The sequence below is a fragment of the Mus caroli genome, unplaced genomic scaffold (assembly GCF_978045245.1).
Source record: "Mus caroli unplaced genomic scaffold, Mus_caroli_1 scaffold_5, whole genome shotgun sequence".
Taxonomy (NCBI): domain Eukaryota; kingdom Metazoa; phylum Chordata; class Mammalia; order Rodentia; family Muridae; genus Mus; species Mus caroli.
Window position 1 is genome coordinate 78404599 of NW_028227260.1, and position 72089 is coordinate 78476687.

General features: G+C 36.2%; 1 pseudogene; it reads left to right on the forward strand.

Moving 5' to 3' along the window:
- The first annotated feature begins 32381 nt into the window (after positions 1-32381).
- On the forward strand, positions 32382-42476 carry LOC110286278 (protein PPP4R3C1-like; annotated as a pseudogene).
- The last annotated feature ends 29613 nt before the right edge of the window (positions 42477-72089 follow it).

Sequence of the window (72089 nt, forward strand, 5' to 3'; positions counted from 1 at the left end):
ACTCATGATTGTTATTACACTAAGAATAAACAGAAAGGCAGCAAATGACTTCCTTATGTTCACATTAATGATATATTTCAGTATAATATTTCTGACATCTTATCCACTGCAAATGTCACATCATTTAAAGTTGTTGACAGACATATATCTTTCAGTGTGCAACTGAAAAAAAAAAAACAGGAAAATCACTTATAGTAACTCTATATAACAAGGCAAATGTCCACCATAATAATATGAAATGATTTAAAATTTTTGCAATAGATTTTTTAAAAATTACTATCTCACTGAACCATATATTATTCTGAAAATATTTTTTTTCTGTTACAGATTTCAAATAGCATATCAAGTCTTTGGGGGGGGGGGCAAATGTATGTGGCATACTGAAATTGTTTCTGTCATTTTATTTTATTCATTCTTCCATTTATCTCTTCGAAATATTAACAAACAATGGTAAATAACAATATCTCATTTTCAATACTTCCTCAATAGTGGATATACAGACTACTTTCTTTTTTTTTTTTTTTCAGACTACTTTCTTAAAGTTAGATACCTGTTGTGTTACTTTAGAATTTCTGTGATAGGTGACATTAGACACAGTTTTTTTCTAGTGTGACTTTAGATTTAGTGTATTTCTCATCAGATAACAGATTCAGATTAATCTACATATAGGTCTCAAGTGGGACTTAAGCATACTCACTTGACAACTTCAGCTTGTTGACCTTTTTGATTTATGTGGACTGTATCTTGGATATTCTGTACATGTTTTGTTTTTATTTGGTTTTGGCTAATATTCACTTATTATTGAGTACATACCATACACATCCTTTATTAGAAAACATAAAAATGGAACTATAACATGGTGTAACTATACCAAATCTGAGGACATATTCATAGGACTGTAGATTATCTTACAGAGATATCAACACATATATGATTATCATTGTCCTATTCACAACACCATGAAAACGGAACAAACCTACACATCCATCAGTAGATCCTGACAATATGGAACATACATGCCATAGAATTTTTCTAACCATAAATATTAATTATACATGATAATTTCAGGTCTATGGATTTAAGTAAAATTTTTCATGTTCTTGCTCATGTGTACTTTCTAGATTTAAGGTTATTTTTTTTAATGTTGTGTTTAAATGAGCTCATAAACTCTCTTCCCCTTTTAAGCAAAATAATTGGGAAAAATACAAGCTACATCTGTGACAAGAAAGTACTGATGTCATAAATCTCAAAGAAATATCAAATGTAGAAATAGTACATCCTGTCACTGAGCATCAAGGAATCATAGTGCTAGTAAGGTGTACTTAGCAACTCTCAGAAGCAATGTTTGGAGTTGGCAGTTTTTAGAATTTTGATTAGACCTCAGTAAGTTGTAGAATACAAAAATGAAATAAGCTTTTTTACTTTCTCAATCTTCCATGTAAAATAAAGAGAAAATAAGCCAAGAAAATTAATAACTACTATTAGTCAACAATTTCTGTACTTCCTGAATTGGAATGTGGAGAATAAAACTTCATAAATATAAACACATACATTAAATAAACAGAAGTAAATCGCAGTATATCATATCAATGAATTGAATAGATTGAAGAACATGCAGCCGTATAAGTTACAAATTCAAAGCCAAAATGAACTATCAAAAAGAATGTCAGAATAACACAATGTAAATTTTTAAGTATTTATGGGAGTATTAATCTCTTTGATTTTCATAGGAAATATAATTTACTCATCAAAAATTAAATGCCCAAAACTTATAGGAATTTGAATTCAATCCCTTTTCTTTTAGTAGCTTAATACTATTAAAATATATATAGCTATAACTAACAGCTTTATAAAGACCTCTTCCCACTCCATATCCAGATTACCGAATTGTCCATGTATTCATCCATTCATAATCTATCTATGATGGATGCCTTTAGTGATAAAAGTAGCCATTTGAGTTTTGAAATTTGCATTTTCACTATAAATGACATTTTAAAAAACTTTTATCCCTTAGTTTATAATAGTCACATGACTTTGTTTATAAAGGATGGTCTGGCTGGTTACAACACTGCACTCTTGCAAACCCCAAATCTGAAGGCAAAGAACAAAGAATTGCTGGAAGTTCAAGACTAGGTGAGTCTGCACTGAGAGTTCCAGTGCAAACCGCTTTCCAAACAAACATAATCATAAAACTGTTTTTTAAATAAGCACAATCATGTTCATGTATGATTAAATATATGTGTTCCTATTAAATATTGCTAAAAGAAATATGAAAAGTGAGAACTACAATAGTTAAAGATAAACATAGTCTCATAGTCTTTTTAGGAAAAATTTGAAAGTGTATGCTCAATAAGGAATGGCTTTTAATGTTTAAAAAAAAATAGATTCATTTTGTTCTCTGCTCTTGTTCTACAAAGCATGTAGAGTTCTGAATTTGAAGAAAAAAAAACTATAAATGACAATTAAGCATACATCTACCAAAACTATTAACAATTATTATTCCTGCCGGGCGTGGTGGCGCACGCCTTTAATCCCAGCACTCGGGAAGCAGAGGCAGGCGGATTTCTGAGTTCGAGGCCAGTCTGGTCTACAGAGTGAGTTCCAGGACAGCCAAGGCTACACAGAGAAACCCTGTCTCGAAAAAACAAAACAAACAAACAAACAAAAAAATTATTATTCCTAATACAAAACCTCTCAAAGTACAAATATATGATATTAATATACATTATATATTTTGAAAGTCATTATCATCAAATAGAGACCATTTCTTAAAGTATAAATAACTATTACTATCTTTCAAATATTTTTTTCATTTCAAATATCACTTAATTATATCTTAGTGTTTATTTTCTATATTATTTTATGAATGTATTATTTAATAAACAACTTAACTAAAACATTACTATACTGCATAATTTCATTAGAAACAAAAAGTTGTTGCTGTTCATACATAATGCTGCAGTTTTAAATGTCACTAACACATGTATATTAAATATATATTTCCCTTACTATATTTTTTAAAAGACATGACCAAGCTGTAACTCACATTTGAAAAGAATTGGGTATTTGAATAATTGGTCTTTAGTTGGTGACAATAATTTGAGAGGTTAGAATGTACAGCTTTGCAAGAAACCATGTCAAGCAAGAAGCATGTCAATGGGGAAACTTGAGAGCTTATAGCCTCACTCATTTTCAATTCATTCTGCTCCCTGTGTGTAGACAGTGATGCAATGCTCAGGCCCCTGCTCTGGCCACATGCTGCCACACTTCCCCTGCCATATGGACTCGTCCTCTAGAACCATGAACCAAAAAATTACCTTCTATCTACAGTCACTTCTGGTCATGGTATTTTATCATAGCAAAATAATGTACCATGTACTAAGTAGCTCTTTTAACCTTATGTTTACTCTAATAAAATCTGATAAATCTGATAAAAAGAATACATTTTGTTAATTTAAAATATGAAGAATAACTTTGGTAGTTTTCATATATTTGATTAATCATATGAAGATATTACAAAAGTTTGATGATATACAGTCATAATTTTATCAGTAATAACATATAAAATAATCGTAGAAGCATATTCCAGCAATAATAAAAGATATATGTAATGAAAATCAGAATATTTTATTTTAAATGAAACTTGGGGAGAAAGGAAATCAACTTTCTAATGTTAATTCTCAATAATTATCTGTCTTAGCATTAATCACATAAAAATTTACGACCTTAAATACTCATGTCACATATTAAATAGTAACTAAAATACAATACAATTTCAAAAATAAATTAAAAGTGGAACCTGAACTATACATGTGTTAAAGTATTCAATATAGAATAGAAGCAAATTAACTCAGGCAAATAAGATGAATGGTTAGAATAAAATAATAAAAGTTGTTTTAAAACATTAAAGATTTTGTGTTTGTCTATGAGGGGATTTTCAGTTAATAATAATTTGTACAAATTTGGAAAAATACATGATTTGGCATAGTTAGCAAACATAGTCTGGCAACCTGAGCTTTATCCTCATGACCAACATGGTAGAATGAGTGAACAGGCTCTTTATGTTATCTTCTGCTCTTCATACATGCATGCATGAACATAGACACATGTTAGTAAATACATACATATAAACATATTATCATTGCCCAAATATATTTATTTATTAATATCTATTATTATTATTATTATTATTTAATCTTTACAGTAAGTTGTTATCCTCTTTCAGGACACTTATTTGTAACAGTATTTTTCAAATTTGTATTTTAAATAATGTAGTTTTAATAACTTAAAAATATTTCTGATTAAATTTGCACTCTGATATCATTTGTTCATATGTAAAGTTAATTTTAATAAATTCAGTACTGCAGGATCCCAGGAAGAAAAATATATTTTGTCCAAAACCAAGTGAGAATCCTTATTCCAAAACGTACAAGTCACTATCCCAAATATGAATAACTTTTAAAAAATACACAAAGGGTGCAATTTGGCAAATGACAATATGATATATTTATGCACTACAATTGTTTAGATTTTTTTCATTTTTTAATGATGAACCTAAATGAACCTCCATGTTTAGGGACACAACACACTGCAAGTAGTTTTAGGGTACAAATAATTAGCCTGTTGGATATGTGTGTTCATTTCACACAGCAATCTGTTTCTTCATCTCCTCCTCCTCCTTCCTGTTTGGAGGGCAATTGTGTGTGTTACATGCACCATCTGCAGGCTCACTGACAGGTGCATGGTCAGTATTATCTTTCCAAGCATGGAGTTTATCTCAAACAGAAAATTTCGACAAGCACTTTAGGATATTCTGAAACCAACCAAAAACTGGCATTCCATTCTTGGATTTTTTTTTTAAATTTATTTTCAAAGACATACATACAGACACTTGTATATTTAACTGGTTTGAGATGTTTTCCACTAATTGTCACATTTTAATTCATTTTTGTTACATGTAGATTATACATAATATACAATTAAAATTTAGCTATGTGACATGGACTCATTGATATGACTATTTTAGCATCTCTTCCTTTAGGTCTATTTGGTCTTCTCTTAGCAAAGATCCTGTATCCTGACCATTTACTACAGGAGATATTCCTCTGAACATATCTACAGGTATCTACCCATATATAAGAAGATAGGTACATTTTCAAGTCTCAGGGCATCATATTTTATATAAGCATACATTCCTGCAACTTAGTTCTATTAATAAAACTACTATCTGTGAGTCATTTTAGGTAATATTTTAGTATGAAATTTGTTAACACAAACACATCACAGAAATTTCACACATCATTATAACCTGCAGACTCAGCCTTAGCCCGGTATGTAAACTTTACCCTGCACTTGTAAAATGGTAAAATTTCATAACTTTATCTAGGTTCATATTTTCTTCAACTTTAAAAGAAAGTTCATAACATTTTATAATATACCTATACTATAAATATATCTACCTGATAGATCTTCCATTAGCAACTTTTGAGATGAAACTTTTGTCTGGAAAAAACCCAATATCCATTAACAGTGATCAAATATGTTCCCATGGAGCACTTTCAATGATGTAAAAGACTCATTTCATTATAAAGATGTCTCATTCTACAGGCCTTAAAAATCTCACTTACTCATAGAGAAGACAGGAAAAGGTAAACTGCCTTTATCCACACACACACACACACACACACACACACACACACACACACACATGCCAGGGCACTCCGGTGGAGTGAGCTTGTGAGGCAGAAATGCCAAAAAGCTGCTCATGAGAAATGAATTTCTAGGTCTCTCCTCCTGGAAGTCTGACGAAAGTCAGCTCTCCAGTTTGGGTCAGTTTGACAGGCGAAAAGCCTGGAAGCTTCATGAGGATAAGAGTTCCATGGAAATTCCCCTCCCAGAGTTTTGGCGTTTTCTCCTAACCCATAATAATCAAATTTCCACCACGTTAGTCTAATGTATAGATTCACGTGCACTCTATTAAGCATTACCTTATAGTAAATGCCTTTTAAGATTGTATTCTAACATAGCTAAAGCCTTTTCCCAGTGTTCTTAGATTCCAGATAGCAGCAAGGAGTTGAAACTATTCAGTAACTAATTAAGCACTACCGTAAAACAATAAAGCACTAGCAATTAATTCAGTTGTCTGAAGAAAGAGTCTGGAATTCTCACTGAGATAGAAATTCTTATTACAGACTACATTCCATGCCAAGAGCAAATTAATATACTATACTGATAAATGGGAATTCTCCAGACATAGATAAGAATTAACAAGGCCTAAGAATTCCAAGGTTCTTGACACTACTTTATTCCTGAAGCCAGGCAAGAGTTAATACCCCCCTAGCCCAATTAACACTAAGGTGTGAAACTCTTGCCTGGCACAGGGCTGATCTGAAGCAGGTGCTAATCTCTAATGTAAACATAGTCCTTTTGAAGTCACTCCTCTTGCATCTGGAGGGATACTAATCCCTAGTGTAAACATTTATCTGGTTCCTGCAAATTCTTTTAGTAGTCACTCCTCTTGCACCTGGAAAACTTCAATGCACCGTATCTGTTATGTTTTACAATTTATGATATTCGCTGTAATATAATTAGTCTAAGCTCGACCAGAAAATTACATTCAGATTCTGCACAACCTCTCCTGTGTGTGTCTGTCTGTCACTCCATCCTAAGCTTTGCCCACCTACTCTAGAGAACCGTTTTACGCAGACACAGGACCCAGAGGGTCTGCGGCACACACATACACATACACACACACACACACACACACACACACACACACACACACACACAAATACCAACAGGCATCAAAGAATGGAGATCAATTACTATTGCTTAAGAAAGGAGAAAGAAGTGTATGTTTTAGTTTTAGAACACACTGCTAGGCCTATAATGGTGAGACTTATGACTCTGTCTGACATAGGTGCAAAATGTATTATTTTAGAACAATCCAAGAGCTACAAAAAAGAACTCTATGTTCAGGAAAAATCTTTTAGTTACTTTCTAAAAGTGTAGTGATTGTAGAGAAGTGATTTAAACCAGCCTGGACCACAAGCAGAAGCTCACAGACTAATTAGAGACTTTATTTTATCATTGGGCCTTCCCCAAGTCCATCACAAATGTGCCAAGTACAAAATTGAGATTAATCTTTGGGTATCTTCTAATTCTGAAAAAGCAGCACTGAACACAGAGTAAGAGAATATTAATCAACATGTTCACACTTCCTTGAAGGACAGGCACAAAGCTACAGTGCAAAGGCTGAAATAAATAATTCTCTCCATCAATATCCAGGTTTTATATGTCAATAAGTATCAAGAATTTCCAGCATATTATGGCCTCACCAGACATACAAAATCAGGTACAGAAATTTTTAAAGTGTCAAGTTATACATCAATTCTTAGGGAGAAAAATTCATTAAAGCTATTTAAGTAAAAAAACAACAAGCTTCAGACCAGGCAGTGATGACGCACACCCTTAATCCCAGCACTTGGGAGGCAGAGGCAGGAGTATTTCTGAATTCAACGCCAGCCTGGTCTACAGAATAAGTTCCAGGACAGCCAGGGCTATACAGAGAAACTAGAGAAACTCTGTCTCGAAAAACCAAACCAAATCAAACCAAAAAAAAAAAAAAAAAAAAAAAAAGACCCCAAAAAAACCAAAAACAAACAAAAAAACCCAAACAAACAAAAAACAAGCTTCAAAATCACACAGAAAAACAAAAACAATTCAATAATTTGCAATGAAGTACTTCAAGTTATCTCAGAGCAGACTTATAGTAGAAAATTCACAGTGCAATAGAGAAAGGAAAAATCTGAATGGCAAAAATCTGCCAATGAAAAATACTGCTCTTTGTAAAGCAGTCCTTCAAAAATGGAAATGTAAAGATGAACTCAGACAAATAAAACTTGACAGAATTTATCAGTTGTTAAGAAGTGATAAAAAAGAAAGCAATGCATTCAAACCAGTAATAAGATAGCATTGATAAACTAGAGGTAATGACTGAGACCTATTATCTAATCAGCTCTTCAGAGGTGTAGGGAGTAGGATTTAGAACTCAAGTTTATCCTCAGAATGAGAAGCCAGCAAAGAATAAAAGAATCTCTTAGACTTTATCAGAGATAAGCCCTCTTATTGGTTGTCCAATGCAGCGTGGTCAGCCATGAAACCATATATACATGAACAACCAAAGTGAACTCAGTAGGTTGTATTTCTATATTTATTTATCTGTGCACATGCATGCATACACATAGACACAAACACAAAATGACACACATATTATAGGAATCCAAGAAGGAATACATGACAGTTATTATGAGGAAACCATGGCCTGTTTACACAAAATTGGGCTAGAGAAGAAGATAATCTATTAGTAGACAAATTCAAGATCAGGATTATAGATTGAGTTTAAAACTTAATTAAAATAATATCCAAATTCAAGAAGGTTAAAGAATGCCAACTATCAAACTGTAAGTGCACATTATTGAAAAGGTGTGAGAATCAAGGAAGAAATCTTGAAGTCAGTATGTGAAAAGTGATTCATTACAATGAAAACTACTGTTGTGAAATTCTAAGAGAAGTTTTAAACAGGAACCTTATATGCTACAATGAAATATACTAAAGTTATGGAAGAAAACCAAAAGATGCCAATGTGGAACATTGTTTGGAAGTGTACTTGACAAATGAAAGTGAAATTAAGATATTAACAAAAACACTAGATAAAAATAAACTTTATACCAAAGATTTCTCCTTGTTTCTTTTTGATATTTTATTGCATAAACTTTTGTTTTGCAGGGTCTTATTATATATACCTGGCTGGCCTAGAATTCACAGAAATTCACCTATGTCTGCTGGGATTAAGGTGTGTGTCACGGCATGCACCTTTTTATATATTTTTATTTTGGGTATCTCCTCTCAAGTTTTAGTACCTAATTTTGCTTCATATGGTATTTGTAGTTTAGCTTTTTGCCTTTGTATTAATGTAATTGCACCTCAGGTAGCTGATATATTTAATCTGAGAGCTCATGTTTCATGGTAGTGTCAGTAATCAGTCCTGCTAGCAGAACAAAATCAATAGAAATAAAAGGCTTGTACAACCACTCAGAGTAAATTTAAAGAAAGAGGAAGAATATTTGTAAGTGACAAAACACTGTAGTTCAATCTCAATATTTTCTAATCAGTGAAAATTTTCCTCTGGCTAGTATTTTTCTTTACATCAGTTAGGAAGAGGTTGCATTTTGTGGAACTATATTCTCCAAGTTATAGTCCACTGGTCTTTTTAGGTTTAGAGTATGAGGGTATACAAAACATCTGTCAGTATTTGGTAGGTCTGAATTTTTTTTTATTTTAAATAGGTATTTTAAAGGCTTTATCTTCTTAGGACTTTTTTTTTCCTACTCTGTGATCTTCTACACTAGTTTTCTGTTCTTTTGTCATGTATTTTCATGTGCAGGAGGCTGTTGACTTGTTTTAAAGCAATGAGGAAAGCAAAGATTAATATCTTCCTCACATCTTCCTTTTATTGGTATTGAAGACAACTGTCTGCTTTAGCACCTCTGATAAAAACACATACAACATGCAAGGCAGCTAAAAACAAACAAACAAACAAACAAAACAAACAAAAAACAAAAATTAAAACTGCTCTCTACTTCATGTGCATATATTATTATGATTATGCATACTAAAATCTCTGTTAATTTTTCCTATTCAAGATGGATTTGTGGAGTAAGATGTGTGAGATGTGTGGTTAAAAGCTTAATACATCACATCTGTGAACATTTGTTTTCTCTCTTCTGTGGGAAGAGACTGCTACTTCATTATAAATAGTAGAATATGACAATGTGATAATATTTAACTCTCTTTGTTGTATGACATAAGAGGAGAGAACAGAAGATGGGAGGGAGAGGCAGAAAGAGACAGAGAGAGAGAGAGAGAGAGAGAGAGAGAGAGAGAGAGAGAGAGAGAGAGAGAGAGAGAGAGAGAGAGAAAGAGAGAGTTTGGCTTCCTGATGATTTTCAAGAAACAAATTGTGATAATGTGAACTGCCAGTGAGAGGGGCCATACAACAGAAAGCTGTGCCTGTGCCTCTGCCAGCAGACAGCAAGTAGTTGGCAACATCAGTTACTTATCCATTTGTAAATTAATTCCATCAACAGCTTGAAAGCAAATTTCACCCCAGCTAAACATCTGATAAGAATTTCAGATTCTGTCTGGGTAACATCTTGATTATACACTCAGCAGAGGACCCTGTAAAATTGTGCCCAGATGCTTTGTCTATGAAGACTGTAAGATAATCAGTGTTGTTTTATTCTGTTTGTGATCATTTTTAATGCTATGGAAAAATCTAATGGAAAAATTTTATTTCTAACATTTTAATGCAAAGATTTAATGGATTTGTGGAACAGAAGGCGTTTTTTCACACCAAAGTGAGAAATTAGTATCACTAAGAGAGCAGATTTGGAAAGATCTTTTTCCAATCTGTTGGTTGCCATTTTGTCTGTTGACAGTGTCCTTTGCCTTACTGAAGCTGTGCAATTTTATAAGGTCCCTTTTGTTGATTCTTGATCTTAGAATATAAGCCATTTTATTCTGTTCAGGAACTTTTCCCCTGAACACATGTGTTCAAGGCTCTTCCCCATATAAGTTTCAGTGTCTCTGGCTTTATGTGGAGGTCCTTGATCCACTTGGAATTGGGCTTTGTACAAGGAGATAAGTATGGGTTGATTTGCATTCTTCTACTTGCTGACCTCCAATTGAGCCAGCACCATTTGTTAATAATTCTATATTTTTTCCACTAGATGATTTTAGCTCCCTTATCAAAGATCAAGTGACCATAGGTGTATGGGTTCATTTCTGGATTTTCAGTTCTATTCCATTGATCTTTCTGCATGTCTCTGTACCAATACCATATAGTTTTTATGACTATTGTTCTGGTAATACAGCTTGAGGTCCGGGATGATAATTCCCCCAGAAGTTCTTTTATTGTTGAGAATAGTTTTCTCGATCCTGAGATTTTTGTTGTTCCAAATGAATTTGCACATTGCTCTTTCTAACTCTGTCCTACATCCAATAGTGGGTTAATATCCAAATATAGACAAAGAACTCAAGAAATTAGACTCCAGAGACTCAAATAACCCTATTAAAAATGGTGTACAGAGATAAACAAAGAATTTTCAACTGAGGAATATCATTTGGCCAAGAAGCCCCTAGAGAAATGTTCAACATTTTTAATCATCAGGAAATGAACACCAAAACAACACTGACATTCCACCTCACACCAGTCAGAATGGCTAAGATCAAAACTCAGGTGAAGTAGAAGCTGTTGAAGATGTGGAGAAAGAGGAACAATCCTCCATTGTTCCTGGCATTGATTGCAAGCTGGTACAACCACTCTGGGAATCAGTCTGGTAGTTTCTCACCAAATTGGACATAGTATTACCTGAGGACCAAGCCATACAACTCATGGGCACATATATACCCAAAAGATTCTCCAACATATAACAAGAACACAGTCTCCATTATGTTCATAGCACCCTTATTTATGATAGTCAGAATCTGGAAAGAACCTAGATGTCCTTCAACAGAGGAATGGATATAGAAAATGTGGTACATTTACACAACAGATTACTACTCAGCCATTAAAAACAAAGACTTCATGAAATTCTTAGGCAAATGGATGGAACTAGAAAATATTATCCTCAGTGAGGTAACACAATCACAAAAGAATACACAAAGTATGAACTCACTGATAAGTGGATATTAGCCCAGAATCTCAGAATATCCAAGATACAATTCACAGACCACATGAAGCCCAAGAAGACAGAAGACCAAAGTATGGGTGCTTCGGTCCTTCTTAGTAAGTGTATCAAAATATTCATGAGAGCAAATAAGGAGACAAAGTGTGGAGCAGAGACTGAAGGAAAGGCCATGAAGAGATTGCCCCAACTAGGGTTCCATCCCATATACATTCACCAAACCCAGACACTATTGTTGATGGCAAGAAGTGCTTGCTGACAGGAACCAGATATAGCTGTCTCCTGAGAGGCTATGCCAGAGCCTTACAAATACAGAGGCAAATGCTCACAACCAACCATTGGACTGAGCACTGTATCCCCAATGGAGGAGTTAGAGAAAGGACTGACGGAGCTGAACAAACTCACAAATGAAATAAACTCTAATGCACTCAGTGAAATCAAATGAATGGCAACAAACTCAACTCCACTCAACTGAACTGACTGGACTGACTACAGGGAAGCCAAACTCACTGTCTTCTCTCTCTCTCTCTCTCTCTCTCTCTCTCTCTCTCTCTCTCTCTCTCTCTCTCTCTCTCTCTCTGTCTCTGTCTTTGTACTGCCCTTAAATTGCCTCTTTTTCCTGTCTGTTCTCCTAAGTAGCCTTTCTTTCCTGTGCTATTCATTCTTGTAAGAGTTGGGCATATTCTATCTCTGACTCATTCAGTAAAACATTTCTCTGATTCATCACTTTGTCTGCCCCTCAGTTAGCTGTTGCGTTCAAACATGGCTTCTTCATTCTATAAACTAACTTTACTTCCATTGCTCCTGATTAAAAGTGTATAATAAGTGAATGTCTGTATTCTATTCAAATGATATTGTAACCCAGGGCATGTGTGAATTCCAGCCAGATCACGTAAAAGGTTTTTGGAGGTATTCCCTTGCCAGAGTATCTATGTTGCTGGATTAAATTTCCTCTACATAGAGACTGTGTCTGTATATATTATCCTTCTTTCCAGGTATCTGTGATATTCAAGGCTGGGATTATTTTTCAGGACACCTGATTCTAAGCAGGAATTGTGAACTGTAACAGGTTTTTGGGGTTTTTTTTGTTTGTTTGTTTTGTTTTGTTTTGTTTTGTTTTTTTTGCTTTTATATGTGTATTACTCTTATTGTGTCTGAAAGACACAATTTGCTTGAGGTAATCTACCACCTCCAATACTTAAAATCTTTCTGCCCTGTCTTACACATAGATCCCTGAACCTTGATAGGATGGATTTGATACATCCCAATTAGGACTTAGTGCATTGAATTCTCTCACATTCTTCATATTGTTCATTTCTGGATCTCTTTGATAACAATCATCTACTGAAAGAACAACTTTTTCTGATGACCATTTAGTAATGTATTGATCTACAGGTATATGAATATGTCATAGTCATTTTATTGCTTTGTGCCTTTAGCCAAATAATAGTAGAAAATTAGTAAGTTTTCCTGTAGGCTGATGACCTATCTAGTTTTGTGTTCTTGGACACTCTATCAGTATCAAATAGGAGTTCCACATTATAGAGTGGGTCTTAAATTGTACTTTAAAATAATGCTATTGATTGCTTCTATAACATTTGAGCCATTACTGCAAGACAAGACAGAAACATAATTCCACACACCTACAGATACCTGGGTTTAGACAAAGCAGGCAAAAATACACACTAGATTAAAGACAGCATATTTAACATATAGTGCTGTTCAAATTGAATGGCTACATAAGGAATGGAATATAGAATAATATCATAGACTAATAAAGGAGAACATTATAATAGGGAGGAATAAATGGAGAATCTGTTGGAAGAGTAAAAGACAAATTATGGGAGGGATAACTAAAACTAGCATTTTGAAGTGCCATAATAAAAGCAGGGAGTGTAGAATCTTCCTAAAATGTATCCATATATGACAGGAATCTAAACAGACTCACCATATAATGGTGATTACAATTCTCCATCTAGCCATCTTATACAAGTAAAACCTCTGGTGCCAAGAAAAAATTCCCATGGAACCTCCAAACCATCACACACTATTCTATTGGCAAGGCTATGGGTTGTTCTCTATAATGTGATGTCAAGGTTCTGTTGCAGTGTACAACACTTACTTTTCTCACTAAACAAGTAGAGTCTAATTGGAAGCTTCACCCCTAATGACTAGCATTTATGGCTCTCTTTCTGACTCCAATTCCTCAAAGCTCCCTGAAGCCTGAGGGGAGGGACTAGATGGAGACATCAATTTATGAATGAGTGCTCCAAGGTTTTTCACTCTCTCCACATTGTCCAGCTACAAGTCTCTCTTTTTCCCATTTACAGCTGGATGGAGCTTCCCTAGAAACTGCTATGCAAGGTACTAATCTGCATAGCAAAATGTCATTAGGAGTCATTTTATGACAGAAAAGTAGTATCTAAATTTCCCCTTAGTATCTTACCTATCTGGTCTTAGGTTCTTGGTCACTTAAGCAGTATCAGGAATGGGTTCTATCTCAGAGAGTGTGCCTTAAATCCAATCAGATATTGGTTGGCCACTCCCATAAGATTTGTAACATTGTTGCACTAGTGCATCCAGCAGATATGTCATCAGTTTAGATCAAACATTTTATAGCTGTTTTGGTGTTTACCTTTCTCCTTTTGTAATGTGCACAATAGCTTCCATACTAGAAGTATATGACCACTAATTTATAGAGGTATAGGCTTTAGATAGACACCAGGCTGATTGCTCCATGCTCAATCAGTTGCATAGGAGTGGTCTTCAGTAATAGGGTCTTAATATCAGTAGAGATAACCAATGCCCTTGTGTGTGTGTGTGTGTGTGTGTGTGTGTGTGTGTGTGTGTTTGTGTGTGTGTGTGTGTGTATGTGTAATATATGTCAATACAGGACAAAATGCAATGTAACAAATTAGAATTAAATGCTACTCTACTAGTATAAATGTATTAAGAGATATCTTTAAATAAAAAGAAAGGTGTGGATTCTCATGGCTTCAAAAGTTGCTCAAAATGAAAGACATTTATACCATTCTGTCTAAGGCTCAGAGAATATTTTAGAAGAGAAATACAGAAAGACCTTAAGAGCCAGATGACAGGGTGAATGTCTGTGAAGTGCCACCTTCTAGAAAAGAAAGGAATATTACAATAAGCAGCTCATAGGCTGTCTTCACTAGGTCTGTATAAGAATGGACCCATGGACATGAAGAAATTGAATGAAGTGGGGCTCAATGAACCCCTTTATTCACTGTTAGGCCATTTGCTACAAATCGATTCAGAGAGAGAGGGAGATTCATTGCCTTAAGTTGTATACTGACTAGTAACTCCATCACATTCCAATTCCCAACCTAAAGATCACATATATGGCTGGAATTATGCTAACTGGGCTACCATGGATGACAACAGAAATAAGCATGATAAGAGAACCCTAAAATTTCAGCAATGGCACTCTTGACCATAATCATCAGCTGTCTAATTGGGTATAAGACCCACTGAACAGCAAGAAAAGCATGCCTAGAAACAAGTACTTGGAGTTAATAAGGTTATAGGTCCCAGGGAAGAATCTATTAGCATTTTCTTAATTTTGGTATACGTACTGCCGAAGCGAGCACGTGGCATTTTTCTAAACCAGTGTAATTCCTAACTGCACTCTAAAGAGTTACCCTTATACCCACAAATAAGTATAGTTCTCACCCTCATCAGAGAAGTTTTTTTTTTCCACAGCAGATGATGAATGCTGCAGAAAACCAAAAATAGACAAAATGTAGATGACAACAAGCTATGACATTTTAGACCAAGTTGATACACCTACAACACAACCTTCACACTGTCAGACACAGAAAACATGGCAGCAGAGGGGCAGAAACATTATAAGAGCCAAAGGAACAGGAAGTCTGCTGCAAAATTTTGTCTCTTATACATGAGAAGGACACTACATCCATGAAATCTCAATAATATGGATGCTTAAATAAGACCTGAACAATGACTATGTCAACTGAGATGTCAATGTGTATAAGGAATGTTACAGAGGTCCCCATCCCTGGAAGAGAAGCTATAAGCAATTAAAAGCAAATAAAATAAGAGAGGATTAGTTTTCCCCAGAGATAAGCACCGTAAAGTTTTATTCAAAACTAAGTGCTTAACCATGAACAAAACACACAAGCCACAGTAAAAATAAATAAAACCAACAGTAAATGATTTACAAAATCAAGAGTCATGAATCTGGGAAAAGAAGTGGTATGTGTGTGTGTGTGTGTGTGTGTGTGTGTGTGTGTGTTCATGATGGGGGGTGATTGGTAGACATAGGAGACAGATAAGAGATGGTGTGGAGAAAAACATAACCAGAATGCATTATCTATGTATGAAACTGTCAAAAATAATGAAAATAAATTAAAAGAATATGGGAGCTATCAAATCATTGAATGGTCATTGCAATTACTGAATTTATATGGAAGAGTGCTTGGGTCAGAATCTTATCCTTAGGAACATATTCCTCAAACTGATAGGACAAGAACAGTTGATATTCTAATTACTGTGATAATTGCTGTTTTCTAAAATACCTTCAATGTATGACAAAATAAAGTCATGACTTGTTTAAATAAATATCCCCATTAGGTTTTGTCACCAACAAAGGAGCATAATTTCAATTGCTGCATTTTTAAAAGACTGTCAAATTAAAATATTCATTGACTGGTGACAGTAACTTATTTATAATCTTCAGGTAGGAAAAATGAATAATGGATTTAAAAACCTCATTTTCAGAAAAAAAAAAGTATATTCTACATACATCCATAGTGGGGTTAAAAGATCAAAGGCATGTCCTATAAAAGAGAGCTCATGGGCCAACTTATGAAGAAATAAAACATCAAAAAGAGAATAATAATTACAATTATTTAGAACTTATTTATCTACGAAAATCCCTGGGTGCATAATGATACTTGCAAATGGGAAAGTTAATTCAAAATGTGCAAAAGTTAATTGTAAATAAAAAAGAAAAATACCCTAATAGAATATGCTTAATCCAACAGCAATCTAATTGGAATTTCATATTCTTTACCTTTTAGGAGTTTCTAGGTATTTTCAACTATGAGTATCAAATGCAGTGCCTTGTACATGATAAGCAAATTCATGAAAATGTATTAAAACCTGATTATTCCTCCTGTTTTCTTTTTGTTAATGAAGTATTTATATAAATTCACAGAGTGAACTGTAATTTTTCTGTAATGGGGATCAGATGAAGGTCATAATACATTAACATTTATCAGCAATGGGGATCAAATATAGGGCATAATACATGATCTTCAAGGCACTATGTACATTTGTTTCCTTTAAATTAGGGAGAATTGCAATAAAGTATTATAAAATGTTACATATTTCTGCAGTATTAGATAATACATAAATAAAAGGAAAAATTATCACTGGTGTCTGTATACAATCACTTGTCCAATGAAGATATAAAACCTAATTGCCAAAAATACAAACAAAAAAAAAAAAACAGAAACAACACAGGCAACATGTATCTTTAATTAGAGCAGAAATATCTGGCTCACTAAACTCCTTATAGTAGATTGTTAGTAGGACTAATGGGATAACAATTAAACTGTCAAAGACTATCAAATAATTTCTCCAGATCAAATTTTGATTGGTGGGTACTGAATATGAGGAGAAAACAGAATCAACTCTTGTATGGTTTTGTAAAGTTCACTTGCCTGGTTTAAGCCAGTGATAATGGCTTAGGTTTGAGTCTATTTCAAAATTTCAAAAATTATTTTAAAACTTTAAGTTTTCCAGAATCAGGATCTTTTCTGGTTTGACATAAAACTTGTTTATTTGGGGTCTACTATTATTTATGTAAATGCAGACTGATTTTTACATACATAAATTTATTTTTAATACAGCAACAATTCAACAATAATGCATTAAAATAATCTGAGCTAAACCATCGTAAAAGCTTTTGTGTGTTAAATTGTAATATTGTATATGTAATAGAATCTCTGACATATTAAATGTGTAAGTGATATTGTGCTGTCATTACTGAGTTTCCCCTAGGTCAGTAATGGGCAAGAAAGTAAACCACTTTGGATACTCTTTCAGGGATTAGAGTCTGCCTTATTGCACATGAATAACCACTCATATAGTAAAGGTAATTTAGAATTTTACATTTTTAGATGTTTTTTAAGCACCATCATAGAGTAATAAACCAAATTAAAGAAGGAATAAATGTATATGCTTGTAATTCTAGCATTTAGGAGGGGAGGCAGAGGAACAAAAAGATTATATAGCAATTTCTAGTCCTGCCTGAATAATACACCTAAACTGGTATTGAAAATATATACAAAAGCTACTCACTCAATCACAAGGTTAGATATGGTTTGCTATATTAAATTTGTATAACGTTTCAGAGATGGCAGAGAACTTAATTTTCGTGCTAAATTCACATAGATCAGAAGTAATTGACTCTTAGAGATCAAGTGAGCAGTTCTGTTCTGTAACCAAAAACCTTGCAATTAAGGAATTCCAATTAAAAGCTCATTTCTGTAATTGAGCAGAGATGTAATCAAGCTTAAAGAGAAGAAAAGAACACGATGCATACACTTATTTAGAGTAACAGGCATAGTAATACTAAGCTTCAATAATTTAGGAATTGTGCCTGTGTTTCCATAAAGCACATATATTTTCCATGACTCTATTCAAGAAAAATAGCAAAAGTCATATTGCAAGTCAGATGGAAACAATAATATTTAACATTTGGAAACATATAGGTACATAACAACTGCAATCTGCAAGATAAGTTTTTAAAAATGTTTGGTATTGATGTACAAGTTTAAATTTAAATTGTTTTGAATGGCCTTCAGACAAAGATGTAGAACTCTTAAGCTGCTCCTGTACTATGCCTTCCTGGGCGCTGCCATGCTTCTGCCTTGATGATAATGGACTGAACCTCTGAACCTGTTGTAAGACCCCCTTTCGGGGAACCCCACTCTAGTCTCCTGAGAGAGAGAGCACCCAAAGAAACACAAGAATACTTTCTTGTTGTAAACACATGAGGCAGTTTAATGGAGGAGTTCTGGGTCGAAATGTATCTCACGCAGAAGACAGTGGATTCGACCCTGAGACTCGAAAACTAGGGGGTTGTATGGGGTAAAGGGCTTAGGGGTGGAGAATTCAGCATAGCAACAGACTATTGGCTTATCCAAATATCAGCAGAAAAATTACATGTACGTGCAGGGTGTCAGAGTTCTGTAAGTTATTGACTCAGTTCAGATAGCCCTGTTATGTCTTCACGTTCCTCTTTATCTTCATGGTCAAGCTGTTCCCAGGAATGTTTTAACTATGGGGCATGCCGGAGTTTGTTTTTCTTTTTTTCTCAGCCCCAGGCAGCCTCTAGGCTCACAAACAACCAGAAATTTCTGAGTACTTTATATGACTTACAGGTCTTGAAATTTCACCTTTCTTTCACTGTAAACCAGCCCTAATTAAATGTTGTTCTTATAGGAGTTGCCTTGGCCATGGTGTCTCTTAACAGCAACAAAACCCTAACTAAGACAGAAGTTGGTACTAGGGACCAACAGAATTGGCTATTGTTTTCATTTGGACTTTTAATCTGGAATGAACTGCAATCCAGAAATTGGGGGGGGGGGCACACTTGTGATCTACATTTTGACACTAGAAGATACAGGGTTTTGATCAGATCTTGATGAACAGTGTCCATGAAAAATTTAGGCTGTACTACAGACCAATTGTGATTAAAACAAACAAAAACAAACAAACAAAAAAACCCAAAACCAACAACAACAACAAAAACTGCACAATATTGGTATAGAGAGAGGCAGGTAGATCAATGGAATAGAATTGAAGACCCGGAAATGAACCCACATACCTATGGTTAAATGATCTTTGACAAAGAAGCTAAAACCATAGAGTGAAAGAAAGACACCATTTTCTGTTTGTTTGTTTTTTAATTTTTATTTTATTTTATTTTATTTTATTTTATTTTTGAGACAGGGTTTCTCTGTGTAGCCCTGGCTGTCTTGGAACTCACTCTGTAGACCAGGCTGGGCTCAAACTCAGTAATTTGTCTGCCTCTGTCTTCCAAGTTCTAGGATTAAAGGAGTGTGCCACCACTGCCCTTTGTTAAGTACACAGTTGCTGTCCTCAGACAAACCAGAAGAGGGTGTCATATCCCATTATAGGTGGCTGTGAGCCACCATTTGGTTGTTGGAATTTGAACTCAGGACCTTCAGAAGAATAATCAGTGCTATTACCCACTGAGCCATCTCACCAGCCCAAAGCATTTTCAATAAATGTTTCTGGTTCGACTGCTGGTCAGGATGTAGAAGATGCAAATCTATCCATTCTTATCTCCTTGTACAAAGCTCAATTCCAAGTGGATCTGGGACCTCCACATAAAACCAGATAGAGATGCTGTTTGGAGCCTCTGGCAGGCCCCTGAAGGTGAATCACAGAAGAGACCTTTGGGATTTTGAAGCAAAGCTCTACCATCATCTGCAGACAACTATTCTCCCTTTGAAAAACAGTTCATGGCCTGTTATTGGTCCTTAGTGGAAAATGAACATTTGAACATGACATCTGAACTGCCTATCATGAGCTGGGTGTTATCAGACAAAGGATAGTGATGAAAGTAGTTCTGAAGCAGTGTTCCTTATGCTACCTGAGAGATATATTTATAGCTGTGCTGCACATCATTTGACATCTACTTCAATAGTTGAAAGAATTATGATGAGTTTTTTGAAGAAATACTGAAAAGAAAACAATAAACAAGAAAAGATTCAGCCGGGCGTGGTGGCGCACGCCTTTAATCCCAGCACTCGGGAGGCAGAGGCAGGCGGATTTCTGAGTTCGAGGCCAGCTGGTCTACAAAGTGAGTGCCAGGACAGCCAGGGCTACACAGAGAAACCCTGTCTCGAAAAACCAAAAAAAAAAAAAAAAAAAAAGAAAAGATTCATAGGAAGACGTATTTGGGCCATTAAATGTGAGACCCAATATCTGTCAATTTGTCTATTTACTGACAATCTGCTCTAACCATGAAAGGTAGGACAATCCCTGAGTTTAAGGCCAATGAGTACCAGATCAGCCTGGGCTACATATCAAGACCTTGCATTAAAAAATGAAAGTAAATATAGACATAAATAAACTTTATTTCCAAATAATAAGTGTATAAAAATATATGCTATGTTGGAGGAACATAATCAATATATAACAATATATGTTATAGAAGTGAAGCAAGACTTGGGTGTGGAGTCCGCAGACACACCCAACTTAGCTAGAGGACTCTCCACGTGATCTTAGGACCTATGGTGAGTGGAACACAACTTCTGTTCCAAAACAATTCTGTGGGATCTGAGACAGCATTAGGGAAGCAGAAAGCCCAGCCTGACCAGGGTCACAAATCCCTTCTGGTCTGCGCCAGCACCCGGTCACCATGGGCGTGGAGTTGGCAGACACCCCCAAGGTCCCCTAGAGGACTCTCCACACGATCTTTGGACCACCAAGATTACCAAATGGCAAAAGGCAAACCTAAGAATCTTACTAACAGAAACCAAGACCACTCACCATCATCAGAACACAAGACTCCCACCTCGCCCAGTCCTGGGCACCCCAACACACCTGAAAAGCTAGACCCGGATTTAAAAGCATATCTCATGATGATGATAGAGGACATGGAGTACTACTCAGCTATTAAAAAGAATGAATTTATGAAATTCATAGCCAAATGCATGGACCTGGAGGGCATCATTCTGGGTGAGGTAACACAATCACAAAGGAACTCACACAATATGTACTCACTGATAAGTGGATATTAGCCCAAAACTTAGGATACCCAAGATATAAGATACAATTTTCTAAACGCATGAAACTCAAGAAGAATGAAGACCAAAGTGTGGACACTGTGCCCCTTCTTAGAAATGGGAACAAAACACCCAGGGAAGGAGTTACAGAGACAAAGTTTGGAGCTGTGACGAAAGAATGGACCATCTAGAGACTGCCATATCCAGGGATCCACCCCATAATCAGCTTCCAAACGCTGACACCATTGCATAAACTAGCAAGATTTTGCTGAAAGGTCCCAGATATAGCTGTCTCTTGTGAGACTAGGCCGGGGCCTAGCAAACACAGAAGTGGATGCTCACAGTCAGCTATTGCATGGATTACAGGGCTCCCAATGGAGGAGCTAGAGAAAGTACCCAAGGAACTAAAGGGATCTGCAACCCTATAGGTGGAACAACATTCTGAACTAACCAGTACCCTGGAGCTCTTGACTCTAGCTGCATATGTATCAAAAGATGGCCTAGTCGGCCATCACTGGAAAGAGAGGCCCATTGGACACACAAACTTTATATGCCCCAGTACAGGGGAACGCCAGGGCCAAAAAATGGGAATGGGTGGGTAGGGAAATGGGTTGGAGGGTATGAGGGACTCTGGGGAGAGCATTGGAAATGTAATTGAGGAAAATACGTAATAAAAAATATTTTAAAAAAGAAGGACTTTAATAAGTCACTTAAAGAAACACAGAGCTCTGCTAAAGAGTTAGAAGTCCTTAAAGAAAAACAGGAAAACACATCCAAACAGGTGATGGAAATGAACAAAACCAAACTAGAGGTAAAAAGGGAAGTAGACACAATAAAGAAAATCCAAAATGAGGCAACGCTTGACATAAAAACTCTAGGAAAGAAATCTGGAACAATAGATGCGAGCATCAGCAACAGAATACAAGAGATGGAAGAGAGAATCTCAGGTGCAGAAGATTCCATAGAGAACATGGGCACAACAATCAAAGAAAATGCAAAATACAAAAAGATCCTAACTCAAAACATCCAGGAAATCCAGGACACAATGAGAAGATCAAACCTATGGAAAAAAGGAGTAGATGAGAATGAAGATTTTCAACTTAAAGGGCCAGCAAATATCTTCAATAAAATTATAGAAGAAAACTTCCCAAACCTAAAGAAAGAGATGCCCATGAATATTCAAGAAGCCTACAGAACTCCAAATAGATTGGACCAGAAAAGAAATTCCTCCCGACACATAATAATCAGAACAACAAATGCACTAAATAAAGATAGAATATTAAAAGCATTAAGGGAAAAGGGTCAAGTAACATATACAGGAAGGCCTATCAGAATTACACTGGACTTTTCACCAGAGACTATGAAATCTAGAAGATCCCGGCCAGATGTTATATAGACACTAAGAGAACACAAATGCCAGCCCAGGCTACTATACCCAGCCAAACTTTCAATAACCATAGATGGAGAAAACCAAAGTACTCCAAAACAAAATCAAATTCACACATTATCTTTCCACAAATCCAGCCCTTCAAAGGATAATAACAGAAAAACAAAACAAAAAAAAACAACAAAACAAAACAAAACAAAACAAAAAAGCAATACAAGGACGGAACCCATGCCCTAGAAAAAAGCAAGAAAGTAATCCTTCAACAAACCTAAAAGAAGACAGCCACAAGAACAGAATGCCAACTCTATCAACAAAAATAATAGGAAGCAACAATTTCTTTTCCTTAATATCTCTTAATATCAATGGATTCAATTCCTTAATAAAAAGACATAGACTAACAGACTGGCCACAAAGAGGACCCAACATTTTGCTGCTTACAGGAAACCCATCTCAGGGAAAAAGACATACACTACTTCAGAATGAAAGGCTGGAAAACAATTTTCCAAGAAAATGGACTGAAGAAACAAGCTGGAGTAGCCATTCTAATATCGAATAAAATCGACTTCCAACGCAAAGTTATCAAAAAAGACATGGAGGGACACTTCATACTCATCAAAGGTAAAATCCTCCAAGAGGAACTCTCAATTCTGAATATCTATGCTCCAAATGCAAGGGCAGCCCCATTCATTAAAGATACTTTAGTAAAGCTCAAAGCACATATCGCACCTCACACAATAATCGTGGGAGACTTCAACACACCACTTTCATCAATGGACAGATCGTGGAAACAGAAACTAAACAGGGACACAGTGAAACTAACAGAAGTTATTAAACAAATGGATTTAACAGACACCTACAGAACATTTTATCCTAAAATAAAGAGGATATTCCTTCTTCTCAGCTCCTCATGGTACCTTTTCCAAAATTGACCATACAATTGGTCACAAAAAAGGCCTCCAAAGGTACAAAAACATTCAAATTATCCCATGCATCCTATCAGATTACCAAGGACTAAGGCTGATCTTCAATAACAGCATAAATAAAGAAATTCAACATATACATGGAAATGAACAACACTCTTCTCAATGGTACCTTGGTCAAGGAAGGAATAAAGAAAGAAAATAAAGACTTTTTAGAGTTTAATGAAAATGAAGCCACAACATACCAAAACTTATGGGACACAATGAAAGCATTTCTAAGAGGAAATCTCATAGCTCAGAGTGCCTCCAAAAAGAAACTAGAGAGAGCACACACTATCAGCATGGCAATACACCTGAAAGCACTAGATCAAAAGGAAGCGAATTCACCCAGCAGGAGTAGAGGGCAAGAAATAATCAAACTCAGGGGGGAAATCAACCAAGTGGAAACAAGAAGAACTATTCAAAGAATCAAGCAAATGAGGAGCTGGTTCTTTGAGAAAGTCAACAAGATAGATAAACCCTTAGCCCAGACTCATTAGAAGGCGCTGGAACAGCATCCTAATTAACAAAATCAGAATTGAAAAGGGAGACATAACAACAGATCCTGAAGAAATCCAAAACACCATCAGATCCTTCTACAAAAGGCTATACTCAACAAAACTGGAAAACTTTGATGAAATGGACAAATTTCTAAGCAGATACCAGGTACCAAAGTTAAATCAGGATCAGGTTAATGATCTAAAGAGTCCTATATCCCCTGAAGAAATAGAAGCAGTCATTAATAGTCTTCCAACCAAAAACAAAACAAAACAAAACAAAAAAAAAGCCCAGGACCACATGGGTTTAGTGCAGAGTTCTATAAGATTTTCAAAGAAGATCTAATTCCAGTTCTTCACAAACTATTCCACAACATAGAAGCAGAAGGTACTCTACACAATACATTCTATGAAACCACAATTACTCTGACACCTAAACCACAGAAAGACACAACAAAGATAGAGAACTTCAGACCAATTTCCCTTATGAATATCGATGCAAAAATACTCAATAAAATTCTAGCTAACCTAATCCAAGAACACATTAAAACAATCATCCATTCTGACCAAGTATGTTTTCATTCCAGGGATGCAGGGATGGTTTCATATATGGAAATCCATTAACGTAATCCATTATATAAACAAACTCATAGACAAAAACCACATGAATATCTCATTAGATGCAGAGAAGCATTTGACAAAATCCAACACCCATTCATGATAAAAGTCCTGAAAATATCAGGAATACCTAAACGTGATAAAAGCAATCTACAGCAAACCAGTATCCAACATCAAATTAAATGTTGAGAAGCTGGAAGCAATCCCACTAAAATCAGGGACTAGACAAGGCTACCCATTTTCTTCATCCCTATTCAACATAGTATTTGAAGTCCTAGCCAGAGCAATTCAACAACAAAAGGAGATCAAGGGGATACAAATTGGAAAAGAAGAAGTCAAAATATCACTTTTTGCAGAAGTATAGATAAGTGATCCTAAAAGTTCAACCAAAGAACTCCTAAACCTGATAAACAGCTTCAGTGAAGTAGCTGGATATCAAATTAACTCAAACAAGTCAATGGCCTTTCTCTACACAGAGGATAAACAGGCTGAGAAAGAAATTAGGGAAACAACACCCTTCTCAATAGTCACAAATAATATAAAATCCCTTGGTGTGACTCTAAGGAAGTGAATGATCTGTATTATAAGAACTTCAAGTCTCTGAAGAAAAAAATTTAAAAATTTCTCAGATGATGGAAAGATCTCCCATGGTCATGGATTGGCAGGATCAATATAGTAAAAATGGCTATCTTGCCAAAAGCAATCTACTGATTCAACGCAATTCCCATCAAAATGCCAACTCAATTCTTCAACGAATTAGAAAGGGCAATCTGCAAATTCATCTGGAATAACAAAAATCCTAGGATAGCAAAAACTCTTCTCAAGGATAAAAAAACCTCTGGTGGAATCACATAGCCTGACCTAAAGCTTTACTACAGAGCAATTGTGATGAAAACTGCATGGTACTGGTATAGTGACAGACAAGTAGACCAATGGAATAGAATTGAAAACCCAGAAATGAACCCACACACCTATGGTCACTTGACACATGCTCAACTATGTTCATAGCAGCCTTATTTATAATAGCCAGAAGCTGGAAAGAACCCAGATGCCCCTCAACAGAGGAATGGATATAGAAAATGTGGTACATTTACACAATGGAGTACTACTCAGCTATTAAAAAGAAAGAATTTATGAAATTCCTAGGCGAATGGATGGACTTGGAGGGCATCATCCTGAGTGAGGTAACCCAATCACAAGATAACTCACATGATATGTACTCACTGATAAGTAGATATTAGCCCAGAAACTTAGAATACCCAAGATAACAAGATACAATCTGTAAAACACATGAAACTCAAGAAAAACGAAGACCAAAGTGTGGACACTTTGCCCTCTTATAATTGGGAATAAAACACCCATGGAAGGAGTTACAGAGACAAAGTTTGGAGCTGAGACGAAAGGATGAACCATTTAGAGACTGCCATACCTGGGGATTCATACCACAATCAGCCTCCAAACGCTGACATCATTTCATACACTAGCAAGATTTTCTGAAAGAACCCAGATATAGCTGTCTCTTTTGAGGCTATTCAGGGGCCTAGCAAACACAGAAGTGAATGCTCACAGTCAGCTATTGGATGGATCACAGTGCCCCCAGTGGAGGAGCTAGAGAAAGTACCCAAGGAGCTAAAGGGATCTGCAACCCTATAGGTGGAACAACAATATGAACTAACCAGTACCCCCCAGAGCTCGTGTCTAGCTGCATATGTATCAGAAGATGGCCTAGTCGGCCATCATTAGAAGGAGAGGCCCATTGGTCTTGCAAACTTTATATGTCTCAGTAAAGTGGGACGCCAGGGCCAAGAAGTGGGAGTGGGTGCATAGTGGAGTGTGGGCGAGGGTATGAGGACCTTTTGGGATAGCATTGGAAATGTAAATGAAGAAAATACCTAATTTTTAAAAAAGGAAAAAAATACAAGTAAAAATAAAATAAAATAAAATGGAAAAATTTAGAAGTGAAGCATGACTGTGCTAAAACATACATTAAATTAAAATCCAATATATGTGGGATTCAATGGGAAATAATTATTTGCACAAAGATTATTGTCTTAAGAATTTATAAAATATTTCTTTTTAAGTATTCATATGCAAATTTATATAGTAAGACATTTCCTTCAAATTTATAATTGTATGCTTTGTTGTTCAGTAAACAAATTGTATAATTGTGTATTTCAATTTTTTTCAGTAAAAACTGGAATAAAGAAAGAGAAAAAATAGATATACATAGATATTTGAAAATGTATTGGTAGACTTAATAAGCTGAAATACCTAGGTAGGTTATTTAATGGAAACTTATAGATTAAATATAGGGGAAAGAGACAGAATCAAAAATTTAAGCCCTATCCTAGATGCAAAAATTAAAACATCTGTAGTGGCATTTTATCAAACCTTGTATAGGATTTTGATGCAGTTTCATACTTGAGAAACACTGACTCCAGTGGTGGTTCTCAACATGTGGTTCGGGTCCTCTTTGGGTCACACATCAGATATCCTGCATTATCACATATTTATATTGCAATTAATAACAGCATAAGAATTACAGTTATGATTTAAAAGTAAAATAATATTAGGGGTTTGGGTCACGACATGAGGAACTGTGTTGAAGGGTGACAGAATTAGATTGGTATGGAACTAATGCCCTAGAATGATTGTTCATGGCCAGTCTTCTATCTTTTCTTGTTTGGAATACTTAGTTCCTCTGGGCTTCTTCTTAGTGCTTTATTGAGGAGGTTTACCATTTGTATCTAGACCAAATGCAATCTTCTAGGGCAGTACCAACTATGAATGGATGGACAGAACGTAAACAAATATTCACTTATTTACACTGATTGGTTAAAATATTCATTCATATTAATTTTTCTGAGGATGGAACATTCCATTAGTCACAGAAATGTTTTACTTATTTCTACAAAAACTATCCTTACATATTCTATGTCTTGTTCTTTCTATATTTCAATTTAAAATTATAGTGACTCATTTTCCATTTTTCCATAATTACTAAATCAATTAGTTTTAGTAATTTATATTTTTTCTGCTTTATTCATTTTAAAATATTTTCTTGATTTAACATACAACTTAGTATGTCCATCTAGTATGTCTATCTAATATACACATTAATCTCATTCTTTGAATATTCTTTCTTGTTTTCATATGCATAGCATGCTACTGAATATATATGTATATATACACACACATATATATACATACATACATACACACACACACACACACACACACATATATATATATATATATATATATATAATATTGAAATGCACATATGCACATACAGGCACACACATTGCTAAAGAACACATAAAGAATAACTTATTGGAGGCAGGAGACAGCCAAGATTTCTTTAAATTGGGTTATATAAGAAGAAAATAAATTACCTAAATGAATAGAGACATTGAAGAAAGAAATACTACAGACTGAAAGTGTACAGTTTGAAAAGGCTTCACATTAATTGACAGCAAAGGGATTCATTGAATGTAACTCAAGCAGAAGGAATACCAAAATGTGGATACTTTGATCCTTCTTAGAAGGGGTAACAAAACACCATGGAAGGAGTTACAGAGAAAAAGTATAAAACAGAGACTGAAGGAATGACCATCCAGAGACTTCCTCACCTGGGCATCTATCCCATAAACAACCACCAAAACAAGAAAGACACTATTGTGGATGCCAACAAGAGCTTGCTGACAGGAGCCTGATATAGCTGTCTCCTGAGAAGCTCTGCTAGTGCCTGACAAATACAGAAGGAGATGCTCACAGCTATCCATTGGACTGAGCACAGGGTTCCCAATGAAGGAGCTAGAGAAAAGACCCAAGGAGTTGAAGGAGTTTAGAGCTTCATAGGAAGAACAACAATATGAACTAACCAGTACCCTCAGAGCTTTCGGGGACTAAACCACCAACCAAAGAGGGCACATAGTGGGACTCATGGCTCCAGCTACATATTCAGCAAAGGATGGCCTAGTCAGTTATCAATGTGAGGAGTGGCCCTAGGTCCTGTGAAGGTTTTATGCCACAGTGTTCAGGAATGCTAGGGCCAGGAATTGGGAGTGGGTGGGCTTGTCAGCAGGGGGAGGTGGAAGGGGATAGGGAGTTTTCAGAGATGATAACATTTGAAATGAAAATAAAAGAAATATCTAATAAAAAGAAAAGGAAAGAAAAACATGTTTATTAACTAAGAACATTCCAAGTACAGGCCTGGTTAGTACTCCAGAAAGTGAAATGAAGACTAAAATCCAAAAAACAAAAACAAAATCAAACAACAACAACAAAAACAGTGCTGGTTACAAAAGAAATATACACAGTTAAGTGTTTGAGTAATAACATGAATTATAAATAGACAGGGCTTAAATCATGATGATCTTAGCTTATTATACAAAGGTTTTCTATCTTTATTTTGCAGATAAAATTATTACATTTACTATTTTAATTAATGTATATTAGTTTGATGATCATGGTAACTTTTAATTTACATGGTTCCAACATGGTTACATGTGGAATTAATCTTTTAGATGCTCCAGAATCATGGTCCTTTTACAATCTCATTTCTGCTTTTTTTCCCTAATACTCTATTTTATAGTATGAAATATCTCTCTTCTCTATATCCTACCAGACAATCTTACACACAACATAGATTTAGTATATAATTCATACTGATTAGTACAACATTTTAAATTCAAGGTGTCCATGTCATTCTTTTGCTCCTTTTCTACATTTAAAATTCTGACTTATGTATACAACGGTATTTACTTAATATCTGATATGTAATAATAAAGTGAATTGGTACAAAATAAATATACTATATAGACTCAAAAAAAAAAAAACCCACACTGCAACACAGTACAGTTTTCAATATATTCTAAGTGACACATATTTTCTGATAAAGCTCCCCACTAATAGTTATATTTACCAGAGATTTTGACATTTTAGTCACTCTAACAAACAATAACCTTAGTTTTTATTCAGAATAAGAATCATGATAGATCACAGAGAGTGAAGGTCGATTTTAGTTATTATAACAAATTGTCTGTTAAGGTTTCTATATGTTTTACTTCCATGTCAGTATCAAGTCAGAGAGAATTCATTATTTATTTGGCTAACAGTCTGGAATTTTCAAAGTATTTTTTAATGAACTATTTTTATTTTAATAAATCCATTAGGTGGGTACTAATCATAGTATTTTTAAAGATTTATTTTTTTTTTATGTATGTGAGTACACTGTCTTCAAATACACCAGAAGAGAGCAATAGGTCCCATTACAGATGGAAATTAAACTGTGGACCTGTAGAAGAGCAGATAGTGCTCTTAATCACTGAGCCATCTATCCAGGCCTTAATCCTAGTACATTTATAAAATTGCTAATAATAATGCTGGAAATTAATAAAACTTACATCTATTGCTATTGTTCTTAGTTACTGTTTTAAGAATAGTAATAATAGAATAACTTATTTATTAATATTGCTCAACAGATATTAGTCTATGTTTATTTTCAATAAAGTAGTGAGGTTTTAAACGTTGTCAGGACAAAATACATGAATGTAAAGTTTCAAAACACAGTAAAATTAAAAGAAAGACATGTAAGTAAAACAATAAATACAACAATAGAATTTTGAAATAACAAAAAAATTTCACAAGTGTTTGAAAAGCATGCAGGATAACTATTCAGACTGTTTGCTGGTACATAATACAATTGTTTCTCCAGTGTAGAAACAATGATAGTACTTGAACTGGGTCCTTCTGGATCATATAAGCTGCAGCAAGTATCTTCTTGAACCAAAGGGAATATTTCAATTGAATTTAACATATGGTAGATTTTGGCATTCAATATATATAATATTGCTAGAAAAAATAGCGTTATAAATAATTGTGACAGGATGTATAAAATTATTTTCAAAATCAGAAGAATTTGTGAATCTGGTCCAGGGGCTTAAAATGAGATAGGTGAAGACAACCAAACTAGGATTTAGGAATGACTACATATTATCAACCCATTTTTAATATTTTTATCCTATGACACATACAAATGTGATAACAAAACTAATTCAATTATTCTATTAATTCTGTTATTCTATTCTAATAAGGGACAGCAATAACAAATTAGGGTGTACCTTGTCTTTTTTCCTTTGCTGTTTTTAATACTCTGTCTTAGCTCTTCTTTTTTTATTATTATAATGTGGTGGGAGGATGTTCTTTTCTGGTTTTGTCTAATTGGTACAAGTTTCTTGTACATTAATAGGGATGTCCTAATTTAGGTTAGGAAAATTTTGTATTACTTAATCAAAAATATTTTCTGAGCCTTTGTGCTGGGAATCTTCTCCTTACTTTATTCCTATTATCATTAGGGTTGGTCTTCCTATGTATCCCGGATTTTCTGGATATTTTTCTTTTCTTTTTTTTTTTTTTTTGGTTAGGAAATGTGTAGATTTAACATTTTCTTTGACAAATGGATCAATATCTTTCTTTGTATCTTCTATGCCTGAGATTCTCTCTTCCACCTTCTGTATTCCATTGGCAATACTTGCATCTGTTTTACTTGTTCTCTTCCCTAGGTTTTCCATCTCTAGAATTACCTTTGTTTGTGTTTTTATTATTGGTTCTATTTTCACTTTGAGGACTTGCACAGTATTTATTTATTTAGGTATTTATCTACTTGTATTTTCCTTTATGGATTTATTTGTTTCCTCTTTAAAGACCTCAACATGATTGATTGCATTTTCCTGTATATCTTTTTTAGGGGGTGGGGGGGAAACACTTAGCATCCTTCATTGTTTTTGTTGAAACAGTTTTTAATTTTTAATTTATTTTTTAATTCTATATTCCATTCCCTGCCCTCCATCCACCCTCCCACTGCTTCCTGTCTCCACGGGGATGCCCCTACCCCCCACCCCACCTGCCCTTTAAACTTCCTGGGGCCTCCAGTCTCTTGAGGGTTAGGTGCATCATCTCTGAATGAACACAGATCCAGAAGTCCTCTACTTTATGTGTGCTGGGGTCCTCATATCAGCTGGTTTCCTGTATATCTTTAAAGGATTTATCCATTTTTTTTCTTTGAAGGCCTATATCAACATTGTAAGATTGGAGTTAACATCATTTCCTTGTGCTTTGGTTGTGTTAGGATATACAGAGGTGGCTTCAAAAAGATACCTGTGCTCTGAAGATGTCATATTGCTCTGGTTATGTTGATTATGTGCTTTTGAGGGCCTTTAGCCGTGTGAATGGCTTTGGTCCCTGGATGTTCCTGTTGTAGTATGTATTGGGAAGTGGTAATCCTCTATGGTCCTGGTGTGGCAGGCCTGTGATGGTTATCTTTGTGTGTATGGTACCAGTTCAACAGGTCTTTAGGGTTCATGATCTGCAGGTCTGTGTGGTTCTTGAGTTACAGGTCTGTATGTTTCAGGAACCTCGGGTACAATAAAGAAGTACAGAAATGTGGCAGGTGAGTGGAGCCCCCCCTGGGATAAGAGGCTGCTCAGAGCCACTTGGTTTGCCCAAGAATATTCATTTAGAAGGGATGATGGGTAGGGGGAGGGAAGCTTACCTTTACTCTTTAGGATCTGCAGGTCTGATGAAGTTGGGAGGAAAGGTTGCAGGAGAATGGAGGTCCCCCTGTGAAAGCAGGATGCTCAAGGCAGCTTAGCTTGCCCTACAGAACTCAGCCAGCAAGGAGGCCAGGCAGATGGGGAAGGGAAGCTTATCTGCATTTTTCAGGTTCCCGAGGTCTGACGAAGATGGGCAGAGTGGTTAGAACACCATTTTTTAAAGTATGATCTAATGGTTCTTTGTATTTCCTCAGTGTCTTTGCTATATGATCCCTTTTTGTTTCTGACTTTGTTGACTTGGACAGTCTTCTTCTTTCTGATATTTAGTTAGTTTGGATAAGAATTATTCTATCTTATCAATTTCCCAAAGAACAAACTCTGTATTTCATTGATTCTGTGTATTCTCTTTGTTTCCATTTCATTGATTTCAACACGCAGATTTATTACTTCCTACCATTTATTCTCCTTGCATGAGCTTACTTCTATTCTACAGCTTTCAGGCATGGCATTAATTTGATTGTATGAGATCTCTCCAATTTCTTTATGTAGGCAATTTGTGCTATGAACTTACCTACTAGCACTGTTTTCACTGTGTGCCAAAAGTTTGGGTATGTGGTACATTCCTTGTCTTTGAATTTTAGGAAATCTTTCATTTCTTTCTTAATTTCTGACTTTTGACATAGTCATTCAGTACATGATTGCCCAGGTAACATGAGTTCATAGACTTTCTGTTATTTATTTATTTATTTATTTATTTATTTATTTATTTATTTAAATTCAGCTTTAAACCATGGAAGTCAGATAAGATGTAGAGGATTATTTTCTTGTTTCTCTTGAGACTTTTGTGACTGAGTATGTGGTCAGTTTTGGGAAATGTTCTGTGAGGTGCTGAGAAGAAGGAATATTCTTTTGTGTTTGGGTGAAATGTTCTGTAGATATCTATTAAGTTTATTTTGTTTATAATATCTGTTAGCTCCAGTATTTTTCTACTTAGGCTTTGCCTGGGTTACCTCTCCATTGATAAGAGTAGGGTATCAAAGTTTTCACCTATCAGTGTGTGAGTGACAATATGAGAATAAGTTTAGCAGTGTTTCCTTCACAAATGTGGGTACCCTTGTGTTTTGGCCATAGAATTCATCCATTGGACTGAGCACAGGATCCTCAATGGAGGAGCTAGAGAAAGGACCCAAGGAGTTGATAGGGTTTGTAGTCCCATAGGAGGAACAACAATATGAACCAAACAGTACCCTCAGAACTTCCAGGGACTAAACCACCAACCAAGGAGTACACAAGGAGGGAATCAAGGTGGGCTGCCTATGTAGCAGGGGGTGGTCTTTTAGGATATAAATGAGAGGAGAGGCCTTTGGTCTTGTGAAGGCTCAATGCCCCCGTGTAGGGGAATGCCAGGACAGGGAAGTGGGAGTGGGTGGGTTAGTGAGCAGGGGGAGAGAGGATGTGATTGAGGGGAGAGTGCACTCTGAGGGGAAATGAGGAAAGGAGATAAAATTTGAAATGTAAATAAAGTATCTAATAGAAAAAATTTAAAAGTTCAATAAAATCAATAAAAAGTTTTAAAACAATAAACAAACAAACAAAAACAAAAAAGAAAACATCATCTTGGTGGTTTTATCCCATGATGAGTATAAAGTGCCCTTGCCATCTCTTTTGATTAACATTTGCTTTTAAGTCTATTTTTTAGATATTATAAGGGCTGCATCAACTTATTTCATAGGTTCATTTGAATGGGAAATCTTTTTCCAAACCTCATCACTAAGATAATGTCTATCTTTGATATTGAGTTGCATATCTTGCATATAGTAGAAAGATGGATCTTGGTTTTTGCATAATTTTTGTTAATCTAGTCTTGCATCTTCTATTATTCCTTTATCTCTATGTTTAGTGTTTTGCTTATTATATGCTTAAGAGACACCCTGTTCTGCTCCAATCTATTTGGTGTTCTGTAAGCTTCTTGTAATTTTATAGGTATTTCCTACTTTAGGTTAGGAAAATTTACTTCTATGACTTCATCAAAATGTTTCATTGGCCTTTGAGTTGTGAATCTTCTGTTTCCTTTACTCCTATATTCCTTGCATAATGTCCTAGATTTCCTGAATGTTTAGTGTCAAGAATTTTTTTAGATTAGCATTTTCTTTGACATGTTCATTTTATCTATTGTATCTTCAATGCCTGAGATTCTTTGTCCTGTCTCTTGTATTCTGCTGGTGATGCTTGAATATATAGGTCCTGATCATTTTCCTAAACCTTTTCATTTCTACAATTCCCTATTTGTGTTTTTTTCTTTATTGCTTCAGATTTCATTTTCAGGTCTTGAATGGTTTTATTTGTTTTCTTCAACTCTTTGCTTTATTCTTGGATTTCTTTAAGAAATTATCCATATCCTCTCATTGTTTATGTTTCTCTCACTTTCTTTGAGAAATTTATTCATTCCTTTCTATTGTTTCTTTGTTTTTACCTTGATTTCTAATAAGAATTTATACATTTACTCTTTAAAGACCTCTATCATCTTCATAAAGTTGATTTTAATGATACATTATTGTTCTTTAGCTGAGTTGGAATATTGAAGAGTTGATATAGTAGGATATCTGGGCTCTAGTGCTGGCATGTTATATGATTGTGTTCTTAGACTGGAGTCTAGACAAATGGGTTTGTGGTGATAATTGTCCTAGGTGCCAATTTCTGAATTTTGTTTTGGCTTATTTTGTTTCTGTTTTTTATTTTTTTTAATTTTTAGTTGGGACATTATGTTCTTGATTTTCATTCCTCTCTGGTATTGTAGCCTCTGTGGCCTGTGGTTGAATAGAGGGTCTCTGTTTGAGTTGGACATTTGACTTATGATGGCCAGAATGAAACATAGAAATAACTTTATCAAGTTCAAGACAGCATAGAGTTATAAGAAAAGAATAATCAGGAAAAATGAAATATTTTAAATATGTCAATTCACAATCTCATGATTAGGCAAATGAAATATTTTGCCCACTGAGTACTGAAACTTAAGGCTAAACAGAATGGAATGATGGAGCTAACATTTTCCCTTTCAGAAAAAGATCTTCCTTTAATACATAGTAGAAAATGTGATACAGAGTACAAGATGCACAAGAGTATGTCTTGTGAAGAAACCCAATTATATTTTTCAGACTCTGGGAATTGCATCTTGTCTGTAGATGATGTATCTTTGTTGCTGGAAATATCTAGAGCTTGCCACTGTACCAGGTGATCTCACTCACTCTGTCTCTCAGCCCACCAACTCGCGAGCCCTGCTAGACCTACATGATCCCCAACAGGCCATCTCTTGGATGGGGCCCACAAGTTCCTCTAGCTTTCATGCAATGCCTGAAGTCCCCCTGATTAGCCATCTCAACATCTAATTACCCGGTAGAATCAAGACTCTTAATGCTTAATTAGCCAGTCAGATTTACATATTAACAATAACACAGTGTACAAAATGCCAATATAATAATTTCAGAGCCAAATGATAATAATAAAGCTTTAAAACAATTATTCTTTCTTTGGATTTTTATAAGGTATTTTCTTTATTTACATTTCAAATGGTATCCCTTTTCCTAGCTTCCACTTCGAAAATCCCCTATCCTCTTGAATCCCTTGCTCCCCCAACCAACCCACTTCTGCTTTCTGGCCCTGACATTCCCCTTTATTGGGGCATAGAACCTTCACAGGACCAAGGGTCTTTCCTTCCATTGATGACCCACTAAGCCATCCTCTGCTACATATGCAGCTAGAGACATGAGTCCCACCATATATTTTCTTTATTTGTGGTTTAGTCACAGGGAGCTCTGGGAGTACTGGTTAGTTCATATTGTTGCTCCTCTTAAGAGGCTGCAAATGCCTTCAGCTCCTTGAATACTTTCTCTAGCTCCTTCATGGGGGATCCTGTGTTCCGACCAATGGATGGTTGTTACACAGTTACTCTAACTTTTTGATAACACCACATCAGCCTCCATTCTGCTTTTCCTTCTCCTCCTCAGACCCATCTCTGTCTCCTCCATTCCTTGCTCTTCCCTTCTCCTGTACAATCACAAGCCTCCCACTGCCCTAATGTGATTGGACATGGAAAATCCTGCAGCATATGTTTGCTTAGGTGCCCCAGCCTTCATTGGTATATAATATGAAGTGTAGACTTGGCCAAAATTTTGGTGATTAAATTTCCTTTTGCTAGCCGGGCCGTGGTGGCGCACGCCTTTAATCCCAGCACTTGGGAAGCAGAGGCAGGCAGATTTCTGAGTTAGAGGCCAGTCTGGTCTACAGAGTGAGTTCCAGGACAGCTAGGGCTACACAGAGAAACACTGTCTCAAAGAAAAGAAAAAAAAACAAATAAAATAAAAATAAAACAAGCAAACAAACAAAAACTTCCTTTTGCTTAAGGACCTAAGCACCACATATCTGATGAATGAAAATATTTCTGAGAAATGAAACGTTATAGAAAACACATAGTATATTTTCTAGGGTTCTATTTTGATGGTAGGGGAGGCAGGTCCCTTTAACAGTATTGGTTACATAAGCATATTCATTTTAGGAAGAATCTTGAGTGAATCACAAGATTCTGCCAAAACTAAGGCAGTTATAGAGACTCAATTACTCCAGAGAAATGTGTATTGTTGGTAGATAAGGTAGGATTGAGAAGTATCAGAGCCTTCTCCCCCAATAATCTTAATGAATTTGGGCCATCACTTATTCTCTGCCATTCATTTAATCTCCAGCAGTCTGTTCTCTTATGATTTTTCAGAAATGCAACCACAGCAATATTTTTGGCCAGGGGGGAAGGGGTAGACATGGGGAGGATAGTGATTTCTGGCCACAGTACAAAATGCTGAGGTCTGTACAAGAACATGATGTAGCAAGGCAAGGACAGAGATCAACGTGGAATATAAACTAAATAGTGTAAAAGTCTATGTCATGATGGAAGAAAAACAGTGGAAAGACATAGGCATAGGACAAATTTCATCCAAATACATTGACAGGCTTCAAGGTGTGTGCCTGCTTGTTCACTCTTAATCAGATGGCTCACTGATTACTGAGTAAAAGATACATCCTAACATGCCCTATCAGAAACAATAAGGGAATGTAATCATTTGGTCTGAAGCTAAGAACCATGACATGGCAATAAATTTCCAGGAACCAAATTGTTCAAGAGATCTGGGAAGGTATCTGTCAAGTTCAAGGTAAAGATATCAATGTAAAAATCACAGAACTTACTGGTGACCTAGAAAGTTTTGAAGAACTGCGGCCAATCTACAATCTGGTTGAGATGTCAAACTATGAACTACATACAGTTAAAAACACTGCAAATTTATTTCCTTGTATCATTAAAATTCCAAGCCACAAGGAAATCTGGGGCTGGTCTTGGAAAATGAAGGTTGCATTAAAAAGATTGCTACAGCTCTTCCACACTTGTGAAAAGCATCCTAACATGGAAGTCTTATGCTATTTGAATAGCATAATTAAAGGAATCTGTTTTCTCGATGATACATGTTTGTTTAACATCATGTTTTCTGGCAAATTAATCATGGATGTGGTAGGATGCCTAGAATATGGCCCTGCTTTGGATCAGCCAAAGTGACACAGGGAATTATTTACTTAAACTGTGCAATTCAAGGAAAGTAAACTAGTACCACTCTCCCAATTAGGCAAAACATACACTAGACCTACAGAATGCAATATATTCATGATATTGTGTTGCCTACAGCATCCATATATGAGGAGAATTGTCTCTCTGATCTTACCAAGATTATTTTTTTCACCATGGTGAAATGATTACCATGCTGCAAGAAGATGAATTTTTTTTGCTCCAATTTTTTGCTCAGTTGACCACAAGGGAAAAGCAAAAATAATTCCACAGAAGCCCACTAAATGTCCTGACATCATTTGGTTGAATTAATCCTAGCACCAACTACCTCCAAATTCTCTTTTAAAACACATTAAATATGATTTAATTTTCTTGTTCTCTATTGCTTGTAGAAAAAGATCATCTAGGATGGAGAAAAATTGCTCCAAAATGTTCTTATTGATGTAACTACCATAGAAGAGTTGATAACTATTATGATGCATATAGTACATCAATCTCTACATCTGTATGATTCATCTCATGCTTTGGTTCCTCACTATTGGGAATTTTGTCTTTTGCTTTTTCAAAACACGTTCGATGTAATGATAATGAGAAAATTAAATTTGTACCAGGTTCTAAGTATATTTTCTTCCTCCATTGTATGTTTTATGCTTTAATGTTTTATGATGATGATGATGTGTATGTCTGTGTGGCAGTATATACACATGAATGCAGGTGCCTGTAAATGTTAGAAGACAGTGTCAGACTCCTTGGACCTGGAACTACAGGCCACCTGACATGGTTCTGGGGACATCTCAATTCTTCTGTCAGAGCAGTACCTTATCTTTATGAATAAACATCTCTCTATCCCTTAAAAAAAAGAGAGATAATACTGTATGTGATGAAAGACTGCATGAATTGTTATTATTTTTGATGAAATTCTGTGCATTTGCTAAGATATTACACTCTCAAAAGAAAATGCATTACTGAAAACATTGATAAAGGTAGAAATAATGAGTGTTCTGAAGGTTGTATTGCACATGCATAACTATCAAATACAAATAGCTGCTCTAGAAATATTTTCTCATCTAGTAGAATATAGTCTATTCCTTGTCTAAGAGTATCTAATGGTAGAAACTCAGGACAGTGAAGATAATGATGACCTTGTCATTTATATAATGATAAAAAAGAGATCTGTGATTCTGATCCTGAATTTTCATGAGTCATCATTTGGATAACAGTTCTTCTTGATCCAGGAAATATACATGTGAAAGAAGGAAATTTCCAAAATTCTTCTATGCACTGTGCATGAGAAAACTCATAGCACCAATTTTGTCCATCAGAGTAGAAAATGACAGCAAAAAAAATAGTGCTAACATCTGTCCTGATAATTATCAAAATGCACAATTCCTTGGTGTAGCTTTATAAATAGTCACATTTTGTGTGCAATGCCACTCAATGTACAAAAAAGTGATATCTTGAGGAACAACTTGCTCAGCAGAATCTTGGTACTGGTGAGTTGAAAGCATACATTTCTAATTTTTTGTGCTGAGCAATTTATGAGAAAGATGATTGACCTTAAAGATGAAATTTACAATCTTTACATGATTAAGAAAAACATTTTGAACCAGTTGTTAATATTTTTATGCATAATAGAAGTCAGTGCAATACGTTAAAATCAGCTATTATTATTAAGCTGTTTGAATTTATAAGAGAAGAAAACATCAATTCTCTTATTTCAAACATTGTGGAAAAAAATTGTATAGCTTTTGGATCATTTGAGTATGTGCAGACCTCTAGAGGTTTGAAAACTAAATAAGAAAAGGGGAAAATAGAAAATGAAATATGAAGGTATTTATGTAACATAAATATACCAGAAAAATATTGAAGACATATAAAAGTTATGGATGTATAAGTCAAGGCAGACATATGTTGTATAGCAATCACAGGAGAAGAAGAAGAAGAAGAAGAAGAAGAAGAAGAAGAAGAAGAAGAAGAAGAAGAAGAAGAAGAAGAAGAAGAAGAAGAAGGAGGAGGAGGAGGAGGAGGAGGAGGGGGAGGGGGAGGGGGAGGAGGAGGAGGAGGAAGAGGAGGAGGAAGAGGAAGAGGAGGAGGAGGAGGAGAAGGAGGAGAAGGAGAAGAAGAAGAAGAAGAAGAAGAAGAAGAAGAAGAAGAAGAAGAAGAAGAAGAAGAAGAAGAAGAAGAAGCAGCAGCAGCTGTTCTATCAATGGGAAGTAACTTTCCAAGTCTTTGTGCTATATTTATGGAAATTTGAGAGAGAAATGAAAGTGAAAATGTAATAAAATGCCCCAAAATATCAACATCTCCCTTTAATTTGTTATTGGCTGTGGTTTGCAGTAAATTGCTTTTATTATGTTTGGCCTAGAATTCCTGATCTCTCTAATACTTTTAACATGAAGGGGTGTTGTATTTTGTCAAATGTTTTTTCTGCATCTAAGGAGATGATCATGAGAATTTTTTCTTTGAGTTTGTTTATATAGTAGATTATGATAATGGATTTTCATATACTGAACCACCCTTGCATCCCTGGATTGAAGCATACTTTATCGTGGTGAATAATGGTTTTGCTGTGTTCTTGGATTCAGTTTGCAAGAATTTTATGGAGTATTTTTACATTGATAGTCATAAGTGAGATTAGTCTGAAGTTCTCCTTCTTGTTTGGGTTCTTGTTGGGTTTAGCTTTCAATGTAATTATGGATTCATAGAATGAATTAGGTGGTATTACTTCTGTTTATATTTTAGGGAATAGTTTGAGAAAAAATGGTATAAGGAATTATTTGAAGGAGGTCTGGCAGAATTCTGCACTAAATCCACCTGACCCTCAACTTTTTTTTTTTCTGGGAGATTTTTAATAACTTATGTTTCCTTATGGGATACGGGCCTGTTTAGATAGTTTATCTGCTCTTGATTTAGTTTTGGTATGTGGTATCTGTCTGAAAAACCATCCATTTCATCTAGATTTTCTGTCTTTCTTTTTTTTTTTTTTTTGAGTATAGGTTTTTGTAGTAGGATTTGATGATATATTTAATTTCCTCCGTTTCTGTTGTAATGTCTCCCTTTTCATTTCTGATTTCGATAATTTGGATACTATCTCTAGGCCATTTAGTAAGTTTGGCTAGGAGCTTATCTATCTTGTTGATTCTCTCAAAGAACCAGCTTTTGGTGTCATTGATTCTTTTGATTATTCTCTTTGTTTCTATTTAGTTGATTTCAGCCTTTTGTTTGACTATTTCCTTCCTTCTACTCCTCTTGAGTGTGTTTGCTTTTTTTGTTGTTGTTGTTGTTCTAGAGCTCTCAGGTGTGCTGTTAAGTTGCTACTGTATGATCTCTCCAGATTCTTTTCCAGGGCACTTAGTGCTATTAATTTTCCTATTAACACTGCTTTTATTGTGTCCCATAAGTTTGTGTATGATGTGTCAACATTTTCATTAAATTCCAGGAAGTCTTTACTTTTTTTTAAATTTCTTCCCTGACCAAGTTATCATTGAGTAGAGAGTTGTTTATTTTCCACATTATGTGGGCTTTCTGTTGTTTTTACTGTTATTGAAGACCAGCTTTAGGCCATGGTAATCTAATGGAATGCATGGCATTATTTCACTCATCTTGTATCAGTAGAGGATTGTTCTGTTACTAATTATATGGTCTATTTTGGAGAGATACCATGAAGTGCTGAAAAGGAGGTATATTCTTTTGTTTTATGGTGAAAATGTTATGGAGATATCAGTTAAAACCATTTGGTTCATAACCTCTATTAGTTTCACTGTGTCTCTGTTTTGTTTCTGTTTCAATGATCGATCTATTGGTGAGAGTGGGATGTTGAAGTCTCCCACTAATATTTTGTCAGTTTCAATTTGTCTTTTGAGCTTTAGTAAAGCTTTTTTATGAATGTGGGTGCCCTTGCACTTGGGACATTGATGTTAAGAATTGAAACTTTCTCATGGTGGATTTTCCCTTGGATGAATATGAGTGTCCTTCCTCATCACACGTGAACAGTTGGAAGCTAGACTGGGATGGATATAAACTATGAAGTGTAATAGATAAATAAATAAATAAATAAATAAATAAATAAATAAATAAAGACTAAAAAAAGAAAATCATCAACATTCTCTAAATATTCTCCCTTTCATGGTGATAAGTCTGTTAACACAATGATTAGGTCACAGTGTAGCAGCCTGGTTCCTTTAGTGGATAACCCATATGATACAGATAGTTACAATGACAATGAGGTTCATGGTAATGATGAAAATCAATGAGAAGATGAAGATGAAAGAACTACTAAAAATGACATATCCTGTATATAAAAGACAAACCTAATCATAATTCATAGAATCATATGAGGCTGTTAATTCCTAAATCAATTAAAGTTCTATAATCATAACAAATTGAAAAATCCAACTTAAAAAATTTTGTCCTTTATACCATTAGATATGATAGAATATGGAGCAAAATACTAAAGAAGAGGCCTCAATTTCATATACAGAGAAAAATACATGCATAGTTAGAATAGAATCTTGGTTGTAACTTCCCATCAAGAACATCTTGCTTTAACAGCAAGGTTTGGGAGGAAGAAAGAGTTTACTATATTAATATAATTCTTACAAAACTCTTTATTTTGGAAGTAACTACAAAGGTATATTGTAAATCCAATTTAAAAACAAGATCTAGCAATGATATTCTTTAAACTGATGTTTGTTTTTTTTTAATTAGACATTTTCTTTATTTACATTTCCAATGCTATCCCAAAAGTCCCCCATCCACTCCCCTACCCACCCACTCCCACTTCTTGACCCTGGAGTTCCCCTGTACTGAGGTATACAAAGTTTGCACGACCAATGGGCCCCTCTTTCCAATGATGGCCCAATAGGCAATCTTCTGATACAAATGAAGCTAGAGACACAAACTCTGGGAGGTACTGGTTAGTTCACATTGTTGTTCAACCTATAGGGTTGCAGATCTCTTTAGCTCCTTGTGTAATTTCTCTAGCTCCTCCATTGGGAGCCCTGTGTTCCATCCAATAGCTGACTGGGCATTCACTACTGTGTTCGCAAGATCCCCGCATAGACTCACAAGAGAAAGCTATATCTGGGTCCTTTCAGCAAAATCTTGCTAGTGTATGCAATGGTGTCCGCATTTGAAAGCTGATTATGGAATGGATCCCCGGATATGGCAGTCTCTATATGGTCCATCCTTTTGTCTCAGCTCCAAACTTTGTCTCTGTAACTCCTTCCACGGGTGTTTTGTTCCCATTTATAAGAAGGGGCAAGGTGTCCACATTTTGGTCTTCGTTCTTCTAGAGTTTCATGTATTTTGCAAATTGTATCTTGAATATTGGGTATCCTAAGTTTCTGGGCTAATATCCACTTATCAGTGAGTACATATTCTGTGAGTTCTTTTGTGATTGGGTTACTCCACTCAGGATGATGCCCTCCAGGTCCATCCATTTGCCTAGGAATTTCATAAATTAATTATTTTTAATAGCTAAATAGTACTCCATTGTAAAAATTACCACATTTTCTGTATCCATTCCTCTGATGAGCGACATCTGGGTTCTTTCCAGCTTCTGGCTATTAACGCTGCTATGAACATAGTGGAGCATATGTCCTTCTTACCATTTGGAACATCTTCTGGATATATGCCCAGGAGTGGTATTGGTAGATCCACTGGTAGTACTATGTCCAGTTTTCTGAGGAACTGCCAAACTGATTTCCAGAGTGGTTGTACCAGACTGCAATCCCACCAACAATGGAGGAGTGTTCCTCTTTCTCCACATCCTTGGCAGCATCTGCTGTCCCCTGAGTTTTTTATCTTAGCCATTCTGACTGGTGTGAGGTGGAATCTCAGTGTTGCTTTGATTTGCATTTCCCTGATGATTAAGGATGCTGAACATGTTTTCAGGTGCTTCTCAGCCATTCGGTATTCCTCAGGTGAGAATTCTTTGTTTGGCTCTGTACACCATATTTTAATGGGGTTATTTGATATGATGGAGTCCACCTTTTTGAGTTCTTTATATATATTGGATATTACTCCCCTATCTGATTTAGAATAGGTAATAATCCTTTCCCAATCTGTTGGTGGCCTTTTGGTGTTACTGATGGTGCCTTCTGCCTTACAGAAACTTTGAAATTTTATGAGGTCCCATTTGTCAATTCTTGATCTTTCAGCACAAGCCATTGCTGTTCTATTCAGGAATATATCCCCTGTGCCCATATCTTTGAGGCTTTTCCCACTTTCTCCTCTATAAGTTTCACTGTCTCAGGTTTTATGTAGAGTTCCTGGATCCACTTAGATTTGACCTTAGTACAAGGAGATAGGAATGGAACAATTCAAATTCTTCTACATGAAAACCAACAGTTGTGCCAGCACCATTTGTTGAAAATGCTGTCTTTTTTCCACTGGATAGTTTTAGTTCCCTTGTCGAAGATCAAGTGACCATAGGTATGTGGGTTCATTTCTGGGTCTTCAATTCTATTCCATTGGTCTACTTGTCTGTCACTATACCAGTACCATGCAGTTTTTTATCACAATTGCTCTGTAGTAAAGCTTTAGGTCAGGCATGGTGATTCCACCAGAGGTTCTTTTATCCTTGAGAAGAGTTTTTGCTATCCTAGGGTTTTTGTTAATCCAGATGTATTTGCAGATTGTTCTTTCTAATTCATTGAATAATTGAGTTGGAATTTTCATGGGGATTGCATTGAATCTGTAGATTGCTTTTGGCAAGATAGCCATTTTTACAATGTTGATCCTGCCAATCCATGAGCAGGGGAGATCTTTCCATCTTCTGAGATCTTCTTTAAATGCTTTCTTCAGAGACTTGAAGTTCTTATCATACAGATCTTTCACTTCCTTAGTTAGAATCATGACAAGGTATTTTATATTATTTGTACTATTGAGAAGGGTGTTGTTTCCCTAATTTCTTTCTTAGCCTGTTTATTCATTGTGTAGAGAAAGGCCATTGACTTGTTTGAGTTAATTTTATATCCAGCTACTTCACCAAAGCTGTTTATCAGGCTTAGGAGTTCTCTGGTGGAATTTTTAGGGTCACTTATATATACTATCATATCATCTGCAAAAAGTGATATTTTGACTTCTTCTTTTCCAATTTGTATCCCCTTGATCTCCTTTTGTTGTTGAACTGCTCTGGCTAGGATTTCAAGTACAATGTTCAATTGGTAGGGAGAAAGGGGGCAGCCTTGACTAGTCCCTGATTTTAGTGGGATTGTTTCCAGCTCTTCACCATTTACTTTGATGTTGGCTACTGGTTTGCTGTAGATTGCTTTTATCATGTTTAGGTATGGGCCTTGAATTCCTGATCTTTCCAAGACTTTTATCATGAATGGGTGTTGTATTTTGTCAATTGCTTTCTCCGCATCTAATAAGATGATCATGTGGTTTTTGGCTTTGAGTTTGTTTATATAATGGATTACATTGATGAATTTCCGTATATTAAACCATACCTGCATCCCTGGAATAAATCCTACTTGGTCAGGATGGATGATTGTTTTACTGTGTTCTTAGATTCAGATAGCGAGAGAATTTTATTGAATATTTTTGCATCGATATTCATAAGGGAAATTGGTCTTAAGTTCTCTATCTTTGTTGTGTCTTTCTGTGGTTTAGGTAACAGAGTAATTGTGGCTTCATAGAATGAGTTGGGTAGAGTACCTTCTACTTCTATTTTGTGGAATAGTTTGTGCAGAACTGGAAATAGAGCTTCTTTGAAGGTCTGAAAGAATTCTGCATTAAACCCATCTGGTCCTGGGCTTTTTTTGGTTGGAAGACCATTAATGACTGCTTCTATATCTTTAGGGGATATGGGACTGTTTAGATAGTTAACTTGATCCTGTTTTAACTTTGGTACCTGATATCTGCCTAGAAATTTGTCCATTTCGTCCAGGTTTTCCAGTTTCGTTGAGTATAGCCTTTTGTAGAGGATCTGATGGTGTTTTGGATTTCTTCAGTGTTTGTTCTTATGTCTCCCTTTTCATTTCTGGTTTTGTGAATTAGGATGCTGTCCCTGTGGCCTCTAGTGAGTTTGGCTAAGGGTTTATCTACAAAATATCTAACAATCAGTTCAGGAACTATTTTGGTATAGAAGCTTTCTGATGCCTAAAATAACTCAAATTACATCTATTTACACGTCTTGAGTTTGAGAGTGGTAGTTTGCCTGCCTGTGAAAGTCTAAAGTTTAAGGTAAAAATTATGTTTATTTAGTTTTTTGATAACTCTGGCATGCTTTGTTTTAACAGCTAGTATTAAGGATAAGAAAATTTACACCTTATTACATATACTGCTTAATAGAAACAGCTGCATTGTTTCTCTATTTAGATGTTTTTATTTTCATTACCTTTATGTTTCCTTCTGAAATTATGTACTTTGAAGTTTAGTTGTTATTGTTTGTATATTCACTATGGTTCATAGGCTAAACTGCAAGGGAAGGTTATTTCCAACATTTTCTCTACTCACTTGGCACCTTTTATGCTACTCATTAAAATTTCCCTGTTATAAAATAAGTCGGTTCATATTTTTCTTAAAATTATATCAACATTCAGCTTTTTATTGTAGAACATTCAGCCTACAGTCCACAAAAGATAATACCATTATAATATATTAGGCTCATACTTGTATTTTTCCAATAGCACATTATTAATACCTTCTTTTCTGACTGTACCCTGTGAGGTTCTGTCGATCAGACACTTAACCGGAAGAATACTTTGAGATTTGATCTAAATGCATATTTTCCTTAGAAATATTTTTGTTATTTCCTACTTTTAGAGTACAGGTTAATTATTAGCCTTATACAAAATTTATGTTTCATTACATTTTTTTAGCCTCGGGATATCTAGTAATGTAAAATAAATTAACCTTCCAAGGCTTTTTGTGAAGTGCATGGTTCACATACTAATGTATAATTTTTCACACAGAGAACAGGTTAATAAATATGAATATTATTTTTGGCTTGTTATGCATGCTAGAACTTTTATTCACTTTGTCTTCCACATCTAATTCTATAAAAGTTAGCTAGACTATTTTTGCCAAGCTTTTGCAGCCACGTCAGATGTACGTTTACTCAGAATTCTATTCCTATATAGTATTAAGTGCTAATGAAGGGAGATACTATAATAGGGCTGTGGTTCTGTAACCATTTATTGCTGTGCATATTATTTTCTTTGAATTTTTCATCTGTAGATATCTTGTTTTATGTTGTTACAAACTCTGTTCTGCACTTAACTTTAAAATTTTTAAATTTAATGCAAAATATATGGGTATATCACAGAAGAAATTCCTTTAGGTAAATGCCATCAGTCATTGTGTCTGAAACATTCTTCTCTGCTTCTCAGCTCCTCAAATTTGCAAATCTTAGTTTTGGATCACAAAATCACATTTCTCTTGTTTGTGTGCATTCCATGTAGAAGAGACTATAACAGTACATTGCCTATTTGAAACTATGACCTATAGCTTCTAATTGACGCTTTAGGATAAAACCAGAATTATATATCTGTAATGTAAAATCAACCCTTATGTCATGCTTATGTTTAAAGTTCTTAAAAGTCTACTGTTTGAAAATTTAAAATAAAGTTCAATATTTTTAAAGGGTATTTATAATTTGGTTCTTAATCACAAAAGGCATTAATCAAAAAATCTCTTTAGCCTCTTTTGAACATTAAAATATAATTAGCTTGGCAATTATGACATTCTTGGCATATATATATATATATATATATATATATATATATATATATATATCCCTTTGCTTGCTAAGGAAAAAGTTCCAGTGATATAAATCAGAAGAAGAGAAATCATTTTCAGGGAATAAGAGGCTCATACTCATCAAGAGCTTTGTATATCAGAAATAGTTTGTTCATTTCACACATGGGTAAAAGGAAAAAATGTGCAAGAGGTGAACTAAGTATTTGTTCTGCAAAGTTGAGGTATGCTGAACTCTAATGATTCTAGCTATATTCATTCTAAAAATCAGACAGATATCAATTTCATCACTAGAAGTATAATTATTTAGAGCTTGAACATGTACCTGTTGTAATGTTTATTTAATTTGCTTTGTGTTATTTTTACCACTCTCTTATTTCCATCTTTAGTCTCACCTTGGTCTTCCTGCCCCCTGTCCATTGATGTCAACTTAAATATCTTTCCTACACTCTTGCCCCTTTTTTGCCATCTTGCAGTAAAAATATATTTTATCATACATCAATTCCTCTATATTTTCTTTTCACCTGGATTTCTCTAGAAACATTTTACACAGGTTAATTTGCTGGTACTTCCTCCAGGACTTGATAAAATTAAGTAAAGAAAATATATTCAGAGAAAGGAAGCCCACCCCCCCCCCCCGACACCTCCGGTCCCATGGGTTCCACCCAACCCTGGGACATCTAGTCTTAGCAGAACTAGGCATGTTCTCTCCCACTGAGGCCCAACAAACAAGCCAAGCTAGGGGAAGAGGAATAAATGGTCTTGGTTAGGGGACTCATATAAAGATCAAGCTACACATTTGATCCAAATGTAAAGGTGGTCTAGGTCCAGCTCCTGCAGGCTTTCTGGTTGGTGATCCCATGTTCCCAGATTAGTTTACTCTGTAGAGGGGAGAATGGAGTATTTGTGAGGTAGGACTAGGAAGAGAGGAGGGAGGAGCTATGATCAAGATGTAAAGTAAATTTAAAAAGAAAATAGATTGTATAAACATAATGGCCCTGCAATCTTTCTCTCTTGGTTTTCCTGCTGATTCATGAATATCAAAGCTAATACAACAAAAGAGAGAAAATAAAATTAGATTAAAAGAAAGTAATCATTCTCATGGGAATTTGTTTTCAATGTGATTGAATTCAATGAACATACTTATAAAATATGCATATTCCTCTACACATACATAGTTAAGTATGCAAATTCAAGGCATTAAACAGTAACTAGAAATGGGTCACTATCTTGTAGATAAGGCTTGACTAGTCAATGAAATGATTCATTTCCATTTGTATATACTATTCATGCTCATGTGTTGAAGATCTATATTTAATTTTATATGTGACTATGTCCATATAGAGAGTCCAAAATACCTTCTGTCTATATATTTTTCTTATTATTATGATACTGATAATTTACAAAAGTATTTTGAATATAATCAATATACTTGAAAACATAATTGATACATTTTACAAATTAACACTTTATGTCATGAATATGCTTTACTGAGTACCATCTGAAACATGAATTATAAACTCAATGCAAGAATCATCACTGTGAACAATTTATTCAAATGCTCTAGGAAATCATGCAAAAATTCCTAAGAATACTATTTTTGTGTACAGTAATAACATATCACAACTTGAGTTATGGATATAAAAGGAAAATCTAAAAGTATAATACATAATTATTGAAGGAAAATTAAGCATGTAGATGAATGAAACTTCCTGTTAGAAGGAAAAATCAAATACAGTGGGAGCATTAGATTCTTAGTATCTGCAGGTTCTACTCTGTATTCACATACTTGTTCTGCATTTCTAATTTCAGATTTAAGGAGAGGTGATTATTTTAAGTTGCAACAGATGATTATAGAAAGCTCATGAGAATCAGAATGTAACTCTCACAATCCCATAAAGTCAATCAAAACGCAAACCATTAAGCCTGTGACTTAATAATTTTTTCTCTTCATTAAATGTACTATGGACCTGGACACATCTTGATTTTATCAGAAGTTATTTATAAGATGCCAACTTTCCCTGAGTAAATATAATTTATCGATACCTTCTCAGGCTACATGCCCCGATGAACATTCAGGACTATATTTTAATATTTGAGCCTTCTGTTTCATTATTGGCCTACATTTAAAATAAATGCATGACAAATAAAAAGCATTGGATGTTTGCTAACTCCTTTGTTAATTTTCTGAGATACAGTGTCTCTAATAATAATATTCATCTCTCTTGTTATAAGGGAAAATCATGTGACTTCCATTAAATTGCCAACTCTTAAATGTGATTGCACTTTGGAACCACCTGGGGAGCTTCTAAAAAGGACTGACACCTAGGTTGCAGCCCTGGAGATTCTGAGGTAATTGGTTCTGAGTTCAGCTTCCTAGGCCTGGGATTTTTAAAAGTTCCCCAAATGATTCTAATGTTGTGCCAGGGTTGAAAACCAATGCACTAATTAGTAGAATAATGATGAATTACCTAATCACAGGCAGGACCACAGAGATCTGGCTCTACCTACATTTTGGAATCTATATTTTATAGAATATTTTAAAGAAATTAAAACTAATAAATTTGTTTTGTATAATTGTATTCAGCTTTTATTCCCTGGAAAGTTTGATAAATGTGGCAAGGAATTATAATCAAGGGACTCTCAGTCCTAATCTTGTGTTTACTTTCATACATAAGCATAAAGTAAACTGAATAAAATACCTCTATTCACTATTTCAACAAATATGAATTGAATCCTTGCAACATGTTTCTCAATTTATTTTTTTTCTTGATCTTTCTGTAAAGTAATTTTTACTGAATTCTTTATTTTTAATATGTGTTAACTCTAAATAGAGAAAGGACTCATTAAAATATGGAACTTAATCATATGACTCATCATGACTTACACCAAATCAGATGGGGAAATTAATCTATATTATTGCTAAAACTCCCTTTCAATTTTAAGTGTCTTTTTATATTATAGTCAGATGAAGTTTACAAAATTACACATAGTTAAAGAAAACAGAAGAATAAAATGGAAGTTAAAACTTAATCAACAAAATCCATTCTTCCTAGAGTAATTATTATTAAATAGGTGGTATTTACCTTCTATAATTTTCATGCATATGTGCAATGAATATGAAAATAACATTGTATATCTATGAAATATGTACATGTATAAACACATTCAACCTTATGCATGATGAAATTTGTCTATTGTTGACTTTCCATATTAGCACTCAGAACCAGTTTATCTTTTCGATGAATGGCAATCATTCCCTACAATAGTAAAGTTGTAACATAAAATAAATATGGTTGCTTTAAACTTAAACTATTAAATGTTCCTACAGGAAGAATAAGACATTTCTGTGATGATAGGACTGTTCTAGAACAGTGAGATAAACCGATGATGCAGAAAGGTGAGCAAACATGATAAACAGAGATATTAACTGAGAAATTTTGAGGACGGTATTGAGAAGAGCTTGACATTTCCAATTTTTATTTTTTAAATTTATTTTAGATAATACTTCACTTAGTTTTTGAGAATTTCATGTATGTATACAGTGTATTTTGATAAAGTTTATGCCCCATTTGCCCTCCAACTCCCTCCAGGTCCCCCACATGTTCCTTTCCATTTGTCAAATCCCAGTGAGTTCAATTTGTGCTGCCTACAGTCAGAATGGGTTTAAACATATTCTAACTTAAATTTTCACAGGATAAAATTATTATGTACAGGACAAAAACAAGTATTTGGTTAATTATTTGAAGTATCATCAGTTTAGTATATAAATATTATAGTTTATATGATAGAAAACATATTTTTAAAATCAAAATCAATTGTGTTTTATTTTTTTGTGTTATTAATTGTCAAATTTTAGAGGGTTTCCAATGATTTAGAATACTTTTTCCCACAATTCTGAAAGTTTTCATTACATTTTATTTTACTTGAATACGTGCTTTACTGTACTATCTATATGTACCATGTGTGCACAGGACCAAAGAGGCCACAAGGTGTCAGATCCTCTGGAGCTGGGATTAAGGCAAATGTGAACTGCCTGAACCTACTCTCCAAGAGCAACAAATTTTCTTAAACAATGGTGCATCTATGTAGTCCCTTTCTTTTATTTTCCACAATATCACATACTATGGTATTCTTTAATAACTCTCATTAACAGAAGCATATTTTATTCTTATATTATTTATCAAAATATCCATGTTTTTCTATATGAAGATAGCAGAAGTTGATATTTTCTTTGACTTATCCGTGAGCCAAAACCCAGAGTTAATATCTTTTACTTATTTGTCTGATTAGAACACTGATATTGAGACTATTAGTTGGACTGCTTCTGTAAAGACTCAATATTCCGATATATCCTAAAGGATCCACTGCACTCAGAGCATTTGGAAAGAACCCCGCAACCCCCCCCCGCCCCAATTTCTTGAGCTGTTGCTGGGAGGCTGGTGGACTAGGAACATATCGCCCACCAAAACACCGTTCTCCTGAATACCACTCCCCTTCTTTTCATTCCTTCCACCCCTTCTGGCTGATCCTTGCTGCTGGGGCAGACTCCTAGTTGGTCTGCTCTCCTGAAGACACTATATCCCAATATATCCTAGAGGGCCTGCTATACTCAGAGCAGTTGATAAGAAAGCCACTCAACATTTTGCCCCTCACCCCAGTCACAGAGCTGCTGCTGGGAGCCTGGTGGACTTTGCTCCATTAGCCACCAAAGCAACTCCCCTCCCAAATACCACTCAAGAGGAGTAGACAGCAGGTGAATAGTCAAACTCAGGGCTGAAAGTAACCAAATAGGAAAAAAGAGAACAATACAAAGAATCAACAAAACCAAAAGCTGCTTCTTTGAGAGAATCAACAAGATAGGTAAACCCTCAGCCAAACTAACCAAAGGGCCAAGAGGCAGTATCCTAATTAATAAAATCAGAAATTAAAAGGGAGAGATAAAACCAGAAATGGAGGAAATTCAAAAAATCATCAGATCCTACTATAAAAGCCTATATGCACCAAAACTGGAAAATCTAGACAGATGCCACATATCTCAGTTAAATCAAGAGCAGGTACACTATCTAAACAAGCCCATATCACACAAGGAAATAGAAGTCTTTAAAAATCTCCTAACAACAACAGAAAAAAAGAAAGAAAGAAAGAAAGAAAGAAAGAAAGAAAGAAAGAAAGAAAGAAAGAAAGAAAGAAAGAAAGAAAAGAAAGAAAGAAAGATTAAAAAATTAAATTAAATTAAATTTAAAAAGGGCCAGATGGATTTAGTGCAGAATTCTACCAGACCTTCAAAGAAGACCTGATACCAATTTTCCTCAAACTATGCCATAAAATAAAATATAAATAGAAGGAACACTACTTAACTCGTTCTATGAAGCCACAGTTACTCTGACACATAAACCACACAAAGACCCAACCAAAAGAGAGAGCTTCAAACCAATCTTGCTAATGCATATCAATGCAAAAACACTCAATAAAATTCTCGCAAACCAAATCCAAGAACACATCAGAACTATCATTCACCAGGATAAAATAGGCTTCATCCTGGGGATGCAGGGATGATTTGAACATAATCCACTATATAAAAAAAACTCAAAGAAAAAAATCCCATGATCATCTCCTTAGATGAAGAAAAAGCATTTGACAAAATACAACACCCCTTCATGTTAAAAGTATTGGAGAGATCAGAAAATCAAGGCCCATTCCTAAAAATAATAAAAGCAATTTACTGCAAACCAACAGCCAATATTAAATTAAATGGAGACATACTTGAAACAATCCCACTGACATGGGGAAAAGACAAGAATGCCCATTCTCCCCATATCTATTCAATATAGTACTGGAAGTATTAGACAAAACAATAAGACAACATCTAGAGATCAAGAGGATACAAATTGGTAAAGAAGAAATAAAAGTATCACTATTTGCAGATGATATGGTAGTATATATATGCTACACCAAAAATTCTAGCAGAGAGGTTCTCCCACTGATAAACAACTTCAACAAAGTGGCCAGATATAAAATTAGCTGAAATAATTCAGTAGCCTTCATTTGTACAAAAGATAAACAGGCTGAGAAAGAAATTAGGGAAACAATTCCCTTTACAATAGCCACAAATAGTAAAAAATATCTTGGGGTAACTCTAACCAAAAAAGTGGAAGACATGTATGACAATAACTTCAAGTCTCTCAAGAAAGAAATCAAAGATCTCAGAAAATAGAGAGATCTCCCATGCTTATGGATTGGCAGAATTAACATAGTAAAAATGGTCATCCTACCAAAAGCAATCTATAGATACAATGCAATCCCTATCAAAATCCCAACACAATTCTTCAAAGATGTAGAAATAGCAATTCTCAAATTTATCTGGAAAGGGGGAAAGATAGAATAGTAAAAACAATAACCCCGGAGCTCGTGTCTCTAGCTGCATATGTAGCAGAAGATGGCCTAGTCGACCATCATTGGGAAGAGAGGCCCCTTAGTCTTGCAAACTTTATATGCCTCAGTACAGGGGAATGCCAGGGCCAAGAAGTGGGAGTGGGTGGGTAGGTGAGTGGGGGGGAGGGTATGGGGGACTTTTGGAATTGCATTTGAAATGTAAATGAAGAAAATACCTAATAAAAACAAACAAACAAATAAAAAAAACCAATAAAAATCAGCTGTGGGATCACCATGCCTGACCTCAAATTTTACTACAGAGGAATAGTGAGAAAAACTACATGGTATTGGATCAGAGACGGATATGTTGATCAGTGGAGTAGAATAGAAGACGTAGAAATAAAACGACACACTTTTTGTCACTTGATCTTTGACAAAGACACAAAAATATACAATGGAATAAAGAAAGCATCTTCAATAAATGGTGCTGGTCTAACTGACTGTCTGTATATAAAAGGATGAAAATAGACCCATATTTGTCACCTTGCACAAAGCTCAAGTGGATCAAGGACCTCAACATAAAACCAGATACACTGAATCCAATAGAAGAGAAATTGGGAAAGAGCTTTGTACTCATTGGCACAGGGGGAAATGTCCTAAACATAACTCCAATGCCTCATGCTCTAAGATAAAGAATTGATAAATGGAATCTCATGAAACTGGAAAGCTTTTGTAAGGCAAAAGACATAGTTGATAAGACAAATAGGCAACCTACAGATTAGGAAAAGACTTTACTATCCCCCCATTTGATAGAGGGCTAATATCCAAAATGTAGAAAGAACTCAAGAAGTTAATCTCCAAAAGACCAAACAACCCAATCAAAAAATGGAGTATAAAACTAAACCAAAATTTCAAAACATAGGAATCTCGAATGGCTGAGAACCACCTAAATAAATGTTCAAAATCCTTAGTGATCAGAGAAATGTAAATCAAAACTACCCTGAGATTCCACCTTACACCAGTCAGAATGGCTAAGATCAAAACCTCAGGTGACAACACATGTTGGAAAGGATATGGAAAAAGAAGAATACTCCTTCATTGCTGGTGGGATTGCAAACGAGTACAACCACTCTGAAAATCAATTTGAAAGTTCCTTAGAAAATTAGAAATAGATCTACCTGAAGACCCAGCTATATCACTCTTGGGAATATATCCAAAAGATGTCCTACCATAGTTCAGGGACACATGCTCCATTATGTTCATAGTAGCCTTATTTATAATAGCCAGAAGGTTGAAAAAACACAAATGTTCCACAACAGAAGAATGGATAAAGAAAATGTGGTTCATTTACACAATGGAATATTATTTAGCTATTAAGAATGAGGACATCATGAGTTGTGCAAGAAAATGGATGAAACTAGAAAATATCATCCTGAATGAGGTAATTCAGAACCACAAGTATAAATGGATAACAGCCAAAAATGTACAGAATACCTAGGATACATTCCAAAGAACTCAGAATGTTAACAAGCAGAAAAGTCCTAGTAAGGATGCTTTAAACCCATTTGGGAAGGAGGAGAAAATAATCATAGAAAGGCAGAGGGAAGGGGGAACCTGGTTTGGAGAGGGGAGTGGTGGTAAATGGGAACTTTATCAGGTATGGGGAGGAGGAGACAGGAGAGAAGTCCTGAGGGTCAGCAGAATGAATGGAAATATGTAACCTCAGGAGGTAGGAGGTTAGGGGGTACCCTATAGAAAATACTAGAGACTTGAGAGATGAGACCTGCCAGGACTCAAAGGGAGGGAGATTAGATGAAATGCCCAATAATGGGGAGAGGGATCTCTTTGAGTCCATCTCCAGTAGAATGTGAAGGGATGGGGTTGCCATCCCACAGTCAAAAACTCTGACCCAATATTGTTCTTGTCTATAATAACGGCAGGGACAAAGATAAAGAGGAGACTGAGGGAATGATGATCCACTTATAGGCCCAACTGGGATTCATCTCAAGGGGAGGCTCCAAGGCCCGACACTATTACTTATGCTGTCATGTGCTTACAAACAGGAGCACAGCATGGCTATCATCTGAGAGGTCCAACAAGCAACTGACTGAGACAGATACATACACTTATACCCAATCATTGGATTGAAATTGGGGACCCCTGTGTTTGAATTACAGGAAGGCTAGATGAAGCTGAGGAGGTGGGTGACACCATTGGAAGACTAACAGTCTCAACTAACATAGACTCCTGAGAACTCTAACACTGAGCCAACTACCAGAAAGCAAATATGAACTGGCCCAGGCCCCTGACACATATAATAGCAGAGGACTGCTATGTCTGTCCTCAGTGAGAAAGGATTAGTCTAACCCTAGGGAACCTTGAGGCCCCAGAAAGTTGGGGAGACCTAGAGGAGGAGGTAACATACTCTTGGAGACAGGGGAAGGAGAAATGGCATAAGGAACTGTGGGAGAGCATACTATGAGTTGGGCAATTGCTGGAATGTAAAAAACCTAGAAGTAATGATAATAAAAAAATTAAAAGTGCTTACAATGAACTATTCATATATATATGTATATTCATATACATATATATATGGAACTGAATATAAAGTAAGAAGTTAATAAAATTACTATTACAAAGAAGTGAATAACTATAAACAATATACAATAAATTCTCTCTGAATGCCACTAGTAATTTATGAGAATAATGGTATCTCTATTCCCTATGAAATTCTTTTTTTTTTAATATTTTTATTACATATTTTCCTCAATTACGTTTCCAATGCTATCCCAAAAGTCCCCCATAGCGCCCCCCCACTTCCCTATCCACCCATTCCCATTCTTTTGGCCCTGGCATTCCCCAATATTGGGGAATATAAAGTTTGCAAGTCCAATGGGCCTCTCTTTCCATTGATGGCTGACTAGGCCATCTTTCGATACATATGCAGCTAGAGACAAGAGCTCCGGGGTTCTAGTTAGTACATCATGTTGTTCCAACAATAGGGTTGCAGATCCCTTTAGCTCCTTGGGTACTTACTCTAGCTTCTCCATTGGGAGCCCTGTGATACATCCAATAGCTGACTGTGAACATCCACTCCTGTGTTTGCTAGGCCCCAGCATCGTCTCACAAGAGACAGCTATATTTGGGTCCTTTCAGCAAAATCTTGCTAGTGTATGCAATGGTGTCAGCGTTTAGAAGTTGATTATGGGATGGATCCCTGGATACAGCAGTCTCTAAATGGTCCATCCTTTCATCACCGCTACGAACTTTGTCTCTGTAACTCCTTCCCTGGGTGTTTTGTTCCCAATTCTGAGAAGGTGCACAGTGTCCACACTTTGGTCTTCATTCTTCTTGAGTTTCATGCGTTTAGCAAATTGTATCTTAAATCTTGGGTATCCTAAGTTTTGGGCTAATATCCACTTATCAGTGAATACATATTGTGTGAGTTCTTTTGTGATTGTGTTACTTCACTCAAGATGATGCCCTCCAGGTCCATCCATTTGGCTAGGAATTTCATAAATTCATTCTTTTTAATACCTGAGTAGTACTCCATTGTGTAAATGTACCATAATTTCTGTATCCATTCCTCTGTTGAGGGACATCTGGGTTCTTTCCAGCTTCTGGCTATTATAAATAGGGCTGCTATGAACATAGTGGAACATGTGTCCTTTTTACCGGTTGGGACATCTTCTGGATATATGCCCAGGAGAGGTATTGCTGGATCCTCCGGTAGTACTATGTCCAATTTTCTGAGGAACCGCCAGACTGATTTCCAGAGTGGTTGTACAAGCTTGCAATCCCACCAACAATGGAGGAGTGTTCCTCTTTCTCCACATCCTCGCCAGCATCTGCTGTCACCTGAATTTTTGATCATAGCCATTCTGACTGGTGTGAGGTGGAATCTCAGGGTTGTTTTGATTTGCATTTCCCTGATGATTAAGGATGTTGAACATTTTTTCAGGTGTTTCTCTGCCATTCGGTATTCCTCAGGCGAGAATTCTTTGTTCAGTTCTGAGCCCCATTTTTTAATGGGGTTATTTGACTTTCTGGAGTCCACCTTCTTGAGTTCTTTATATATATTGGATATTAGTCCCTTATCTGATTTAGGATAGGTGAAGATCCTTTCCCAATCTGTTGGTGGTTTTTTTGTCTTATTGATGGTGTCTTTAGCCTTGCAGAAGCTTTGTAGTTTCATGAGGTCCCACTTGTCAATTCTCGATCTTACAGCACAAGCCATTACTGTTCTATTCAGGAATTTTTCCCCTGTGCCCATATCTTCAAGGCTTTTCCCCACTTTCTCCTCTATAAGTTTCAGTGTCTCTGGTTTTATGTGAAGTTCCTTGATCCACTTAGACTTGACCTTAGTACAAGGAGATAGGAATGGATCGATTCGCATTCTTCTACATGTTAACAACCAGTTGTGCCAGCACCATTTGTTGAAAATGCTGTCTTTCTTCCACTGGATGTTTTTAGCTCCCTTGTCGAAGATCAAGTGACCGTAGGTGTGTGGGTTCATTTCTGGGTCTTCAATTCTATTCCATTGGTCTATTTGTCTGTCACTATACCAGTACCATGCAGTTTTTATCACAATTGCTCTGTAGTAGAGCTTTAGGTCCGGAATGGTGATTCCACCAGAGGTTCTTTTATCCTTGAGAAGAGTTTTTGCTATCCTAGGTTTTTTGTTATTCCAGATGAATTTGCAGATTGCACTTTCTAATTCGTTGAAGAATTGATTTGGAATTTTGATGGGGATTGCATTGAATCTGTAGATTGCTTTTGGCAAGATAGCCATTTTTACAATGTTGATCCTGCCAATCCATGAGCATGGGAGTTCTTTCCATCTTCTGAGATCTTCTAGAATTTCTTTCTTCAGAGACTTGAAGTTTTTATTATACAGATCTTTCACTTCCTTAGTTAGAGTCACGCCAAGATATTTTATATTATTTGTGACTATTGAGAAGGGTGTTGTTTCCCTAATTTCTTTCTCAGCCTGTTTATTCTTTGTGTAGAGAAAGGCCATTGATTTGTTTGAGTTAATTTTATATCCAGCTACTTCACCGAAGCTGTTTATCAGGCTTAGGACTTCTCTGGTGGAATTTTTAGGGTCACTTATATATACTATCATATCATCTGCAAAAAGTGATATTTTGACTTCATCTTTTCCAATTTGTATCCCTTTGATCTCCTTTTGTTGTCGAATTGCTCTGGCTAGGACTTCAAGTACAATGTTGAATAGGTATGGAGAAAGTGGACAGCCTTGTCTAGTCCCTGATTTTAGAGGGATTGCTTCAAGCTTCTCACCATTTACTTTGATGTTGGCTACTGGTTTGCTGTAGATTGCTTTTATCATGTTTAGGTATGGGCCTTGAATTCCTGATCTTTCCACGACTTTTATCATGAATGGGTGTTGGATCTTGTCAAATGCTTTTTCCGCATCTAACGAGATGACCATGTGGTTTTTGTCTTTGAGTTTGTTTATATACTGGATTACGTTGATGGATTTCCGTATATTGAACCATCCCTGCATCCCTGGGATGAAACCTACTTGGTCAGGATGGATGATTGTTTTGATGTGTTCTTGGATTCGGTTAGCAAGAATTTTATTGAGGATTTTTGCATCAATATTCATAAGGGATATTGGTCTGAAGTTTTCTATCTTTGTTGGGTCTTTTTGTGGTTTAGGTATCAGAGTAATTGTGGCTTCATAGAATGAGTTGGGTAGAGTACCTTCTGTTTCTATTTTGTGGAATAGTTTGTGAAGAACTGGGATTAGATCTTCTTTGAAGGTCTGATAGAACTCTGCACTAAACCCATCTGGTCCTGGGCTTTTTTTGGTTGGGAGACTATTAATGACTGCTTCTATTTCTTTGGGGGATATAGGGCTGTTTAGATCATTAACCTGATCTTGATTCAACTTTGGTACCTGGTATCTGTCTAGGAACTTCTCCATTTCATCCAGGTTCTCCAGTTTTGTTGAGTATAGCCTTTGGTAGAAGGATCTGATGGTGTTTTGGATGTCTTCAGGATCTGTTGTTATGTCTCCTTTTTCATTTCTGATTTTGTTAATTAGGATGCTTTCCCTGTGCCCTCTAGTGAGTCTGGCTAAGGGTTTATCTATCTTGTTGATTTTCTCAAAGAACCAGCTCCTTGATTGGTTGATTCTTTGAATAGTTTTTCTTGTTTCCACTTGGTTGATTTCACCCCTGAGTTTGATTATTTCCTGCCGTCTACTCCTCTTGGGTGAATTTGCTTCCTTTTGTTCTAGTGCTTTTAGGTGTGTTGTCAAGCTGCTAATGTGTGCTCTTTCTAGTTTCCTTTTGGAGGCACTCAGAGCTATGAGTTTTCCTCTTAGAAATGCTTTCATTGCGTCCCATAAGTTTGGGTATGTTGTGGCTTCATTTTCATTGAACTCTAAAAAGTCCTTAATTTCTTTCTTTATTCCTTCCTTGACCAAGGTATCATTGAGAAGAGTGTTGTTCAGTTTCCACGTGAAGGTTGGCTTTCTATTATTTATTTTGTTATTGAAGATCAGCCTTAGTCCATGGTGATCTGATAGGATGCATGGGACAATTTCAATGTTTTTGTATCTGTTGAGTCCTGTTTTGTGCCCAATTACGTGGTCAATTTTGGAGAAGGTACCATGAGGTGCTGAGAAGAATGTGTATCCTTTTGTTTTAGGGTAAAATGTTCTGTAGATATCTGCCAGATCCATTTGATCCATAACTTCTGTTAGTTTCACTGTGTCCCTGTTTAGTTTCTGTTTCCATGATCTGTCCATTGGTGAAAGTGGTGTGTTGAAGTCTCCCACTATTATTGTATGAGGTGCAATGTGTGCTTTGAGATTTACTAAAGTTTCTTTAATGAATGAGGCTGCCTTTGTATTTGGAGCATAGATATTCAGGATTGATAGTTCCTCTTGGAGGATTTTACCTTTGATGAGTATGAAGTGCCCCTCCCTGTCTTTTTTGATGACTTTGGGTTGGAAGTCAATCTTATCTGATATTAGAATGGCTACTCCAGCTTGTTTCTTCAGACCATTTGCTTGGAAAATTGTTTTCCAGCCTTTCATTCTGAGTTAGTGTCTATCTTTTTCTCTGAGATGAGTTTCTTGTAAGCAGCAAAATGTTGGGTCTTGTTTGTGTAGCCAGTTTGTTAGTCTATGTCTTTTTATCGGGGAGTTGAGTCCATTGATATTAAGAGATATTAAGGAAAAGTAATTGTTGTTTCCTGTTATTTTTGTTGTTAAAGTTGGCATTCTGTTCTTGTGGCTGTCTTCTTTTAGGTTTGTTGAGGGATTACCTTCTTGTTGTTTCTAGGGCGTGGTTCCTGTCCTTGTATTGGTTTTTTTCTGTTATTATCCTTTGAAGGGCTGGATTCGTGGAGAGATAATGTGTGAATTTGGCTTTGTCGTGGAATACTTTGGTTTCTCCATCTATGTTAATTGAGAGTTTGGCTGGGTATAGTAGCTTGGGCTGGAATTTGTGTTCTTTTAGTGTCTGTATAACATCTGTCCAGGATCTTCTAGCTTTCATAGTCTCTGGTGAAAAATCTGGTGTAATTCTGATAGGCTTGCCTTTATATGTTACTTGGCCTTTTTCTCTTACTGCTTTTAGTATTCTATCTTTATTTAGTGCATTTGTTGTTCTGATTATTATGTGTCGGGAGGTATTTCTTTTCTGGTCCAGCCTATTTGGAGTTCTGTAGGCTTCTTGTATGTTCATGGGCATCTCTTTCTTTAGATTTGGGAAGTTTTCTTCTATAATTTTGTTGAAGATGTTTGCTGGTCCTTTGAGTTGAAAATCTTCATTCTCATCCACTCCTATTATCCGTATGTTTGGTCTTCTCATTGTGTCCTGTATTTCCTGGATGTTTTGAGTTAGGATCTTTTTGCATTTTCCATTTTCCTTGATTGTTGTGCCCATGTTCTCTATGGAATCTTCTGCACCTGAGATTCTCTCTTCCATCTCTTGTATTCTGTTGCTGATGCTTGCATCTATGGTTCCAGATTTCTTTCCTAGGGTTTCTATCTCCAGTGTTGCCTCATTTTGGGTTTTCTTTATTGTGTCTACTTCCCTTTTTAGGTCTAGTATGGTTTTGTTCATTTCCATCATCTGATTGGATGTGTTTTCCTGTTTCTCTTTAAGGACTTCTACCAGTTTGGTTGTGTTTTCCTGTTTTTCTTTAAGGACTTGTAACTCTTTAGCCATGTTCTCCTGTAGTTCTTTAAAGTCCTTCTTGATGTCCTCTACCATCATCATGAGATATGCTTTTAAATCCATGTCTAGTTTTTCAGGTGTGTTGGGGTGCCCTGGACTGGGCGAAGTGGGAGTGCTGGGTCCTGATGATGGTGAGTGGTCTTGGTTTCTGTTAGTAAGATTCTTACCTTTACCTCTCGCCATCTGGTGTGTTATCCTAACAGTTTCAAACTATAATATTCGAAGTATCCAGAGATCCATTTATTTTTCAAAGGATGCTAAAAAAAATTCTGAAATAAAGATGTCTTGTAATGTTGTGAAAAAGATAATGGAGGGAATGATTGAAGTGATGGAATTTCCACTTTTCAAATGAGGAATGAGGTCCAGACATATATTAAAATATTAGAGAAGACTATACATAATTTCTCCTTTCATTTACATCCACTCCAGCCCTAGGACTTCCCTCCTTTCTTCAATTAGGTATTTATAATGCACAAATTGAAACTCTTGTGTTCTTCTAGTCCTGGGGTTATTTCCAGAGATGATCTAGGGCATCAACCTTAGAGAAGCATGGGTAGTGGCAAGTCTACCCTTTATCCTATCCGAATCGCTGTTACTTTTCCTGCTTACATGTATCTTTTTGTAAGATATTATTTGGGGAAAAAAAAAAACCACTCACTTCCTTAAATTTTTTATCATTATTTTTTATTTTTTAATTAATTTAAGTTTTACACTCCATATTCCATTCCCTGCCCCTCCATTCACCATCCAACTGTTCCACATTCTACATCTCCTCTGCACCCCCTGTCTCTGCATGGATGCCTCCACCTCTACCCCACCTGACCCCTCACTCCCTGGGGCCTCCAGTCACTTAAGGGTTAGGTACATCATCTCTGAATGAACACAGACCCGGAAGCTCTCTGCTATATGTGTGTTGGGGTCCTCATATCACCTGGTATATGCTGTCTGTTTGGTGGTCCAGTGTTTAGAGATCTTGGGGGTTCCAGATTAATTAAGACTGCTGGTCCTCCTACAGAATTTCCCTTCTCTTCAGCTTCTTTCAGCCTTCCCTAATCCAACCACAGGGGTCAGCTGCTTCTGTCCATTGGTTGGGTGCAAATATCTGCATCTGAGTCTTTCAGCTGCTTTTTGGGTCTTCTGCAGTGCAGTCATGCTAGATCCCTTTTTGTGAGTGCTCCATAGCCTCAGTAATAGTGTCCGGCCTTGGGACCTCCCCTTGAGCTGAATCCCACTTTGGGCCTGTAGGTGGACCTTCTTTTCCTCAGGCTTCTCTCCATTTCCCTCCCTGCAGTTTCTTCAGACAGGAACAATTATGGGTCAGAGATGTGACTGTAGGATGGCAACCCCATTCCTCACTTGATGTCCTGTCTTCCTGCTGGAGGTAGGCTCTATAAGTTTCCTGTCTATACTGTAGAGTATTTCATCTAAGGTCCCCTCCCTTTGATTCCTGAGAGTCTCTTACCTCCCAGGTCTCTGGTCTATTCTGGAGGGTCCTCCCAACCTCATATTTCCTGATGTTGTCTGTTTCCATTCTTTTTTTGGTTTGGTTTGGTTTGGCTTTTTGTTTGTTTGTTTTTTGTTTTTGTTTTGTTTTTTGTTTTTTAGTTTTTTTAAAGACAGGGTTTCTCTGAATAGCCCTGGCTATCCTGGAACTCACTTCATAGACCAGGCTGTCCTTGAACTCAGAAATCCACCTGCCTCTGCCTCCCAAGTGCTGGGATTAAAATCGTGTGCCACCACCACCCGGTGTCTGTTTCCATTCTTTCTGTTTGCCCTCAGGGCTTTGAAATTACATCACTCTTAATCTCAATCCCAGAATAAAATGCTTTTGGTGATTTATCAAATTAAATTTCGTATGGCATTAGTATTCTTTAATCTCCTTATATAAGAAGAGAGAGAGTATGCTGCTAGCAGCCTTTAAATGAAGTTGTAAAACTCTCAGCTCCTCCTGCACCATGCCTGCCTGGATGCTGCCATACTCCTCCTGCCTTGATGATAATGGACTGAACCTCTAAACCTGTAAACCCGCCCCAATTAAATGTTGTCCTTTATAAGACTTGCCTTGGTCATGGTATCTGTTCACAACAGTAAAACCCTAACTAAGACAGACTTTGGTACCAGGGACTGGGGTGTTGCTGTGATGGGCCTGACCATGGTTTTGTTTGGAAGAATGTGGATTTGGGGACTTTGGGTTTGGAAAGCAGTGGAATACTTTAAATGAGGCTTAATGGGCTATTCTAGTTGGAACATAGAAGATTTTGTTTTTGAGATTGATTTGAATTATGCAAACCTGGCCCAAGAGGTTCAGTGGAGAATTTCATTAAGCGGTTTAGAGAGTGTTCTTGTGGTATTTTGGTGTAGAATGTGACTACTTCTTGCCCTTTTCTGAAGAGTCTGCCTGAGGCTAAGAATAAGAGACTCAGCAGGGCGGTAGTGGAGCACGCCTTTAAGCCTGGCACTTGGGAGGCAGAGGCAGGCAGATTTCTGAGTACAAGGCCAGCCTGGTCTACAGAGTGAGTTCCAGGACAGCCAGGGCTACACAGAGAAACTCTGTCTCAGAGAGAGAGACAGACAGAGAGAGAGAGAGAGAGAGAGAGAGAGAGAGAGAGAGAGAGAGACTCAGATTAATTGCATTAACAAAGGAAGTCTCAGAAACGCCCATCACAGACTTTGTTCTCTGGTTAAGTCTAATGAAGAGTATTTTGAACAAGCAAAGCAAGCTGAGAAAGGAAAAATACAAAATATATAGTTTGAGTATTAAATGGACACCAGGAAATGAAATGGAGCTGAATCCTGTGTTCACTGATATTAAATTGAATTAAGGGAGTAACAACCTTGGGGCAAGGTCCTATCCAGCTAAATTTAGGTCTGAGTTTGGTAATACAAGCCTTTAATCCCAGGAGGCAAAGACAAGCAGATCTCTGAGTTCAAGGCCAGTGCAAGTTCTAGGTGAAGAAAATCTGGCTTGGTGGACCACACCTTCAATCCCAGTGTTTAGGAGCCAGGCATGCAGATCTTGGAGTTCAAATCAGTCTATGAAGAAGCAAGCTCCATCCGGGCGGTGGTGGTGCATGCCTTTAAGCCCAACACTTGGGAGGCAGAGGCAGGCATATTTCTGAGTTCAAGGCTGGCCTGGCCTACAGAGTGAGTTCCAGGACAGCCAGGGCTATACAGAGAAACTCTGTCTCAAAAAACAAAAACCAAACCAAACCAAACCAAACCAAACCAAAACAAAACAAAAAACCCTGAAAGCTGGGGATAATGTAATAGAACAAGGGGCCATGTTCTAGCTCCAGCAAGCAGCAGAATTTGGTATCTTTGGACACATGGCTCTGGCTTTAGAGTCCAGAATAGAAGGAACTACTGGGATATTGATGCTGGTTAGCTGGAGCTAAGAAATTAGTGATGATTAAGAAGAAACCAGTATCACTGAGGTGAAATCTTCTGGAAAGTGTTTCCTGAGAACACAAAGAAGCTGTGTTCCAGAGATAGTCAACTTGAACCTTGTGCTGCAGCCGTGCTTGGTAATGTGTAAGTGTCACCCAGGTGGTACCGGTTTTGAATGTTTGGAGAGGTCCATGAAGAACAGCTGAGGCTTGGCGCTGTGAGAGCCCATGGAAGGACATAGGTGATGGTGCAGCCTCAGTTGTAGTTGACTGCCCAGGACTGAAGGGGTCACACAAAGTTTTTGAGGCCTGACACCATGAAGATAGCCTATGAGAGGCTACTGGAGAAGCCTAGGAGCAAAGAAGCCCCCAGTATGGGATGACCACCAAGAACAGCAGCAGCAGTGGAGTGGATCAACCTGGGCTTAGAGTGCTACAGAGGGCAGAGCTGTGAAAGAGCTCCAGGCCCTTTGGAGGAGCCCAAGGTCATGTGTGGATCCCACACACTGGAACATTGAAGTTGCCTTGGAGGCCCCAAGATGTTTGAGATGCCAGAGCCCTGGGTTATCTGCTGAGGAAAGCTGCTAACAGGGAGTAGAACCAGCCCAGGAGAAAGCAGTTTGTTGCAGTCAACAAAGATGAAAAAGGAGTTGGAGATCTGAAGACTGCTTTGACATTAGCCATGGAGATGCAGAGTTAGGAGTTTGCCCATCTAGTTTCCTGTCTTGATTCATGGATCACAGTTAAGTGATTGGATGAATCTCAGAAGAGACCTTGAACTTTGTACTTTTAATTTTGTTGAGACTGCTATAAACTCTGGGACCTTTGAAGTGGACTAAATGTATTTTTGCATTATGCTCTGTTTAGGTATGGCCACCATAGACTCATATGTTTGAACAAGCCTATGGGGGGTCAGAGAGTGGAATGTGATGGTTTGTATATGCTTGGTCCAGGAAGTAGCACTATTTGGAGGTGTTCCCTTGTTGGAGTAGGCATGCCACTGTGGGTGTGGGCTTTAAGACCCTACTCCTAGCTGCCTGTCAGTCAGTATGGTGCTAATAGCCTTCAGATGAAGATGCAGAACTCTCAGTTCCTCCTGCAGCATGCCTGCCTTGATGTCGCCATGTTCCTGTTTTGATGATAATGGACTGAACCTCTGACCTGTAAGCCAGCCCCAGCTCCCTTTGCCAGTCGGCAAAGGCAAAGGCCTCAGACACACAACTTCAGGTCAGTTCTTGCTGTCCTGAGTGAGCCTTAGGAATCCATAAACTTTATTCATCCAACATGTTCCTTATCTACATTTTGTTTAGAAGCCTGGTGTTGAACACACCAGAGATAAGTGGTTAGATGAACATGAGTGAGTCAGTTTCTGTTAACCTTTATAACTTTGGGAACTTATAAACCTTAACCATTAAACATAGGTTGGTGTTGTTTTACCAGAGAGAGAGAGAGAGAGAGAGAGAGAGAGAGAGAGAGAGTTTTTTGTTATAGGCTTTTCAGTGTCAGGTTGTAAATAAGAAGTGAGTTAATTATAGTGGGAGCAGCTTTTTAATATAAAAGTTAGTATTTCTGCAGCATAAATACAATGATCCTTGCCTTAGATATGCTTGAAGACAAACTCACAGAGCTCACCTTCCTCATCTAAAAACTAGAGACGGTACTTCCTTTTTTATAGTTTTAGAAAATACTGGGTGATAGTAAAATACTTGTTCCGTAGTCCCAAACAATTACATACTTTCACAAAATCAGACCACAAAAACCCTCAAACTTTACCAATCATTTTCAATTCATCTACAATATTTTCAGTGTATTTGACAAACCTGTCATTTCTTAGAACACTTTTATATGTTAAACTGAATATATGGAAAGCAAACAATAGTGATAAGAAAAAAAATATGCAGTTATGTAATTTACCTTCTTGCAATTATCAAGAACTGATCTCATATGCCCTACTATGATACCAGTATTTAAATTGAAATGACAAGGTTATAAGTATAGATATCCCATCGTTCAAATCTGGTTATTAGAGAAAAGGGAACTTAATTGTATAACAAATAGTCTTGCTTTGAATACTTAAAGTTGTACCACTTTTATTGAACTCTGTAAATAGTCAATTTTCATTCAGACTAGCTTCTTATATGCTAGTTGCAACTGAAATGTGCAAAACAGGTATTGCCACTGTGCTTGTAAAGTTCAGAATATTTTAGGGGACTCCTGCAAATTGCAGTGGGATAATTATAATATGAGCAATATAGTTTACAATAAATACAAATTTATTAAACATATGGTGTTAGGGAAGACTTGTGAGAAACTGAAATGCACTTCTGAAGCAACCAAGATAGTGAAGCATAATTGCGTTGTGTGAATATCCCAATCAGACGCAATTAGAAGTGACAAGGGTAAGTGATGAGACAAACAGATAAGAAAGTGGGTACTGAGAGATAAGAACAAGCAGACCTTTAGCCAGTAATCTGTTCTCCAAGATAATGTTGTGTAGTTATCCTAAATATGGTAGTAATTTACTATGGGAGCAATAAATGCAGGTTTGAATTTTTAACATTCATTTTTATTACTTTTACTTGTTTAATTGTGTGTGTGTGAGAGAGAGAGAGTGTATGTGCATGCGCATGCACATGTAAATACAATGACTGATAAGGCCTGAAGAAGAAAGCTTCAGGTTGTGAGCTGTGTACTAGAAACCAAGACTTCTGCAAGAGCAGTATTAGGTTTTAACTGCTGAGCCATTTTTTCTACGCCCAAATTTGAATGTTCATATGTTCTTTGTGTCACTAAGGAAATGTATATGAAAAGTCAATAATAGAGGGATACAAAGTTATTGTAGCTTCATAAATTGCTACAAGTAATATGTTGATATATACTAAGATGAAAGCAGGAAGAGCAGAAGTGGCTTTATTTCTAAAATCAAAAAGAGACTGAAAATAAATGCAACATGTGTCAGTAGCTAATATATTAGCATGGCAGGCAGGAAACAGATAGAAAAGAATGTATGAGTGTAACACTACATTTTTATTCCACATTCTGTGTACAAGTATTTTTAGAGAAGATAGACTGTATTGATACCTTACATCTGGTTAGTGTAGTGATTGTTTGTATGCATTTGTTCCTAAGTAAACACTAATTCTGCAAGTTCTGTACTTAAAACCAAATAATCTCCAGTAACTTACTTCTTTCTCACAAAATAATTTGTTTGAGATTCATTTGTATAGTATGCTTAGCTATAGTTCATTGAATTTCATGGCTGCATAGTGTGTTTAATAAGTTTAGCTAAATTGATTCATACATACTATGATATTAGATTATTTACTTTAGGGCACTTGTATATGTACACTACAGTGTGCAGGCAGGCAGAATACAACTTCTAGGAGTCAGTTCTTCCTTTCTACAATGCGAATCCTGGAGTTTGAATTCAGGTTGTCAAGTTTGGCAGCAGGCACCTTTACCCACTGAACCATCCTTTCTACCTTTTGCTGATAATAAAAAATGTTATAAATACCGTGGTTTTAATATCAATATATATGTCCTTTCATGCATATATGTAACAGTTTCTCTGAATTAACTTTTAAAATCTAAGATACAATTATTTTATAACATATGGCAATTTATACATATCCTAGATTTGTATTTACAGGCAGTGCATATGTATAAGCTAGAGTGTAAATATCCATTTACTTTTGTTGACATCTCAGTCCTCTTTAACAACACTTCTTTCTTCTCTGCTATGTAATGTTTCTGCTAAAGAAATCACAGATAGCTTTACAGTAACTCCTATTTATGTGATGATTACTTTTATCTGATTGTTTTAAAAATACTATGACAGTTTTATTATAACGTGTGTTAACATTAGATTCTTTGGCATCTTACTACTTAAAATCCTTTAAGACCCTTAAACTTGTATATTTATTTCCTTCCCCAGATTTAGGGCATTTTTCTTAATTATTTCTTCAGCAAAACTCCTTACAATGTTGCTTGTGTATCTTTCCTCTTCTTATGCTCTGATAATACATATGCTGTTTCACATGATGATACACTATAGGTTTCTAGAACTTTCACCATTTGTGTTCACACTTTCCAAACAAACAAACAAACAAACAAACCAAAAACTCTTTTGATCTGATTTACTAATTTTAAATGATCTGTCCTTAAGTTTGTTACTTATTTCTCCTGCTTTAGTAAGTGTGCCATTGGATCCTAGTGGTTTTAATATTTTTCTACATGTATATTAGATAGATTCCCACTTATTTGTATATAAAAAGCAATATAGAAAATTTGTGGGTGCCGTGTGATTTGTTTATTCTTTAAAATGAGTTCTGCATAATAATGACACAATAATATTTGGTAAACATCACAGTATGCTTTAGGGTTCCAATATTTTTTTTAATCATTCCATTTGTTTATATCTTAAATGATATCCCACTTCCCGGTTTCCCCTCCACAAGTCCCCCATCATACAACCTCTCTCTCCTCCCTCCCCTTTGCTTCCATAAAGATGCTCCCCCACCCACCCACCGTCTCCCATCCTATCCCTCCAGCATCCCCTTATGCTAGGGCATCAAACCTCTACAGGACTAAGGTTCTGGTGAAAACACAATGACATGCATCCAAAATTACAGAATAATAGAGAATATTCAGATTATTTTTATATTACTTTTATTATTTTACAGTCCAGTTGTCCCCCTCCTGGTCCACTCTCCAAAAGTTCATCATCCCATTCCTTCTACCCCTGTATTCAAAAAAAGAATTCTCCCTCCCCCAGGCCTCCCCAGTACCTAGGGCCTCAAATCTCTAGAGTGTTAGGCATCTTCTACCACTGAGACCAGACCAGGTAGTCCTCTGCTGTATATGGTTGGGGGTCTCAGACCAGCTAGGAGCCTGGCTGTCAGCTCAGTGTTTGAGAGATCTCAGGAGTCCAGTTTAGTTCAGACTGCTGGTCTTCCTATGGAGTTTCCCTCCTCCTCAACTTTCCCTAACTCAAACACAGAGATCCCCAATTTCAGTCCTTTGGTGGGGTGTAAGTATCTGCATCTGACTATTTCAGCTACTTGTTGGGCCTCTCAGAGGACAGCCATGCTAGTCTCCTGTCTGTAAGCATACCAGAGCATCAGTAATAGTGTCACACCTTGGAACCTCCCATTGAGATGGGTCTCAATTTGGGCTGGTCACTGTATCACCAGTCCCTCAGTATCTTCTCCATTATTGTTCCTGCAATTCTTTTGGACAGGAACAATTCTGGGTCAGTTTTTGACTGTTGGATGGCAATTACATTCCTCCACTTCATGCCCTATCTTTTACTGGAGGTGGAGTCAAAGAGTTCCTTCTCTCCACTGTTGGGCATTTCATCTAAGGTCGCCTCCCTTTGAGTCCTAACAGTCTCTTACCTTCCAGGTCTCTGTTACATTTTGGAGGGTACCTTCACACCTCTTACCTCCCAAGGTTGCCTGTTTCCATTCTTTCTGCTGGCCCTCAGGTCTTCACTCCTGTTCTGCCTCTGCAATACCTAATCACGTTTCCCTTTCCCCCTCCCATCTCCCACCCAGGTCACTCCTTTCCTCTGCCTCCTTGTGATTATTTTCTTCTCCTTCTCAAGTGGGTTTGAAGCATCTTTACTTGGCCTCTTCTGTTTATTAACCTTCTTGAGTTCTGTGGATTTTATTCCAGGTATTCTGTAATTTTTGGCTAATATCCACTTATTAGTGAGTACACACCATGCATTGCCATTTTGGGTCTGAGTTACCTCATTCAGAATGCCTGCAAAAGCCATGACATCCTTGTTCTTAATAGCAGAATTGTGTAAATGAGCCACATTTTCTGTATCCATTCCTCTATTGTGCAAAATCTGGATTATTTCTATCTTTTGGCTATTACAAATAAGGGTGCTATGAACATAGTGGAGCACATGCCCCTATGGTGTGGTGGGCCATCTTTTAGTTATGTGTCCAGGAGTAGTATAGCTGGGTCTTAAGGTAGATCTATTTCTAATTTTCTGAGGAGCCTCCAGATTAATTTCCAGAGTTGTTTTACCAATTTGCAGCCTCACCAACAATGGAGGAGTGTTCCTCTTTCTCTGCATCCTTGCCAACATCTGCTGTCAGCTGAGTTTTTTTTTCTTTATTTTAACCATTCTGATTGGTGTAAGGTGGAATCTCAGAGTCTTTTTGAGTTGCATTTCGCTGATGACTAGGGACTTAGAACATTTATTTAAGTGTTTATTGGC